This window comes from Somniosus microcephalus, chromosome 4 (assembly GCF_052327205.1).
Source record: "Somniosus microcephalus isolate GS21.2 chromosome 4, FLI_Smic_1.0, whole genome shotgun sequence".
NCBI classification, from domain to species: domain Eukaryota; kingdom Metazoa; phylum Chordata; class Chondrichthyes; order Squaliformes; family Somniosidae; genus Somniosus; species Somniosus microcephalus.
Window position 1 is genome coordinate 45,835,176 of NC_140990.1, and position 72,089 is coordinate 45,907,264.

The window sequence follows — 72,089 nt, forward strand, 5'->3', positions numbered from 1 at the left end:
TCAAGTGACTCTTGTCAGATCTTGACGTGATGTTTGGTCTGAGCTTCCCGCCTGTAACTGCTCCACTTCTATAACCCTGTAAATTGAGATCAGAAAAGGATCAGAGGCAAACTGTTGTTTAATTTTCCCCTTTCCGACCCTAGGGGCAGTGAAGCTGATTTTCAGGCCCCAGCTGCTGCACAGGTTGGTTGAAAGGATCAGCAGTAATGGCAGCTGTAATACCCACAAGCCCCGGCACTCCAGAAAGCGCTCTGTTATGAGTCCCGCGCATGTGCTCATGGCCCCCGTGCTCTCCCTCCTGCTCCACAATCGCCCATCCCGATCGGTCCGCAACGCACATGCTCAGCACACAAACCCCTGCGGTTGGAACATTGGGCACGCATGCGGAGCCTCAACATCTGGTACGCGTGCGCAGCTCAGGTGGGGGTGAGTCGGTGTTTCGCCTCAGCCGCCAGGGAGGTGCGCATGCGCAGGACAACCCAACATTCTTCCTGTCAGCAATCACTCCCTCGTTTCTGTAATAAAAACAGAAAATGCTGGAAATACTCAGCAGGTCAGGCAGCATCAGCGCAGAAAGAAACAGAGTTAACGTTTCAGGTCGATGACCCTTTGTCAGAACTGCTTGTTCTCTAGTGTCAGCCAGTGCCTCAGTTGGTAGCACTCTTGCCTCTAAGTCAGAAAGTTGTGGGTTCAAGTCCCACTCCAGAGACTTGAGCACAAAAATCTAGGCTGACACTCCAGTGCAGTGCTGAGTGAGTGCGGCACTGTCGGAGGTGCTGTTTTTTGGAGGAGACGTTAACCTGAGGCCCGTCTGCTCTCTCAGGTGGACGTCAACGATCCCATGGCACTATTTTGAATAAGAGCAGGGGAGTTATCCCTGGTGTCCTAGCCAATGTGTTTATCTCGTAAACAACATAACAAAATGATAGTTTATCTGCTCATTATCAGATTGCTGTTTGTGTGAGCTTGCTGTGCGCTAATTGGCTGCTGCGTTTCCCACATAACAACAGTGACTACACTTCAAAAGTACTTAATTGTCTATAAAGCACTTTCGGACATCCGGTGGTGGTGAAAGGCGCTATATAAATGCAAGTCTTTCTTCACTGGCCTCACCAGTGACCTCTTCCAACTGTTGGTTGATTGATAGCCGAGAGTCCGCGCATGCGTACGCGGGACGGCGGTTTGTGCCGAGTCCGGCACAGCGACCCCTCCCGGTCATCAAGGGTAATAACAACAGAAAATGCTGGAAAAACTCAGCAGGTCAGGCAACATCCGTGGAGGGGAATTTGAGTTGACGTTTCGGGTTGAACCCTACTTCAAAAAAAGGGTAATAACCGCGCATGCCCAGAGGAGACCAACACCCCTCCCCCACACGGAGCTGCGTCTGCACACTCGGATCCTGTCGGACGGAGTCGGCGCGGGGCATTCTGGGAAAGGCCTTGGTGTCGGTTCCAGTGTCGCGATCGGTGATGCAAAGTGAGTTTTCTCTGCTCCGATTGGGTGGAGAATTGTGCGGGGTGGGGGGAGGGGTGGATCGGGAGAGAATAAAGAGAAATAGAAAAACCTGAGAGTCCGCGAGGCCCCGGACCGAGCGGCGTCAGTTGGAAGGACACGAGATCTCCTCGTGGCACGTGACCTGAGCCCACGGCCTGATTGACGGGAGCTTCTGACCAATAGGGAGCGAGCAGGGCGGGGCTGGAGGAGCGGGCTGGCGGCGGGTCCTCCAACCAATCGGGGAGCCTGAGGGGCGGGGCTAGCGCCGGCTGATTGTCTGATCCACAGGGCAGCGAGTTTCTCCAGTCCCTTGTTCAGGGCCCGGGGCCAGGGGAGGCTGTGGGCCTTTGTTCCCCTTATTGGACACAAGGCTCTTTGTCTCACAGCACACTGGCTCAGGTTTTAATACAGACTTTTTAAATTCATGAATAAAAGCAGATAAAACCCGTGCTTCTGTGGCACAAACTTTCTAATATTTTATAGAATCATAGAATAGTTACAGCACAGAAGGAGGCCACTCAGCCCGTCGAGCCCGTGCCAGCTCTCTGCAAGACCACTTCAGCTAGTCCCACTCCCCCGCCCTTTCCCCGTAACCCTGTAAATTTCTTTACTTCAGGTACTTATCCAATTCCCTTTTGAAAGCCGTGATTGAATCTGCCTCCACCACCCTTTCAGGCAGTGCATTCCAGATCCTAACCACTCGCTGCATAAAAAAGTTTTCCCTCACAACACTAATCTAGTCTCATACACTCGCTTTGCCCCTCTTATTCCCTTTTAAATCTCCTCTGTACTTTCTATATTCAGCTTGGTTCTCTATTGTACTCTGTCATAAGCCTCATTGTCTGTCTTATTTTAACCTCTCTATATCTTTTGTCATCGAGAGAGCTCTAGCTTTGGATGCCCCTCCTTTCCCCCTTGTGGGAATGTGTCTACTCTGTACTCGAACTACATCCTGGTTGAAGGCCTCCCATTGTTCAATTACTATTTTGCCTACCAATTTTTGATTCCAATCCACCTGGGCCAAATCCCTTTTTAACTTGTTTAAGTTAGCCCTCCTCTGGTTAAGTATTTTTATGCTTGATTGTTCCTTGTTCTTTTCTATAACTATTCTAAACCTGATGACATTATGATCACTGTTTCTCAAATGCTCCCCCACTGAAACATGCTCCACTTGCCCCATTGCATTCCCCAGAACTAGATCCAGAACTGCTTCATTCCTCGTTGGGCTGGAAACAGTGTTTAAGAAAGTTCTCTTGGACACATTTCAGGAATTTCTCCCCCTCTGTGCCCTTTACACTGTTACTATCCCAGTCTATATTAGGATAACTGAAGTCCTCTATTATTACTGCACCGTTGTTCCTGTATCTTTCTGTAATTTGCCTGCAAATTTGCTTCTCTATCTCCTTCCCTCTGGTTGGTGGTCTATAGTATACACCCAGTAGCGTAATAACTCCTCTATTGTTCCTTAAATCTAACCAAATAGATTCGGTTTTGACCTCTCACATAGAACCATAGAATGGTTACAGCACAGAAGGAGACCATTTGGCCCATCGAGCCCGTGCCGGCTCTCTGCAAGAGTACTTCAGTTAATCACACTCCCCCACCCTTTCCCCGTAGCCCTGGAAAAAATTTTCCTTCAGGTACTTATCTAATTCCCTTTTGAAAGCCACGGTTGAATCTACCTCCACCACCCTTTCAGGCAGTGCATTCCAGATCCTAACCACTCGCTGAGTAAAAAAGTTATTCCTCATGTTGCCTTGGGTTCTTCTGCCAATCACCTTAAACCTGTGTCCTCTGGTTCTCGACCTTTCCACCAATGGGAACAGTTTCTCTCTAACTACTCTGTCTAGGCTCCTCATGATTTTGAATACCTCGATCAAATCTCCTCTCAACCTTCTCTGCTCTAAGGAGAACAACCCCAGCTTCTCCAGTCTATCCACGTAACTGAAATCCCTCATCCTTGGAACCATTCTTGTAAATCTTTTCTGCACCCTCTCTAAGTCCTTCACATCCTTCCTAAAGTGCGGTGCCCAGATTTGGACACAATACACCAGTTGAGGCCGAACCAGTGTTTTATAAAGGCTCATCATAACTTCCTTGCTTTTGTACTCTATGCCTCTATTTATGAAGCCCAGGATCCTGTTTGCTTTTTAACTGCTTTCCCAACCTACCCTACCACCTTTAACGATTTGTGCATATATAACCCCAGGTCTCTCTGTTCATGCACCCACTTTAGAAATGTACCCTTTAGTTTGTATTGCCTCTCCTCATTCTTTCTACCAAAATGTATCAATTCGCATCTTTCTGCATTAAATTTCATCTGCCACGTGTCTGCCCATTCCACCAGCCTGTCTATGTCCTCTTGAAGTCTATCACTATCCTCCTCACTGTTACCTATACTTCCAAGTTTTGTGTCATCTGCAAGTTTTGAAATTGTGCCCTGTACAGCCAAGTCCAAGTCATTAATATATATCAAGAAAAGCAGTGGTCCTCGCCCCTCTCCAGTGCTATAATAGTTTATTTGATCAATACTGCACCCCTCCTTTTTTCCTTTCCTATCTTTCCTGAATACCTTGTAGCCAGGAATATCGAGTTCCCAATCCTTCCCTTGTTTGAGCCAGCTCTGTGCTATTGCCACGATGTGGCTACTTGTGCCTGCAGTTCACCAATGTTATTTACCACGCTCTGTGCATTTACACATATGCACTCCAACTCCATCTTAGACTGCCTCAAATCTGGCCCCTGTCTGATCCCCCTATGCTGGAATTTCAATAATTCTTTATATATTAATTTTGTTTATTGCTGCTCCGGCCCCAATTTCAATGGGATGACTGTAAATGTGTCCACCAATTGGGGCTTTAAATGGTGGCAAATTAACCCAGAATTCCCCGCGCGGTGGAAAGTGCCCTATCAATGTCGACAGGAGCCCAGTGCGCCGGCGCAGTAACTGGTGTGCTCTGAGCATGCGCAGTGTCGTGGCGCTGGATTGAGCGGAACAGGTGGGTTAGCGGCCGGGAAGCGGGAGTAGATTGTGAGCGCAGCGGATGGATTGGACCCGCGGGTGAGTTTGAAAGCTTTATAAACACCTGGTGTAGGCCTGAGGCCCCGAATAAGAGCCACAGGCCCCGTGTTTTCCCCGGTTACAGGTCCGGTCAGTGACCGCCTGGGTCAGCGAGGTCACCGGCCGCCATCTTGGACTAGGCGGGTCTCACGGCGCATGCGCAACCATCTTGGCCAGGAATAGTGAGTGGGCGGGGCTTCAGGGTCCCAGTGACCAGGAGAGACAATCATTGACTCATTGATTTTAAACATAGAAACATAGAAGATAGGAGCAGGAGTAGGCCATTCGGCCCTTCGAGCCTGCTCCGCCATTCAACGAGATCATGGCTGATCATCCAAACCCTAGCACCCGGTCCCTACACCGACAGCCATCCCACCCAAGCCCTATCCCCGTAACCCCACGTATTTAATCCCCCCTAACACTAAGGGCCAATTTTTATCATGGCCAATCAACCTAACCCGCACATCTTTGGACTGTGGGAGGAAACCGGAGCACCCGGAGGAAACCCACGCAAACACGGGGAGAATGTGCAAACTCCACACAGTCAGTCACCCGAGGCCGGATTTGAACCCAGGTCCCTGGCGCTGTGAGGCAACAGTGCTAACCACTATTTTATTCTCACTCTGCACACAGCGGGTGGAGAACTGAACCCAACCAGAGTAGAGGGAGGGGGAAAACTGGGAGTGGAGGAAAGAAATGTTGGAGATGGTGCGATGGGTTTGGATTTCAGCACAGGGAGGAGGGAGAGTGTGTGGGATGGGGATTTACAGCTTTGGGGGAACAAGAGAGGAAAGAATGTTTCATAGAAACTAGAATTATCTGTTCTGGATTTCTATCCTGGACTTACAGTAATGACTTTTGTAAACTACTTTTACAGATAATCAGATGGGGAGGATTTGCAAATGAGAAACTCAAACCAAACATCATGTCAAGATCTGATAAGAGTCACTCGATTCATAAGGACTTGAATATCATCGGCCTCTGAATGTAGAAGAAATGTTTGCCTTTTCTGTCCATGGGCAAAGATTTCAAACATCAGTGTAACTGCAGAAGCACCGAGACACCCACACTGAGAGTGTTCCAGTGCACTGACTGTGGAAAGAGCTTTAACCAGTTACACAGCCTGAAAAAACATCGCAACATTCACAGCGGGGAGAAACTGTGCAAGTGTTCTGTGTGTGGACGAGGCTTCAACTGATCGTCCAACCTGTTGATCGTCCAACCTGGAGAGACACAAGGACTCCCGTACCATGGAGAAACCGTGGAAATGTGGGGACTGTGGGAAGGGATTCAATTAACCGTCCTAGCTGGAATCTGGGAAGAGGCTGTTTACCAACTCCTTTTATTGGAAGGGATTCACTCAATTGTCTAGCATGTTGACATGCCAGCGAGCTCGCAATAGGGAGAGGCCGTTCTCCTGCTCTGTGGGTGGGAAGGGATTCATTTGTTCATCCCACCTCACTGCACACCAACTTGATCACGCTGATGAGAGACCTTTTAAATGCTCTGACTGTGGGAACAGCTTTAAAACCTCTGAGGAGCTGATTGAACACCAGCGAGTTCACACTGACGGGAGACCGTTCTGTTGCTCTCACTGCGGGAAGAGGTTCCAGCAATCATTCTGTCTGGCTGAACACCAGCTCCTTCACACTTATGAGAGTCCATTCAGTTGCTCTCACTGTGGGGAGAGGTTCAGCCAGTCATTGCAACTCTCTGAACACCAGCGAGTTCACATCAAGGAGAGACCGTTCAACTGCTCCGTGTGTGGGAAGAGATTTGCTCAGTCATCCCACTTCCATGAACACCAACGTGTTCACTCTGATAAGAGACCTTTTAAATGTTCTGAATGTGAGAAGACCTTTAAAAGAAGTAATGATCTGCTGACACACCAAAGCACTCACACTGGGGAGAGGCCGTTCACCTGCTCCGTGACTGGGAAGAGATTCGCTCAGTCATCCCACTTCCATGAACACCAAAGTGTTCACTCTGATAAGAGACCTTTTAAATGTTCTGAATGTGAGAAGACCTTTAAAAGAAGTAATGATCTGCTGACACACCAGCGAGTTCACACTGGGGAGAGGCCGTTCACCTGCTCCATGTGTGAGAAGAGATTCGCTCAGTCATCCCACTTCCATGAACACCAACGTGTTCACTCTGATAAGAGACCTTTTAAATGTTCTGAATGTGAGAAGACCTTTAAAGGAAGTAAGGACCTGCTGACACACCAAAGCACTCACACTGGGGAGAGGCCATTCACCTGCTCCATGTGTGGGAAGAGTTTCCCTCGTTCATCCCACCTGCTGAGACACCAGCGTGTTCACACTGGTGAGCGGCCGTTCACCTGCTCCGTGTGTGGGAAGGCATTCACTGATTCATCCCACCTACTGAGACACCGACGCACTCACACTGGGGAGAAGCCGTTCACCTGCTCTGAGTGTGGGAAGGGATTCACTCAATCATCCAACCTGCTGACACACTGGCGAGTTCACACTGGGGAGAGGCCGTTCACCTGCTCCGTGTGTGGGAAGGGATTCACTCTGTCATCCGGCCTGCTGGCACACCAGCGAGTTCACACTGGGGAGAGGCCGTTCACCTGCTCCGTGTGTGGGAAGGGATTCACTTTTTCATCCAACCTGTTGAGACACCGGCGAGTTCACAAGTGACTGCAGGGATTGGATTCTGCTGTTATTCCTGCTGTGAATCACATCCAGGACTGAACCATGTTCATTCTGACAGTTGGGGTTTGTTTCTGTTGATGTTAATAACCCCAATAACTGGGCTGGAAATTAATATTCTGGATAAATGCCAAATAAATCGGCTTTGTTTCAAACACACAGTGTGTCGAGTATTTGTTTCCTCCAAGATAAGAGGAGACTAATTGATGTCTTGTTACAGACTGCTCCATTTTTGGGCCTTTTCTCCTTTCTAAATCTAGATTAGTTCAGTTCTCATACCTTCGGTTACTCTCATGGACAAGTCCCAGCTCCCCATACATCCCAGAGTGCCTCTCCTAGCATTGGTGTCCAGGGAAGGTATCGGTAACACGCCCAAGGTCACTAAACACAAACCCAGTCTGTTAATCACTTTCAGCTACTGGACTTAGCGTGTGCCCCACAGCATCTCTCTCACCTTCGATGTGTGAATAGAGCATCGCGCCTCAGAACCTGGTTTTAAATTTAAATCCACTCAGCAAATGTATTGAACAAGAGATGAACAAGTAAACAGACCATGGCCCATCCTCCAGCTCTATATTGTAGGTCGATGAGACTCTGTTAAGGTGCCATGTGCTGCTGGACCGCTCTGCATTTTGCCTGTAATGGAAAATAACTGAAGATTTGTCCCAGTGTAACCTTTGCTGTCATGAAATGAGTGTGTCTTTTAATGAGCCTCACGTCCTTGCTCATGTTGGCTGTAATTGTGTAGAAAGGGGATGTGTAAAGAGATGGTCTGTGTATGGAGATGTGAAAGAAGGAAACGGTGTGTGTGTGTGATAGTGACACAGCCTTGTGGTCACAGTCAGAACAATGACAGATATCCTTGTGGTTATGGTTTGGGCAGGGCCAGGTCAATAATGTTGTAAACAAGTTAAATATAAATATCACCAGTGTAGTTGCAGCTTGTTAGAACAGATCTGGGGAGAAGAGAGCTCTGAATCCACTGTATTATCACTGTTCTCCAGATCGGGTAACTATACTCTGTCTGTATTTTTGCAGTACTGTTAATAAAAGTCAGTGAAAGACAATCTTGTGAGCTTGATTATCTGGTGTCTCAAACCACAAGACTCAATTTTTAGAGTCAACAAGATGAACAAGTAAACACATCACGGCCCAATACTCCAGCTCTATATTCACAGGAGAAAGTCTGTTATGACACTCCTTGAGTGGACAGAATAAAGAAAGATCCCAACTTGAAGAACCTCTAGAATCATTTTAAATATCTTTCAAATCCTGACATATCAATTGTCAGTGTACATTCCATTGAAGTCAATGGAAGACGAGAGAGGTGCTGGAGAGTAGGGGTGAAAGAGGAGTTGGGGTGAGGGAGTTTGGAAAGTTGGGATGAAAACAGATTTGGAGTGGGGGGGTTAGATAGTAGGGGTGAGGGGGGTTGGAGAGTAGGGGTGAAAGAGGAGTGGGGTTTAGGGTTTGGAGAGTTGCTCTGAAGGAGGAGTTGGGGTGAAAGAGGAATTGGGGTGAAAGGAGTTGGGGAGTGGGGGTTGGAGAGTAGGGGTGAAAGAGGAGTTTGGGTGCGAGGTTGGGGAGTAGGGGTGAAAGAGGAGTTGGGGTGAAAGAGGAGTTGGGGTGAGGGAGTTTGGAGAGTAGGGGTGAAAGGAGTTGGGGTGATGGGGGTTGGAGAGTAGGGGTGAAAGAGAAATTGGGGTGAGGGGTTGGAGAGTAGGGGTGGAAGAGGAGTTGGGGTAAAAGGAGTTGGGGTGAGGGGGTTGGGGAGTAGGGGTGAAAGAGGAGTTGGGGTGAGGGGTTGGAGAGTAGGGGTGAAAGGAGTTGGGGTGAGGGGTTAGAGAGTAGGGGTGCAAGAGGAGGTGGGGTGAGGGTTTGGAGAGTAGGGGTGAAAGGAGTTGGGGTGATGGGGGTTGGAGAGTAGGGTTGAAAGAAATTGGGGTGAGGGGTTGGAGAGTAGGGGTGAAAGGAGTTGGGGTGAAAGGAGTTGGGGTGAGGGGGTTGGGGGTGAAAGGAGTTGGGGTGAGGGGTTGGAGAGTAGGGGTGAGAGAGGAGGTGGGGTGAGGGTTTGGAGAGTGGGGTGAGAGGAGTTGGGGTGAAAGGAGTTGGGGTGAGGGGGTTGGGGAGTAGAGGTGAAAGTTGGGGTGAGGGGGTTGGAGAGTAGGGGTGAAAGGAGTTGGGGTGAGGGGGGTTGGAGAGTAGGGGTGAAAGGAGTTGGGGTGAGGGTTTGGAGAGGGTGAAAGAGGAGTTGGGGTGAGGGGGGTTGGGGTGAGGGGTTGGAGAGTAGGGGTGAAAGAGGAGTTGGGGTGAGGGGTTGGAGAGTAGGCGTGAAAGAGGAGTTGGGGTGAAAGAGGAGTTAGGGTGAGGGGGAGTTGGAGAGTAGGGGTGAAAGAGGAGTTGGGGTGAGCACTGAGTCCTGCCCCTCCCACATATGCTCGCTGGTCCTACCTTTTCCTGCTGTCTTTCCCCACGGGGTTTGAGCACTCAGCCCGCACCCATCCTTCAGTCCCCTTCACTCACTCTGCAGCGGGGCCTCAGCTCCAATATGTTATGTATTATGTGTTCTCCTCCCACCTGCAGTGGCGCTATCACAGCAGATAAATGGTTGGGTTTGTTCTCTTGGTTGGGTTTTTCTCTTTGTTCTGTTCTCCCCAGAACCTTCCTTTTGAATAAAGTAGCCTCATGTTTGAATCTCTGGGTTCTGAGTCCTAATTGTGTCTAGGTAGAAAGGTACAGACACAACAAAGTGGCGACGAGGATCGGATGAATCTGCGTTGTGGGAACTTTCTTGTTTTCGACTACAAAACACTCGGAACAGAGACGGGTGCAGTGAGTAAACAGAAATTAAAATTTGAAAGCTGAGATGGCTTCTATATTCGGAAACATCGGTGATTTTGATGAAAATGTGGAGCAATGGAGCGCTTATACGGAACGTTTTGACTATTTTGTTTTGGCTTTCTCCTCAATATTTCCATCGAGACCTGGCCACCAGAAGTAGCTTCTTGCCATTTCCTTCATCCGAACCATTCCACTGTGGCCTGTATGAAGTTGTTGCAGTACAGGTTCCCTCTGCAGCTAAACACCCTTTTCAATGGGAAATATCCGCGCAAAAAAGCAAAAAAAGGTGCAGCAGTGAAACGGAACAGCAGAGGGGGCTCGGCGGGGAGAGGTCCCACTTTACCCCACATTAAAAGGAGTAAAACAACAAGGCTGGGAAAAGAGAGCCCAGAAAAAGATCAAAAGCTGCTGAGAGATGGACTGGGATGGGTGGGTGGAGACAGTGATCTTCCTCCCTGACACTAAATCCAGGGACCACTTACACTGAGACACCAAATCCAGGGACCACTTACACTGAGACACCAAATCCAGGGACCACTTACACTGAGGCACCAAATCCAGGGACCATTTACACTGAGGCACCAAATCCAGGGACCACTTACACTGAGACACCAAATCCAGGGACCACTTACACTGAGACACCAAATCCAGGGACCACTTACACTGAGACGCCAAATCCAGGGACCACTTACACTGAGACACCAAATCCAGGGACCAGTTACACTGAGACACCAAATCCAGGGACCACTTACACTGAGACACCAAATCCAGGGACCAGTTACACTGAGACACCAAATCCAGGGACCACTTACACTGAGACATCAAATCCAGGGACCACTTACACAGACACCAAATCCAGGGACCACTTACACTGTGACACCAAATCCAGGGACCACTTACGCTGAGACACCAAATCCAGGGACCACTTACACTGAGACACCAAATCCAGGGACCACTTACACTGAGACATCAAATCCAGGGACCACTTACACTGAGACTGTAAAACGGGAATCAGAGAGCCTCCGTATGTGGAATGGCCATAATGGTGATTCGATCTCTACTGAGGGTTAAAGGCTGCTAATGGATGAAGATGTGACAGTGGAACAGATGGCAACTGGTTATTGTCAGAAACCCTTTTCAGGCAGGCCGATGATTGGATGTAATCTGTGCAAAACCTGGATCCACCTGTTCTTGTTACTGATATCTTGTTCTGTGAGAAATGTTGAGATGTGAAAGAAGGGGTAAAATTGGGCTCCGGCCAGAAAGAAGATTCCTTGAATGAACAATTCATGAGACTGTTTCGTGACTCATCTGCATGAGGTTAAAAAACAAAAAATGAAAAAGGACACGTCCAGTGACACTGGCGTTGTCAATAGTGGTTTCTATCTCTAATCCCTAACTCCTAAGGCCAACATCCTATTGACTACCCCCAACCACTAACCCCAATCCTAACCAATAACCACTAGCCCCAGCCACGAATCCCTAAACCTACACCCCAACCCCAGCCCCTAACCAAGGATTATTGACAAAGATCAATGGAGGAGCTAAAGAGCTGATGAAGGAAGTATTTGAAACAATTATCTTGATTAAAGAAATAGTGCAAGGTATGTTAGTAACGAGATTAAATCAACGAGACCATCAAAATCAGCAATGACAATTACAAAGATCAGAACATTTCAAAGATTGTCATATGCAGTATGTGTGCAGGATTTTTACTAAATTGGATCCAAAAAAGTGATAAATGATACAGAAAATAACTGATTTCAAATGTTATGCAAGATAGTTCTATAAAGGAGTGGTTCAAAGGAATTTCAGATGAGTGTAAGTGAGACATTGCAGTTCAGTCTATGACACCCACAAGCCATGTACACAAATGGGGTGGCTCTGCTGCACAGGCTGGGAGGAAAAAGAGTGGAAGAGCTATAGCGATAGGGGACTCAATTGTAAGGGGAATAGATAGGAGTTTCTGCGGCCGCAATCGAGACTCCAGGATGGTGTGTTGCCTCCCTGGTGCAAGAGTCAAGGACGTCTCGGAGCGGCTGCAGAACATTTTGGAGGGGGAGGGCGAACAGCCAGTTGTCGTGGTGCACATAGGCACCAACGATATAGGTAATAAACGGGATGAGGTCCTAAAAGCAGAATATAGGGAGTTAGGAGGTAAATTAAAAAATAGGACCTCAAAGGTAGTAATCTCAGGATTGCTATCAGTGCCATGTGCTAGTCAGAGTAGAAATAGGAAGATATTTCAAATGAATACATGGCGAGAGGAATGGTGCAAGGGGGAGGGATTCAAATTCCTTGGACATTGGAACCAGTTCTGGGAGAGGTGGGACCAGTACAAACGGGACGGTTTGCACCTGGGCAGAGCCGGGACCGATGTCCTAGGGGGAGTGTTTGCTAGTGCTGTTGGGGACGGTTTAAACTAAAGTGGCAGGGGGTTGGGAACCTGAGCAGGGAGACAGAGGAAAGGGAAACAAGGAAAAAAGCAAAAGACAGGAAGGAGAAAAACAAAATTAGAAGGCAAAGAACTCAACGGTTTAAATCAAACATGGTCACAGTAAATAATAATTCATATAGGTCTGAGAGCGTTAAAAAAACAAGCCTGAAGGCTTTGTGTCTTAATGCAAGGAGCATTCGGAACAAGGTGGATGAATTAGCTGCGCAAATAGAGGTAAACGAATATGATTTGATTGGGATTACAGAAACATGGCTCCAGGGTGGCCAAGGCTGGGAACTCAACATCCAGGGGTATTCAATATTTAGGAAGGATAGGCAAAAAAGAAAGGGAGGTGGGGTAGCATTGCTGGTTAAAGAGGGGATTAACATAATTGAAAGGAAGTATATTAACTCTGATGATGCGGAATCTGTATGGGTAGAACTGAGAAATATCAAGGGGCAGTAAAAGTTAGTGGGAGTGGTATATAGACCTCCAAACAGTAATACGGAGGTTGGGGATGGCATTAAAAGGGAAATTAGAGAAGCATGCAGTAAGGGCACAGCAGTCATCATGGGTGACTTTAATTTACATATAGATTGGGCTAACCAAATTAGTAAAAATACTGTGGAGGAGGAATTCCTAGAATGTTTACGGGATGGTTTTCTGGAACAATATGTCGAGGAACCAACCAGAGATCAGGCCATCTTAGACTGGCTATTATGTAATGAGAGAGGATTAATTAGCAATCTTGATGTACGAGGCCCCTTGGGTCAGAGCGATCAGAATATGATAGAATTCTTCATTAGGATGGAGAGTGAAGTAGTTGACTCGGAGACTAGGGTCCTGAATTTAAATAAAGGAAACTACAATGGTATGAGGCGCGAATTGTGTAGGATTGATTGGGGAATGTCACTCAAAGGGTTGACAGTGGATAGGCAATGGCAAACATTCAAAGACCGTATGGATGAACGACAGAAGTTGTTCATCCCAGTTTGGGATAAGAATAAAACAAAAAGGGTGACTCAACCATGGCTAACAAGGGAAATTAGGGATAGCATAAGATCCAAGGAGAGGGCATATAAATTGGCCAGAAAAAGCAGTAACCCTGAGGATTGGGAGCAGTTTAGGATTCAACAAAGGAGGACGAAGGGATTAATTAAGGGGAAAATAGAATATGAAAGTAAGCTTGCAGGGAACATAAAAACTGACTGTAAGAGCTTTTATAGATATGTGAAGAGAAAAAGATTAGTGAAATCAAGTGTAGGTCCCTTGCAGTCAGAAGCAGGGGAAGTTATAATGGGGAACAAAGAAATGGCAGACCAATTAAATACATATTTTGGTTCTGTCTTCACAAAGGAGGACACAAATAACCTCCCAGAGATGTTGGAGAACATAGGGTCTGATGAGAGGGAGGAACTGAAAGAAATCAGTATTTGTAGGGAAATGATGTTAGGGAAATTGATGGGATTGAAGGCCGCTAAATCCCCAGGGCCTGATAATCTACATCCTAGGGTACTTAAGGAGGTGACCCTAGAAATAGTAGATGCATTGCTGATCATCTTCCAAAATTTGCTGGAATCTGGAACTGTACCCATGGATTGGAGGGTAGCTAATGTTACCCCAATATTCAAAAAGGGTGGTAGAGAGAAAGCAGGGAATTACAGACCGGTAAGCCTGATATCGGTAGTGGGGAAAATGCTACAGTCCATTATAAAAGATGTAATAGCTGAGCACTTGGAAAACATTGACAGGATCGGACAAAGTCAACATGGATTTACAAAAGGTAAATCGTGCTTGACTAATCTACTGGAATTTTTTGAGGATGTAACTGGGAAAATAGATAAGGGAGAACCAGTGGATGTGGTGTATTTGGACTATCAAAAGGCTTTCGATAAGGTCCCGCATAAGAGATTAGCATGTAAAGTTAAGGCACATTGGATTGGGGGCAAGGTATTGACTTGGATAGAGAGCTGGTTGGCGGACAGAAAGCAGAGAGTAGGAATTAACGGGTCTTTTTCCGAGTGGCAGGCAGTGACTAGTGGGGTACCGCAAGGATCGGTCCTTGGACCCCAGCTATTCACAATATACATTAATGATCTCGATAAGGGAACTAAATGTAATGTCTCCAAGTTTGCAGACGACACAAAGCTGGGTGGGCGTGTGTGCTGAGAGGAGGATACCGAGAAACTCCAGGATGATTTAGACAGGTTGGGTGATTGGGCAGAAGCGTGGCAGATGCAATATAACATGGATAAATGCGAGGTTATCCACTTTGGCGTCAAAAACAGAAAGGCAGACTATTATCTGAATGGCAATAGATTGGGAGAAGGGGAAGTGCAACGAGACCTGGGTGTCCTTGTGCACCAGTCGCGAAGGTAAGCATGCAGGTGCAGCAGGCGGTGAAGAAGGCAAATGGTATGTTGGCCTTCAAAGCAAAAGGGTTTGAGTACAGGAGCAAGGATGTCCTGCTGCAGTTGTACAGGGCCTTGGTGAGACCACACCTTGAGTACTGTGTGCAGTTTTGGTCACCTTATCTGAGGAAGGATGTTCTTGCCATGGAAGGAGTTCAGCGAAGATTCACAAGGCTGATCCCTGGGATGGCAGGAATGACGTATGAGGAGAGATTGGGTCGATTGGGCTTATACTCGCTGGAGTTTAGAAGAATGAGAGGGGATCTCATCGAAACTTATAAAATTCTGACAGGTCTGGACAAACTAGATGCAGGTAGAATGTTCCCGATGGTCAGAGAGTCCAGAACCAGGGGTCATAGTCTAAGGATAAGGGGTAAGCCATTTAGGACAGAGATGAGGAAGAATTTCTTCACCCAGAGAGTGGTGAACCTATGGAATTCTCTACCACAGAAGGCGGTTGAGGCCAATTCATTAAATATATTCAAGAAGGAGTTAGATATATTTCTTAGAGCTAAAGGGATCAAGGGATATGGGGAGAAGGCAGGGACAGGGTACTGAGTTTGGATGATCAGCCATGATCACTCGAATGGCGGAGCAGGCTCGAGGGGCCGAATGGTCTACTCCTGCTCCTATCTTCTATGTTTCTATGGGATTTGATGTGGTAGAAGGCGAACTAGATGAGAACTGACATAATCCAGAGTAAGAAAAGGCCGGGAACAGTCGGTAACAGAATATCAATTAGTCTCCTCTTATCATGGAGAAATCAAATATTAGACAAAGGTTGAAACAAAGATGATTTATTAAATATTTATTAAAAAATAAAAATATTTATTTTAAATATTTAGAAAGAATATTAATCTCCAGCCAATTATAGGAGTTATTAAGATAATCAGAAATGAACCATAACTGCTGGAATGAACATGGTTCAGTCCTTAATAACAACAGAAAATGCTGGAAAAACTCAGCAGGTCAGGCAACATCCGTGGAGAGAAATTTGAGTTGACGTTTCGCCTGACCTGCTGAGTTTTTCCAGCATTTTCTGTTGTTATTTCGGATTTCCAACATCTGCAGTATTTTGCTATCGTACTAATGGTTCAGTCCTTAATCCGATCACAGTAAATCATGTTCCATTCACTAATCTGGTCTTTCAATGGCGGGGTTTTACCCAGCATTCCCCGTGGTGGGGACAGTGCCGCACCCAATTCACAGGAGCCCAGTGCGCAGGCGCGGTAGCGGGCTGTGTTTGGAGCATGTGCAGTGCGTGTACTGGAGACAGGCTAGAGAAGGACCGATGTCGGGAGCGAGATTGTGCAGCGAGTACGAAACAGCGAGGCGTGGGGCAGTAATGGAGCTGACGGGTGGAGGGGAAAGGCTTCATCAATAGCTGGGGTAGGTCGCAAACGCCGAATAATAACCGACAGCTCCCGCGTTTGGAGCTACCGGGCTTTTTCCTGAAAACAGGCCAGGGTAACGGCCGCCATCTTTGTACGGGAAAGCGGGAGGGTTTGTGCGCCGCCATCACGATCCAGCAAGTAGCACTGCGCATGCGCAACCATCTTCGTAAAGGACAAAGAGTGGGCAGGGTTTCAGGGTCCCAGTGACCAGGAGAGACAATAAAGGGTCCCAGACCTGAAACGTTAACTCTCTTTCTCTCTCTCCACGGATGCTGCTTGGCCTGCTGAGTATTTCCAGCATTTTTTGTTGTTATTTGAGAAAATATCATTGACTCATTGATTTTATTCTCACTTTGCACACAGGGGGTTTCTCACCGTCTCCCCTGAAGGCACTGGTGAGTGCCGGGGTTACGGTTTACATCCGACAGAATTGTAACAGAAGGGCCCCAGATTTAAGCCCCATGTACTCAGAGACTTGAAAACAAAAATCCAGGCTGGCACTCCAATGCAGTGCTGAGGGAGTGCTGCACTGTCAGAGGTGCCATCTTTTGGATAAGACGTAAACCCGAGACCCCGTCTGCCCTCTCAGGTGAATGTAAAAGTTCCCATGTCACTATTTTGAAGACGAGCAGGGGCGTTGCCTCGGTGTCCTGGCCAATATATATCCCCCAATCAACATCACTAAAATAGATTATCTGGTCATTATCACATTGTTGTTTGTGGGAGCTTGCTGCGTGCAAATTGGCTGCCACATTTCCTACATTAGAACAGGAGATGCAACACCTGTCCTTTCACCTCCTCCCTTCTCACTGTCCAGGGTTCCAAACATTCCTTCCAGGTGAAACAGCGATTTACTTGTACTCCTTTGAATTTAGTATACTGTATTCGCTGCTCATGATGCGGTCTCCTCTACATTGGAGAGACCAAATGCAGATTGGGTGATCGCTTTGTGGAACACCTCCGTTCAGTCGTCAGCGTGACCCTGAGTTTCCAGTCTCTTGTCATTTTAATTCTCCAGACCACTCCCACTCTGACCGCTCTGTCCTCTGCCTCCTACACTGTTCTAATGAAGCTCAATGGAAGCTTGAGGAACAGCATGTCATCTTTCGATGAGGCACTTTACACCCTTCCGGACTCATCATTAAGTTCAACAATTTCAGATCATAACCACTGCTCCCATTGTTTAGTACGGCAGCCATTAGTGATTCTGCTATTCCATTTCCACCTCCTTTAGACCAATCTTTTGTTTCTTTACTTGCCCCATTACCATCTCCTTTTGCCTTGCAGCATCATCCTTTGTCATTTCATCACTCCTGCCATCCACCCTATCACAGGCCTTCCCCTTTGTTCTTTCCTCCCCTCCCTCCTTTCTCTGCCTCTGCATTTGCTTAAAACCTGTTACATCTCTAAATGTTTCCCGTTCTGATGAAATGTAATTGAACTGAAACGTTAACTCTGTTTCTCTCTACACGGCTGTTGCCTGAGTATTTCCAGCATTTTCTGTTTCATTTCAGATTTCCAGCAGCTGCAGTATTTTACTTTTGTACTAGTGTAGAACTGAACCCAGTCAGAGTCAGCACCTTCAGGGGAGGAGAGGGAGGGGAACCAGTGAGTGTAGAACTGAATCCAGCCAGAGTCAGCACCTTCAGGGGAGGAGAGGGAGGGGAACCAGTGAGTGTAGAACTGAACCCAGCCAGAGTCAGTACCTTCAGTGGAGGAGAGGGAGGGGAACCAGTGAGTGTAGAACTGAACCCAGCCAGAGTCAGCACCTTCAGGGGAGGAGAGGGAGGGGAACCAGTGAGTGTAGAACTGAACCCAGCCAGAGTCAGCACCTTCAGGGGTGGAGAGGGAGAGGAACCAGTGAGTGTAGAACTGAACCCAGTCAGAGTCAACACTTTCTGGGGAGGGAGAGGAGTGGAGAGGAAATAGTAGGAATTTGTGCAATGTGCCTTGTTTTCGCCCTGGATCCTAAAACTACTGAATTCAGTCTTCCCCTCCTGACGTCTACAGGCTCTAAAACTGAAGCTTGGTGTCCCTCAGTCCCGACTCCTTGATTTACCTCCCCTCCTCTTTCCCCCTTGGTTGTGTTCCACACTCTGGGCCTTGGGCCTTCCCCGGGGATTCTCAGTATGAACAGGTGGGATGTGTTTGGAGACAGGGTGTCCCGGCTCTCCACCTTTAAAGGGACAAGGAGACGCCCAACTGGGCTGAATGGCCCTGCTTTATGACATCACTGCAGTGCCTAGCAACCAGCCTCCCTGAGCCCTGCTCATTATGGGCTGGGTTTAGCTCAGTGCTGTTATAGGAAGGGAAACAGGAGCAGGATTCGCCCCGTGTGGAGCCCAGGATTAATGGGGAGAGGTACAGGATCAATTTATACCTTATTGAGTGAGAAATGTCATTGTCTGGACACTCCCTGTCCCTCGGTATCTGTGTCCGGTAAAGAAGCTGATGGGTTAGTGTTACCTTCTTTAGGTGAATCTTTGTGCTCATCGAGGTGATGGGTGTCAGAGCCGGGGAGTGAGACATTCTGTCAGACAGAGCACTTTTGTTAACTTCTGGGATTCCCGAGGCAGGGACAGCACAGTTTACCTCTAGAATAAAGCTCCCTCATCATGGCCCTGGGAGTGTTTGATGGGACAGTGTAGAGGGGGCTTTACTCTGTATCTAACCCGGGCTGTACCTGCCCTGGGAGTGTTTGATGGGACAGTGTAGAGGGAGCTTTACTCTGTATCTAACCCGTGCTGTACCTGCCCTGGGAGTGTTTGATGGGACAGTGTAGAGGGAGCTGTACTCTGTATCTAACCCGGGCTGTACCTGCCCTGGGAGTGTTTGATGGGACAGTGCAGAGGGAGCTTTACTCTGTATCTAACCCGTGCTGTACCTGCCCTGGGAGTGTTTGATGGGACAGTGTAGAGGGAGCTTTACTCTGTATCTAACCCGTGCTGTACCTGCCCTGGGAGTGTTTGATGGGACAGTGTAGAGGGAGCGTTACTCTGTATCTAACCCGTGCTGTACCTGCCCTGGGAGTGTTTGATGGGACAGTGTAGAGGGATCTTTACTCTGTATCTAACCCGTGCTGTACCTGCCCTGGGAGTGTTTGATGTGACAGTGTAGAGGGAGCTTTACTCTGTATCTAACCCATGCTGTACCTGCCCTGGGAGTGTTTGATGTGACAGTGTAGAGGGAGCTTTACTCTGTATCTAACCCGTGCTGTACCAGCCCTGGGAGTGTTTGATGGGACAGTGTAGAGGGAGCTTTACTCTGTATCTAACCCGTGCTGTACCTGCCCTGGGAGTGTTTGATGGGACAGTGTAGAAGGGGCGTTACTCTGTATCTAACCCGTGCTGTACCTGCCCTGGGAGTGTTTGATGGGACAGTGTAGAGGGAGCTTTACTCTGTATCTAACCCTTGCTGTACCTGCCCTGGGAGTGTGTGATGGGACAGTGTAGAGGGAGCTTTACTCTGTATCTAACCCGTGCTGTACCTGCCCTGGGAGTGTTTGATGGGACAGTGTAGAGGGAGCTTTACTCTGTATCTAACCCGTGCTGTACCTGCCGTGGGGGTGTTTGATGGGACAGTGTAGAGGGAGCTTTACTCTGTATCTAATCCGTGCTGTACCTGTCCTGGGGGTGTTTGATGGGCAGTGTAGAGGGAGCTTTACTCTGTATCTAACCCGTGCTGTACCTGCCCTGGGAGTGTTTGATGGGACAGTGTAGAGGGAGCTTTACTCTGTATCTAACCCGTGCTGTACCTGCCCTGGGAGTGTTTGTTGGGACAGTGTAGAGGGAGCTTTACTCTGTATCTAACCCGTGCTGTACCTGCCCTGGGGGTGTTTGATGGGACAGTGTAGAGGGAGCTTTACTCTGTATCTAACCCTTGCTGTACCTGCCCTGGGAGTGTGTGATGGGACAGTGTAGAGGGAGCTTTACTCTGTATGTAATCCGTGCTGTACCTGCCCTGGGGGTGTTTGATGGGACAGTGTAGAGGAAGCTTTACTCTGTATCTAATCCGTGCTGTACCTGTCCTGGGGGTGTTTGATGGGCAGTGTAGAGGGAGCTTTACTCTGTATCTAACCCCTGCTGTACCTGCCCTGGGGGTGTTTGATGGGACAGTGTAGAGGGAGCTTTACTCTGTATCTAACCCGTGCTGTACCTGTCCTGGGGGTGTTTGATGGGACAGTGTAGAGGGAGCTTTACTCTGTATCTAACCCGTGCTGTACCTGTCCTGGGGGTGTTTGATGGGACAGTGTAGAGGGAGCTTTACTCTGTATCTAACCCCTGCTGTACCTGTCCTGGGGGTGTTTGATGGGACAGTGTAGAGGGAGCTTTACTCTGTGTCTAACCCGTGGAGAGAGAGACAGACTTGACCCAAGCTGACATCACCGAATTGCTAACTCGGGTCTGGTAACATGGTGGTCATGTTACTGGACGAGTAAAAAGGTCGCAAATGTATTACCGCTATTTAAGAAAGGAGGGAGAGAAAAAACAGGGCACTACAGGCCAGTTAGCCTGACATCAGTCGTTGGGAAAATGCTGGAATCCATTGTTACGGAAGTGGTGTCAGGACACTTAGAAAATCATCACATGATTAGTCAGTCAACACGGTTTTATGAAAGGGAAATCGTGTTTGCCGAATTTATTCGAGTTTTTTGAGGATAAAGGGGATGTGGCATATTTGGATTTCCAAAAGGCATTCGATAAGGTGCCACATAAAAGGTTATTACACAAGATTAGGGCTCACGGGGTTGGGGGTAATATAGTAGCATGAATAGAGGATTGTTTAACGGACAGAAAACAGAGAGTCGGGATAAACAGATCTTTTTCAGGTTGGCAGGCTGTAACTAGTGGGGTGCCGCAAGGATCAGTGTTGGGGCCTCAGCTATTTACAATCTATATTAATGACCTAGATGAAGGGACCGAGTGTAATGTATCCAAGTTTGCTGATGATACAAAGCTAGGTGGGACAGTAAGCTGTGAGGAGAACACAGAGTCTGCAAAGGGATATAGATAGACTAGTGAGTGGGCAGTAAGGTGGCAGATGGAGGATAATGTAGGGAAATGTGAGGTTATTCACTTTGGTAGGAAGAATAGGAAAACAGAATATTTTTTAAATGGTGAGAAACTTTCAAATGTTGGTGTTCAGTGAGATTTGGGTGTCCTCGTGCAAGAAACACAGAAAGCCAGCATGCAGGTACAGCAAGCAATGAGGAAGGCAAATGGCATGTTGGCCTTTATTGCAAGGGGGTTGGAGTATAAGAGTAAGGAAGTCTTGCTCCAATTGTACAGGGCCTTGGTGAGACCACACCTGGAGTACTGTGCGCAGTTTTGGTCTCCTTATCTAAGGAAGGATATACTTGCCTTGGAGGCGGTGCAACAAAGGTTCACTAGATTGATTCCTGGGATGAGAGGGCTGTCCTATGATGAGAGATTGTGTAGAATGGGCCGATACTCTCTGGAGTTTAGAAGAATGAGAGGTGATTTCATTGAAACATACAAGATTCTGAGGGGGATTGACAGGGTAGATGCTGAGAGGCTGTTTCCCCTGGCTGGAGAGTCTAGAACTAGGGGGCATAGTCTCAGGGTAAGGGGTCGGCCATTTAAGACCGAGATGAGGAGGAATTTCTTCACTCAGAGGGTTGTGAATCTTTGGAATTCTCTGCCCCAGAGGGCTGTGAATGCTGAATCTTTGAGTATATTCAAGGCTGAGAGAGATAGATTTCTGTACTCCTGGGGAATCAAGGGATATTGCGATCGGGTGAGAAAGTGGAGTTGAGGTTGAAGATCAGCCATGATCTTATTGAATGGTGGAGCAGACTCAAGGGGCTGTATGGCCTACTCGTCTTATTTCTTATGTTCTTAAATAACCGATGAAACTTGTGACACTGAGGCTGAAATTCCACTTCAGTGCGCCGGGGGTGCAGGTAGTGCTGGGCACAGAGGGAGCAGCAAACCACGTTCAGAGAGGGCACGCTGGGTTTGCCCTTGACTTGGGTTTTCCGATGAGCATGTGCTGGGGCCCAAAATCATTGGCAAAAGCATGGATTCCAACTCTGGGACTGTACATGGGGATTCTAACTCTGGGACTGTACATGGGGATTCTAACTCTGGGACTGTACATGGGGATTCTAACTCTGGGACTGTACATGGGGATTCTAACCCTGGGACTGTACATGGGGATTCTAACCCTGGGACTGTACACGGGGATTCTAACCCTGGGACTGCACACGGGGATTCTAACCCTGGGACTGTACATGGGGATTCTAACCCTGTGACTGTACATGGGGATTCTAACCCTGGAACTGTACATGGGGATTCTAACCCTGGGACTGTACATGGGGATTCTAACCCTGGGACTGTACATGGGGATTCTAACCCTGGGACTGTACATGGGGATTCTAACCCTGGGACTGTACATGGGGATTCTAACCCTGGGACTGTACACGGGGATTCTAACCCTGGGACTGTACATGGGGATTCTAACCCTGTGACTGTACATGGGGATTCTAACCCTGGGACTGTACATGGGGATTCTAACCCTGGGACTGTACATGGGGATTCCAACCCTGTGACTGTACACGGGGATTCTAACCCTGGGTCTGTATATGGGGATTCTAAACCTGCAACTGTACATGGGGATTCTAACCCTGGGACTGTACATGGGGATTCTAACCCTGGGACTGTACATGGGGATTCGAACCCTGGGACTGTACATGGGGATTCGACCCCTGGGACTGTACATGGGGATTCTAACCCTGGGACTGTACATGGGGATTCTAACCCTCGGACTGTCCATGGGGATTCTAATCCTGGGACTGTCCATGGGGATTCTAACCCTGGGACTGTCCATGGGGATTCTAACCCTGGGACTGTACACGGGGATTCTAACCCTGGGACTGTATTTGGGGATTCTAACCCTGGGACTGTACATGGGGATTCTGACCCTGGGAATGTACATGGGGATTCTAACCCTGGGACTGTAAATGGGGATTCTAACCCTGGGACTGTACATGGGGATTCTAACCCTGGAACTGTACATGGGGATTCCAACCCTGGGACTGTACATGGGGATTCTAACCCTGGGACTGTACATGGGGATTCTAACCCTGGGACTGTACATGGGGATTCCAACCCTGTGACTGTACACGGGGATTCTAACGCTGGGTCTGTATATGGGGATTCTAACCCTGCGACTGTACATGGGGATTCTAACCCTGGGACTATACATAGGGATTCTAACCCTGGGACTGTACATGGGGATTCCAACCCTGGGACTGTACATGGGGATTCGACCCCTGGGACTGTAAATGGGGATTCTAACCCTGGGACTGTACATGGGGATTCTAACCCTGGGACTGTACATGGGGATGCTAACCCTGGGACTGTACATGGGGATTCTAACCCTGGGACTGTACATGGGGATACTAACCCTGGGATTGTACATGGGGATTCCAACCCTGGGACTGTACATGGGGGATTCCAACCCTGTGACTGTACACGGGGATTCTAACCCTGGGTCAGTATATGGGGATTCTAACTCTGCGACTGTACATGGGGATTCTAACCCTGGGACTGTACATGGGGATTCTAACCCTGGGACTGTACATGGGGATTCTAACCCTGGGACTGTACATGGGGATTCGACCCCTGGGACTGTACATGGGGATTCTAACCCTGGGACTGTACATGGGGATTCTAACCCTGGGAATGTACATGGGGATTCTAACCCTGGGACTGTACATGGGGATTCTAACCCTGGGACTGTACATGGGGATTCTAACCCTGGGACTGTACAGGGGGAATCCAGCCCTGGGACTGCACAGGGGGAATCCAGCCCTGGGACTGTACACGGGGATTCTAACCCTGGGACTGTACATGGGGATTCTAACCGTGGGACTGTACATGGAGATTCCAACCCTGGGTCTGTACATGGGGATTCTAACCCTGAGACTGTACATGGGGATTCTAACCCTGGGACTGTACATGGGGATTCTAACCCTGGGACTGTACATGGGGATTCTAACCCTGGGACTGTACATGGGGATTCTGACCCTGGTAATGTACATGGGGATTCTAACCCTGGGACTGTACATGGGGATTCTAACCCTGGGACTGTACAGGGGGAATCCAGCCCTGGGACTGTACAGGGGGAATCCAGCCCTGGGACTGTACATGGGGATTCTAACCCTGGGACTGTACATGGGGATTCTAACCGTGGGACTGTACATGGAGATTGCAACCCTGGGTCTGTACATGGGGATTCTAACCCTGAGACTGTACATGGGGATTCTAACCCTGGGACTGTACATGGGGATTCTATCCCTGGGACTGTACATGTGGATTCTAACCCTGGGACTGTACATGGGGATTCTAACCCTGGGACTGTACATGGGGATTCTAACCCTGTGACTGTAAATGGGGCTTCTAACCCTGGGACTGTACATGGGGATTCTAACCCTGGGACTGTACATGGAGATTCCAACCCTGGGTCTGTACATGGGGATTCTAACCCTGAGACTGTACATGGGGATTCTAACCCTGGGACTGTAAATGTGGATTCTAACCCTGGGACTGTACATGGGGATTCTAACCCTGGGACTGTACATGGTGATTCTAACCCTGGGACTGTACATGGGGATTCTAACTCTGGGACTGTAAATGGGGCATCTAACCATGGGACTGTACATGGGGATTCTAACCCTGGGACTGTACATGTGGATTCTAACCCTGGGACTGTACATGGGGATTCTGACCCTGGGACTGTACATGGGGATTCTGACCCTGGGACTGTACAGGGTGATTCTGACCCTGGGACTGTACATGGGGATTCTAACCCTGGGACTGTACATGGGGCTTCTAACCCTGGGCCTGTACCTGGGGATTCTAACCCTGGGACTGTACATGGGGATTCTAACCCTGGGACTGTACATGGGGATTCTAACCCTGGGACTGTACATGGGGATTCTAACCCTGGGACTGTACATGGGGATTCCAACACTGTGACTGTACATGGGGATTCTAACCCTGGGACTGTACATGGGGATTCTAACCCTGGGACTGTACATGGGGATTCCTACCCTGGGACTGTACATGGGTATTCCAACCCTGGGACTGTACATGGGGATTCTAACCCGGGGATTCTAACCCTGGGACTGTACATGGGGATTCTAACCCTGGGACTGTACATGGGGATTCTAACCCTGGGACTGTACATGGGGATTCTAACCCTGGGACTGTACACGGGGATTCTAACCCTGGGACTGTACACGGGGATTCTAACCCTGTGACTGTACATGGGGATTCTAACCCTGGGACTGTACATGGGGATTCTAACCCTGGGACTGTCCATGGGGATTCTAACCCTGGGACTGTACACGGGGATTCTAACCCTGGGACTGTATTTGGGGATTCTAACCCTGGGACTGTACATGGGGATTCTAACCCTGGGATTGTACATGGGGATTCTGACCCTGGGAATGTACATGGGGATTCTAACCCTGGGACTGTACATGGGGATTCTAACCCTGGGACTGTACATGGGGATTCTAACCCTGGGACTGTACATGGGGATTCTAACCCTGGGACTGTACATGGGGATTCTAACCCTGGGACTGTACATGGGGATTCCAACCCTGGGACTGTACATGGGGATTCTAACCCTGGGACTGTACATGGGGATTCTAACCCTGGGACTGTACATGGGGATTCTAACCCTGGGACTGCACATGGGGATTCCAACCCTGTGACTGTACACGGGGATTCTAACGCTGGGTCTGTATATGGGGATTCTAACCCTGCGACTGTACATGGGGATTCTAACCCTGGGACTATACATAGGGATTCTAACCCTGGGACTGTACATGGGGATTCCAACCCTGGGACTGGACATGGGGATTCGACCCCTGGGACTGTAAATGGGGATTCTAACCCTGGGACTGTACATGGGGATTCTAACCCTGGGACTGTACATGGGGATGCTAACCCTGGGACTGTACATGGGGATTCTAACCCTGGGACTGTACATGGGGATACTAACCCTGGGATTGTACATGGGGATTCCAACCCTGGGACTGTACATGGGGGATTCCAACCCTGTGACTGTACACGGGGATTCTAACCCTGGGTCAGTATATGGGGATTCTAACCCTGCGACTGTACATGGGGATTCTAACCCTGGGACTGTACATGGGGATTCTAACCCTGGGACTGTACATGGGGATTCTAACCCTGGGACTGTACATGGGGATTCGACCCCTGGGACTGTACATGGGGATTCTAACCCTGGGACTGTACATGGGGATTCTAACCCTGGGAATGTACATGGGGATTCTAACCCTGGGACTGTACATGGGGATTCTAACCCTGGGACTGTACATGGGGATTCTAACCCTGGGACTGTACAGGGGGAATCCAGCCCTGGGACTGTACAGGGGGAATCCAGCCCTGGGACTGTACAGGGGGAATCCAGCCCTGGGACTGTACACGGGGATTCTAACCCTGGGACTGTACATGGGGATTCTAACCGTGGGACTGTACATGGAGATTCCAACCCTGGGTCTGTACATGGGGATTCTAACCCTGAGACTGTACATGGGGATTCTAACCCTGGGACTGTACATGGGGATTCTAACCCTGGGACTGCACATGGGGATTCCAACCCTGTGACTGTACACGGGGATTCTAACGCTGGGTCTGTATATGGGGATTCTAACCCTGCGACTGTACATGGGGATTCTAACCCTGGGACTATACATAGGGATTCTAACCCTGGGACTGTACATGGGGATTCCAACCCTGGGACTGGACATGGGGATTCGACCCCTGGGACTGTAAATGGGGATTCTAACCCTGGGACTGTACATGGGGATTCTAACCCTGGGACTGTACATGGGGATGCTAACCCTGGGACTGTACATGGGGATTCTAACCCTGGGACTGTACATGGGGATACTAACCCTGGGATTGTACATGGGGATTCCAACCCTGGGACTGTACATGGGGGATTCCAACCCTGTGACTGTACACGGGGATTCTAACCCTGGGTCAGTATATGGGGATTCTAACCCTGCGACTGTACATGGGGATTCTAACCCTGGGACTGTACATGGGGATTCTAACCCTGGGACTGTACATGGGGATTCTAACCCTGGGACTGTACATGGGGATTCGACCCCTGGGACTGTACATGGGGATTCTAACCCTGGGACTGTACATGGGGATTCTAACCCTGGGAATGTACATGGGGATTCTAACCCTGGGACTGTACATGGGGATTCTAACCCTGGGACTGTACATGGGGATTCTAACCCTGGGACTGTACAGGGGGAATCCAGCCCTGGGACTGTACAGGGGGAATCCAGCCCTGGGACTGTACAGGGGGAATCCAGCCCTGGGACTGTACACGGGGATTCTAACCCTGGGACTGTACATGGGGATTCTAACCGTGGGACTGTACATGGAGATTCCAACCCTGGGTCTGTACATGGGGATTCTAACCCTGAGACTGTACATGGGGATTCTAACCCTGGGACTGTACATGGGGATTCTAACCCTGGGACTGTACATGGGGATTCTGACCCTGGTAATGTACATGGGGATTCTAACCCTGGGACTGTACATGGGGATTCTAACCCTGGGACTGTACAGGGGGAATCCAGCCCTGGGACTGTACAGGGGGAATCCAGCCCTGGGACTGTACATGGGGATTCTAACCGTGGGACTGTACATGGGGATTCTAACCGTGGGACTGTACATGGAGATTGCAACCCTGGGTCTGTACATGGGGATTCTAACCCTGAGACTGTACATGGGGATTCTAACCCTGGGACTGTACATGGGGATTCTAACCCTGGGACTGTACATGTGGATTCTAACCCTGGGACTGTACATGGGGATTCTAACCCTGGGACTGTACATGGGAATTCTAACCCTGGGACTGTACATGGGGATTCTAACCCTGGGACTGTACATGGGGATTCTAACCCTGGGACTGTAAATGGGGCTTCTAACCCTGGGACTGTACATGGGGATTCTAACCCTGGGACTGTACATGGAGATTCCAACCCTGGGTCTGTACATGGGGATTCTAACCCTGAGACTGTACATGGGGATTCTAACCCTGGGACTGTAAATGTGGATTCTAACCCTGGGACTGTACATGGGGATTCTAACCCTGGGACTGTACATGGTGATTCTAACCCTGGGACTGTACATGGGGATTCTAACTCTGGGACTGTAAATGGGGCATCTAACCATGGGACTGTACATGGGGATTCTAACCCTGGGACTGTACATGGGGATTCTAACCCTGGGACTGTACATGTGGATTCTAACCCTGGGACTGTACATGGGGATTCTGACCCTGGGACTGTACATGGGGATTCTGACCCTGGGACTGTACATGGGGATTCTGACCCTGGGACTGTACATGGGGATTCTGACCCTGGGACTGTACATGGTGATTCTGACCCTGGGACTGTACATGGGGATTCTAACCCTGGGACTGTACATGGGGCTTCTAACCCTGGGCCTGTACCTGGGGATTCTAACCCTGGGACTGTACATGGGGATTCTAACCCTGGGACTGTACATGGGGATTCTAACCCTGGGACTGTACATGGGGATTCTAACCCTGAGACTGTATATGGGGATTCTAACCCTGGGACTGTACATGGGGATTCTAACCCTGGGACTGTACATGGGGCTTCTAACCCTGGGCCTGTACCTGGGGATTCTAACCCTGGGACTGTACATGGGGATTCTAACCCTGGGACTGTACATGGGGATTCTAACCCTGGGACTGTACATGGGGATTCTAACCCTGGGACTGTCCATGGGGATTCCAACCCTGTGACTGTACATGGGGATTCTAACCCTGGGACTGTACATGGGGATTCTAACCCTGGGACTGTACATGGGGATTCCTACCCTGGGACTGTACATGGGTATTCCAACCCTGGGACTGTACATGGGGATTCTAACCCTGAGACTGTACATGGGGATTCTAACCCTGGGACTGTAAATGTGGATTCTAACCCTGGGACTGTACATGGGGATTCTAACCCTGGGACTGTACATGGTGATTCTAACCCTGGGACTGTACATGGGGATTCTAACTCTGGGACTGTACATGGGGATTCTGACCCTGGGACTGTACATGGGGATTCTGACCCTGGGACTGTATATGGGGATTCTGACCCTGGGACTGTACATGGTGATTCTGACCCTGGGACTGTACATGGGGATTCTAACCCTGGGACTGTACATGGGGCTTCTAACCCTGGGCCTGTACCTGGGGATTCTAACCCTGGGACTGTACATGGGGATTCTAACCCTGGGACTGTACATGGGGATTCTAACCCTGGGACTGTACATGGGGATTCTAACCCTGAGACTGTATATGGGGATTCTAACCCTGGGACTGTACATGGGGATTCTAACCCTGGGACTGTACATGGGGCTTCTAACCCTGGGCCTGTACCTGGGGATTCTAACCCTGGGACTGTACATGGGGATTCTAACCCTGGGACTGTACATGGGGATTCTAACCCTGGGACTGTACATGGGGATTCTAACCCTGGGACTGTCCATGGGGATTCCAACCCTGTGACTGTACATGGGGATTCTAACCCTGGGACTGTACATGGGGATTCTAACCCTGGGACTGTACATGGGTATTCCAACCCTGGGACTGTACATGGGGATTCTAACCCTGAGACTGTACATGGGGATTCTAACCCTGGGACTGTAAATGTGGATTCTAACCCTGGGACTGTACATGGGGATTCTAACCCTGGGACTGTACATGGTGATTCTAACCCTGGGACTGTACATGGGGATTCTAACTCTGGGACTGTACATGGGGATTCTGACCCTGGGACTGTACATGGGGATTCTGACCCTGGGACTGTATATGGGGATTCTGACCCTGGGACTGTACATGGTGATTCTGACCCTGGGACTGTACATGGGGATTCTAACCCTGGGACTGTACATGGGGCTTCTAACCCTGGGCCTGTACCTGGGGATTCTAACCCTGGGACTGTACATGGGGATTCTAACCCTGGGACTGTACATGGGGATTCTAACCCTGGGACTGTACATGGGGATTCTAACCCTGAGACTGTATATGGGGATTCTAACCCTGGGACTGTACATGGGGATTCTAACCCTGGGACTGTACATGGGGCTTCTAACCCTGGGCCTGTACCTGGGGATTCTAACCCTGGGACTGTACATGGGGATTCTAACCCTGGGACTGTACATGGGGATTCTAACCCTGGGACTGTACATGGGGATTCTAACCCTGGGACTGTCCATGGGGATTCCAACCCTGTGACTGTACATGGGGATTCTAACCCTGGGACTGTACATGGGGATTCTAACCCTGGGACTGTACATGGGGATTCCTACCCTGGGACTGTACATGGGTATTCCAACCCTGGGACTGTACATGGGGATTCTAACCCGGGGATTCTAACCCTGGGACTGTACATGGGGATTCTAACCCTGGGACTGTACATGGGGATTCTAACCCTGGGACTGTACATGGGGATTACAACCCTGGGACTGTACATGGGGATTCTAACCCTGGGGCTGTACATGGGGATTCTGACCCTGGGACTGCACATGGGGATTCCAACCATGAGACTGCACATGGGGATTCTAACCCTGGGACTGTCCATGGGGATTCTAACTCTGGAACTGTTCATGTCGACCCTGGATTTAGTGTCGCAGTGCAAGTTGTGCCTGGATTTGTTATCCCATCATAAATCGACCCTGGATTTGGTGTCATAGTTCAAATGTTCCCAGGAATTAGTGTGTCAGTGCAAATGGTTCCTCAATTTGGTGTCATCATATAAGTGGTCTCTGGATTTGGTGTCACAGTGTAAATGTTCCCTCGATTTGATGTCACACTGTAAGTGGTCCCTGGATTTGGTGTCACATTGTGAGTGGTCCCTAGATTTGATATCGGCAACAACTTACTTTTATTTAGTACATTTAACATAGTAAAATGTCCCAAGGCACTCAACAAGAGCAATATAAAAAAAGCAGGTTTGAGAGGGGGCAGCACGGTGGCACAGTGGTTAGCACTGTTGCCTCACAGCGCCAGAGACCTGGGTTCGAATCCGGCCTCGGGCGACTGTCTGTGTGGAGTTTGCACATTCTCCCCGTGTTTGCGTGGGTTTTCTCCGGGTGCTCCGGTTTCCTCCCACAGTCCAACATGTGCGGGTTAGGTTGATTGGCCATGATAAATTGACCCTTAGTGTTAGGGGGATTAAATACGTGGGGTTACAAGGATAGGGTGGGATATGTGTTGGTGTAGGGGTTACGGGGATCGGGTGGGATATGTGTCGGTGCAGGCTCGATGGGCCGAAATGGCCTCTATCTGCACTGTGGGGTTTCTGTGATTCTGTGATCCTGTGACACCGAGCCACAGATGGAGATAGCAGGAAAGATGACCTAAAGCTTTATCAAAGAGGTAGGTTTTAAGAAGCATCTTAAAAGAGGAGAGAAAGGGGAAGAGGCGGAGTTTTAGGGAGGAAAACATGGCTCAGCACTGCTCTCTGTCTCCTCTCCCTTAGCCAATTATACCCAAATTACCATCAGCCCTTTAATTCCCTGTGCTTCTATTTTCCGAGTAAGTCTCTTGTGTCGTACTTTATCAAGTGACTTTTGAAAGTCCAAATATACAACATCTACTGCACTACCTTCATCAACCCTCTGTTACTTCATCAAAGAACTCAATCAGGTTAGTCAGACACAATTTACTTTTAACAAATCCATACTGGCTGCCCCTTATTAACCCATGCTTCTTCAAGTGAGAATTAATTTTGTCCTTGACAATGGTCTCTAGTCGTTCACCCACCACTGACATTAGACTGATTGGCCTGTAGTTACCAGGTTTATCCCTCTCCCCTTTTTTAAACAGGGTGTAACATTTGCAATCCTCCAGTGCTCTGGCACCACTCCCATATATCTGAGGGAGATTGAAAGATTGTGGTCAGAGCTTCTGCTATCTCCACCCTAGCTTCCCTCAGCAATCTAGGATGCATCGCATCTGGACTGGGTGACTTGTTAACTTTGAGTGATGACAACCTATTTAGCACCTCCTTTCTATCCATTTTTATCCAATTTCTCTACTCCCCCCTCCTCTACTGCGACATTAACTTCGTCCTCTTCTTTTGTGAAGACAGATGCTAAGTACTCATTCAGTACCTCAGCCACGTCCTCTGCCTCCGTATGATGAGCTCCTATTTGGTCCCTAATCGGCCCCACCATTCCTTTAACTGTCCTTTTACTTTTCATATGTTTATAGAAGATTTTTGGGTTCCCTTTTATGTTACCCACTAATCTTTTCTCATATTGTCTCTTTGCCCTTATATCCTGTTTCACTTTCCCCCGCACTCTCTGTATTCTGCCTGGTTTTTGACTGTATTCTGTACCTGACATTTGTCATAAACCTCCTTTTTCTGTTTTATTTTAACCTCTATATCCTTTGTCATCGGGAGCTCTTGCTTTGGATGCCCCATCTTTCCACCTTATGGGAATATGTTTGGTTTGTACCCGAACTATCTCAGCCTTGAAGGCCTGCCATTGGTCATTCACTGTTTTCCTGGACAATCTTTGTTTCCAGTCCACCTGTGCTCGATCCCTTCTCAAATCACTGAAATTGGCTCTCTTCCAGCTGGGTATTTTCACCGTTGATTTTTCTTTGCCCCTTTCTTTAACTACTTTAAACCCAATGATATTGTGATCACTGTTAACCAGATCCCTCCTGCCCCAGAACCGATGAGAGACCCTTTAAATGTTCTGACGGTGCAAAGAGGTTTCAGAGTTCATCCAACCTGCTGAGTCACCAACGAGTTCACACAGATCTTCAAAGAAAGGAAGATGTTTTAGAAAGGCTGGCGGCACTAAAAGTTCGCAGCCATCTCAGAGTAGTGTCCCTTTAATTACAATCTCACAGAACAAGGAGAATCACTGTCCCTTTGAGAATATAGAATGCAAAAATAAGGTAACAACTCGCTCCGCATGGCCAAGGACCCTGCCAACCTAAAATGGAGGACCCTGTTAGCCTAAAATGGTGGTGCAATGTCGACATCGCTGAGTCACTTGCATATTGTAAGAGATGATCATGTTAACTCGGGAAAAGCTAAACTGATCTGTGGCTGCTAATATGGCTGGCACCCACGATGTCACACCTTGCTGGTGGAAACAGTGTAGGGCGGAGTGCAGAGGATATACAGACAATAGGCGATCAGAAAACACATTACCATTATTGAAAACGCATTACCATACTGATTAGGTGATCGTGAAACCATTACCCGCATATTTCCTAAACTATAAACCATTCAATGAAATGTGACTTCTTTATTTCAAACTGCCAGGCCAGGAAATCAATTTAAATGTGTACGTGCCCAGCTCGGGATTGGTGCAGACTGTAAGATGTGTTAATGTCTTTTCAAAAGTAAAGTATAATAATGTGACCCACAGTATGAAAGATTGCTTGCTCTGGTGGAACCTGTCGAGACTCTGCTGGAGTCAGAACGGTGCTGTATCAGAGTAAGTCTCCCGGGACAACAGAATAAAACAACTGTTGAACTAAACCAGTATTCGACTCAGTGTTTGTACTGAACCAGATTGAGGACCAAAAAAATCCGTTTCAACATTTGGTGTCAGAAGTGGGATCTCAACGGACGATCACCGAGAATTCGCGAAATTAAGAGCCGAACTAGTTTTGGACGTGAGAGGAGGAAATGGGCCCCCGGAGTGAGTATGTTTAAATTTACCACTTCGGTTTTCCTCTGATCCGTAAGTCCGATAAAAGTTTTGCCACTCGCTAATTCTTGTGTGGTGTCCCGACGAGATCTGGGTCAATCTGGCGAATACTGTGTAAATTTAGGAAATAAGTATCCAAGTCGGGTAAAGCGCCGGCCTCGTATTTCACTTGGCCCGCTCAGGCTCCGATTGGACTAAAAAGTAGATAAGTGATTTTAAAGAAAGAGAAAAGGAATACTTGAAAGAAAGTAAAAAGAGAGAGTCGGGGACTCTAGAGCTATAGCAACTTGTACTCGGGGAGTGCAAGATAAGGGTCGTACGATTAGAATAATTAGGCTAAGAATACCTGTACCAGGCGGTGACAGAGGCTAAAATTACGATTTGAATAATTAGGCTAAGAATACCTGTACCAGGTGGTGACAGAGGCTAAGAATACCTGTACCAGGCGGTGACAGAGGCTAAAATTACTATTTGACTATAGACGACTCACTGTGTTTTTGTTAAGTCTAAGTGTTGTACTGTGTTTTTGTTAAGTCTAAGTATTGTAAGTATTGTAGTGTTGCGTTGCATTTTGTGTGCCGGTATCCGTGAAATATATAAGACACGTGCAAAAAGTAACTCGAATCCTGAAAAAGAACCCTTAGTGTAAGAGAACCATGGGTAATTACCTAGATACCACAAGTGATGAGGGCAGTGCCTTACAAACCTTATGTGACAAATACCCGGACAAAGCCCAACAATTGAGACAACTCTCAGGGGGTTTAAATAAAAAGTTAGGCAGCGAACAATGGCCACTAGGGGGTCCCAAAAGCTTAGAAACGGTTAAACAAGCTCAAGAAGTGATTTGGAAAAAGAATATGGGAAGTAAGACTAAGAAACTAATTGGACTCTGGCGACAGTATTGCCAAGAAATTAAAGACAGTTCCCTATTAGCCAGCTGGCAAGAGAACGCTGTTAAGTTAGGAATAAAGCTAACTGAAGGAGGGAATCCTAAACCCATTGAAATACTTAAGAAAGAATGTACACATGAGAAAAGGTCAAAATCTGAAATGGCGCCAGATAAAAAGGATAAAAATGAACTACGTAGTTCAATGGTTGGCCTTAGGTTGACGGAGGGAGACGGAACGGATGAGGACTTAAACAATTGGACAATTAGAACTCCTACCGCGGCACCTCCTCAGCCACCCCAATATAATAACATTTATCCCGACCTACCTCTTACAAATCAGACTGGCTTGATCCCTATTACGTCCGTTACCAGTCCACCGACACCCTCCCTTACTGTCCCAAGTCACTCCCCAATCACGCCGATTTCTGATGTTTATATAGACCCTGTTGCTTGTCGAACCCGATCGAAAGATCCAACAAATCCCAAGAAAGACGTGAAACCGGGGAATACCCCTAGTCTGAATTGGCAGAAGAAGAAACGTAGACCCAGACAATTAGTACAACATAAACCAGCAAAAGCAGATGACACTGACTCATGTAGTGACCTTACTGATTCTGAAGACAACCTTTCACCCTTAAACAGTTCCGACTCAGAACCCGAAATTAGCCTTACTAAACCAAAACGAACGCCCAGAAATCTGCCGGTAAGAACAATGCCAAACCCGAATGCAGCGGCTGCCGCAGCCAACCCCACCATAGATGTATTTTTCCCTTGGAAACCTAATGAGATAATGGCTATCCTAACCGGTATGCCAGACAGGAAAAAGGCGCCGGCTAGGTTTGTGGACTTTCTTCGAACCACGATACAGGTGTACAATGCAGACTCCCGAGATCTATGGGCTTTGATTCAACAAGTTTTAACCCCTTCCGAACACACTAGATTTTTGGAACGCCTGACTCACCCTAATCATGCCGCTTTAGAGGCCGTCCACGCCCTCACAGCTGATAGGGAGCGACGCATGTTTGCAGCACTCAATGCTACACTCCAAAAACCTATCAATATATCTAATGTCCTAGATACTAAGCCAAAGAAAGATGAGGGACCTGAGGAATTTTTGGAAAGATTCTGTGAGGTTTATCAGGGACAGTCAGGGGACACCAATTACCAAGCAGGAGCCAATTCACCCCAATTCTGCGCCATTCTGATGAACTGTCTCCCGGCTGCTGTGGCGACAGCCGTTAAAACCAATAATATGAACTGGGCAGAAAATACTCCAACTCAAATGGCTAGAGCCGTAAAGTATCATTGGCAAGAGAGTAAAGGTTCAGAGAACCAACCCCAGAAGACAGTAAAAACAGAATATGTCGTGAAGGAAGTCCCAATTCAACCACACACGATAGACAAAACAGGGTATCAGATGGAACCTCAATACTGTAACCCTGGAGGGGTAGACTCTCAGAATTATGGATATTACCCTCATCCAAACGGCTTCAATGCTACTGCATACGGCCAACCCTACGCCACTCCACAACAGAATTACGGAGGTGGAGGAAGGGGTAGAGGACAAGGACGGGGATACCAAGGTCAAAGACAAGGGCAGTGTTATAACTGTGGAAAGGATGGACATTGGGTCAGAGACTGCCCATCCTTAGCCTCTGGAGACCCACCTAGGAGAGGCAGGGGAGGATGGAGAAGAAACGGAGGAGGACCTAGAGGCAGGGGAGGATATACCAATTTCTCCCAGAATAATCCATTCCCACAGAATTGACTAGCTAATCTAGTGACCAGCAGTTCACAGTCGGCCCAAGAACCCTTATTAATGTTGCAAATCCAGGATCAATGGTACCCCTTTTTAGTAGACACTGGAGCCGCCATGTCCTCTGTCCAATCGGACCTTAAACTTCCCCGATCCAACAAGACCCAGGAATTATCAGGCTTCCAAGGTCAAAGGACCAAGTATGCTATGTCAGAACCAGTTCAGGTGACCTACAAAAATCAATCTGCAACCCACCAATTTGTAATCACTACCGGCTTGGACTGCAATTTAATGGCCAGAGACTTACTATGTGCATTCCAACTCAAACTTGATTGTGGTGATGAAGGAATAGCAATCGGACATTGGGCAAATAAAAGGCAATGTTATGTTTCGACTACACCTCAATGGTGGTCACTCGACCTCAATGCATCCTCCTATCATGTGACACTGGCATATGATCGAAGTGGAAAGGATAGGACCCTTGAGGAGTATTTTAAAAATCAGGAAGGTACGGAATGGACAATCTACCTCAAGGCTGTAGTAACTGGACCTGAGGGAAAAGCAGAGTTTGTGCAGGTCCCCTTACACTTGTGGAAGCAGCCTTCGACAGTGGCCCCTCATATCACGCGGGAAGTTAACCAGTCTTTCCACGCCAAAGATTTGGGGCCCATGGTAAAACGAGCGATCGATCAGGCAAACCCTGAATGCCACCAGCCGCAACAGTTACCCGGAGGTCTGATGGTCCAATTTTACCAAAACCCTGAGCCTAGCCTGACAGTGGTGCACCGTCATGTAGGGAAAGATATACTGGAGTATGTGAATCCCCAGGTATGGGCCGAAGACCCAACGCATGTAGGTCTAACCGGCATACAACCCATTGAGATCCCAGTGAAGGAAAATGTGACCTTGCCAACGGTACGACAATACCCTTTGAAGCAGCAAGCTATTCCGAGTATAGATAGACTCATTAAGGGATTGTTGGAGCAGGGAATTTTGGTAACATGCCAATCCAGTTGTAATACACCCATCCTAGCTGTTCCGAAAACTGGTAAGCCTGACCAGTATCGCCTAGTGCAGGATTTACGAACAATAAATGCAATTGTTCAGCCACTTCATGCACTGGTACCTAATCCAGCACACATCTTGGCCTCGATACCTGCTGATGCTAAAGTTTTTGCGGTAGTCGACCTCCAGCATGCCTTTTTCTCCCTACCACTGGCCGCTACTAGCCAATACCTTTTTGCCTTCACGTACAATGGCCAGCAGTATACGTGGACTCGATTACCCCAGGGCTTTGTGAATTCACCCACCCTGTTTTCGCGGTGCCTTCAACAGCAATTACAGACACTGACATTAAATCGTGGCTCTAATCTGATCCAGTATGTGGATGACCTTCTCATTGCCAGCCCTGATGAGCTAAGTAACAGAGAGGACACTATTCAGTTGTTGAACTATCTCTCAGAATTGGGATATGTGGTATCTCCAGCTAAAGTACTAGTGGCTAAGAAGACAGTTAAATTTCTTGGAGTTATGTTATCAGCAGAGAACCGCAGTCTGGAAACCAGTAGAATACAGCCACTATGCGAGACACCAGCCCCTAAAACGGCCAAACAAGTCAGACAGTGGCTGGGAATGGTTAATTATTGTCGACAGTGGATACCTAATATTGCAGTATTAACCAAACATCTGACTCCCTACACGGCTAAAGAGGGAGAGTTTGAGCTGGAACTAGAGGCACAGCAGGCATTTGAGGAATTAAAACAGGATCTGGTCCAAGCACCAGCCCTGGGACGACCCCTGTACGATAGACCATTCCAGTTATACTGCACAGTAATGAACGATTGCTCAACAGCAGTCCTGACCCAGAAGCATGGAGATAAGCATCGACCGGTAGCTTATTATTCATCAAAAATGGATCCGGTAGCTTTAGGACATCCCTATTGCACCCAGATCCTTACAGCCGTCTACAACAGTCTACAGTCAGCCGCTAACATGACACTTCAGCAGGATATTACTGTGTATAGCTGTCACTCAGTCACTGCGTTACTGGGGCAATTGCAGACCCAACACCTGACTACCGCCAGGCAAAATAAGTATGAAATATGCTTACTGAACAATCCTAGGCTTACATTTAAACACTGTAGCACTATCAACCCTGCCAGTTTCATTGCAAACCCGCCTTCCGAGAGTGATGAACCAAGCCATGATTGCTTACACCTCATTAAGGATGATACCTCAGTCCGACCTGATTTGTTTGACACTCCTATTACGGATCCCGGTATTACCATGTATACGGATGGCAGTTCTTCAATTGATGACATGGGAAAACGAATTTCTGGTTATGCAATTGTAAATCAGGAAGGTGTCACCTTAGAATCAGCAGCCTTTGAATCCCCTTTTTCTGCCCAGCAAGCCGAACTGTTTGCACTCATACGAGCTTGTACTTTGGGAGAAGGATTACGAATCAATGTATATACAGACTCTAGATATGCCTTTGGAGTAGTTCACGACTTTGGACAATTGTGGAAAAATAGAGGATTTCTAACCTCCTCGGGCAGTCCGATCTCACACCGTCAGTTAGTTTCAGACCTCCTGCAAGCCCTTTTACTCCCCAAACAGATAGCTGTGATTAAATGCTCTGCCCATACCACTGGCCAAAACCCGGTAGATATAGGAAACCGCCGCGCTGATGAGGCGGCCAAAATTGCTTCTAGGAGTCACCAAATGATTGTGCCCCGAATTATGAGGCAGACTAAAAATTCCAACAAGAATCAGTCTACCTCGGAAAAACTAATGCCAACCATCCAAGAGGTGATTAAGTTGCAGGAGGACGCTCCTGATAGTGATAAGCATTTATGGAGAGAATCGGGATGTGTATATAACCCTTTGTCAAAACTCTGGACTACTCCCGCGGAACAGACTTGCATGTCTGATGAGTTAGCTCTTTGGGTTATTGAATGTGTACACTTTGCAACTCATTGTGGTGCCAGGGCAGTGAGTGATGTGCTTCTAAGTACTTGGTGGCATCCAAGGCTTCAAGCAATAGCACAGAACATTAGCGATCGATGCCTGACTTGTCAACAACACAACCCTGGAAAGGGAGTGTCTTGCGAATGGGGAAAAACCCCTTTACCGGAGGGTCCCTTTGAGACCCTGCAAATGGACTACATTGAGTTGGAAAGATGTCAGTGTTACAAATACGTACTTGTCATTGTAGATGTATTTAGTAAATGGATCGAGGCATATCCAACCACAGACAATAAAGCCTCTACTGTTGTTAAGGTATTGCTGAGAGATCATACCTCGGTATGGTATTCCAACTCGGTTAAGTTCTGACAACGGTCCTCACTTCACTGCCGAAGTGAACAAGGAACTTTGTAGCCAGTTGAACATTCATCAGCAATTGCATTGTGCTTATCGACCACAGGCTGCAGGACTTGTCGAAAGAACCAATCAGACTCTGAAGAACAAACTTGCTAAACTGGTAGCCGAAACCGGCTTAACCTGGTTGAAATTGCTTCCTGTGGCTCTCTCTCAGATCCGCACCACACCCGCGGGTAAAGCATGACTTACCCCTGCTGAGATTATCTATGGTAAACCACTCAAGACTCCCTGGAACCAAAATGCTGCTACAACGGTGCATTTTCACCATATGACTGAAGAAATGACGACCTATGTCTTGGCTCTTACTAAGGTTTTACGTGGGCTGCATTCACAAGTCCGTGCTGCATATGGTGAACTTCCTGACTTATCTGGTTCTCTAAAAATTGAACCAGGTTCGTATGTGATGGTTAAGAACTGGACTCGTAAAAGTCTAGATCCAAGGTGGGAAGGTCCATATCAGGTCTTACTAACAACCCCGACTGCAGCTAAGGTCGAGGGAAGAAGCGCATGGGTGCACTTCCACCATTGTAAATTGATTGGAGAAACCAATCAAAAGGGGGGGAGATAATCAGTAGATTTCAGTACAGTATAGAGTAGATTTTACGAACAATCATTAGTTTTATTTTAATTGATAAGAGACTACAGAACTCATGCTCGGCCTTGATAAAGGTGACTGCAGTTTTACGAGGTCTGGTGTTGTGTTTGGATTGTTTTGGCCTGCCAAAATCCTACTTTTATTATACTTATTATACGATTTTTAATTTTTAATTTTTAAAATTTTAGCTTTAAGTTTTTAACTTTGGATCTTGTGTAAGCAGTTTGTTTTCCAGATTAATAACTAATAAGTCGCATTGATTGATCACGGAGGATCAAGATGAGGACCTTATTACTGCTTCTGAGCGTTATCCTGCTCGCGGGCGGGGCGTTCAATCAACTGAAGAAATGCAAGAAAATCACACCTGGAAAAACCGTCCACCTGTGCCGAAGAGATATTCTCCAGTACAAAGACAAGAATCTTAAAGCTTTCGGATCCTGGAACGTGACTAAATGGGACTTCTGTAATGGACTATTAAAACAGGAACATCGGGAAGTACATTTGGACAATAGAAACAGATGGGGTTTGCCATGCTGGCACCAAAAATGTACTTGTAGGACCAACAAAGAAAAGGGAAAGGAATCATGGATGATGTAAAATGGAGGATGTTACAGAGAGGCATTAGTTAAAGAACCATGGTTGCAGGAAAGGGATCCACCGAGATGCTTAGGGTTTAGAAAGAAAAGGGAAGTTAGGAGAAAGAGGGAATTACATATCAACACCTTTTTGTACATGTCCTATGAATACGCCAAAAGCTGTAACTTAACAAACTGTTGGGTCTGTAGCCATATACCAATCCACTCCAGAGGGGGAATCCCTCTTAGACCCATACCATTGAATATAATTCAAATGGCTGAGTGGGTAGTTAGTAGAAACAATACGAGCAGTAGTACTAATGGTAAGGACACCCAGAGCAGAAACCGGGAGGAACAAAGAGTACAGTTCAGGAGTGCCGGATATCCCTTAAACATGTTTGAAGGATGGTACAAACCCATGCATAATACAAGCAAAAAGCCACCGTACCTTATCCTCACAAACACAACTGGGGTAGGAAGACCCGTTGGGGCGATATGTTGGATAAGGAATGTAAGCAAGGGAGCAGAGGGGAATCTGGAAGCCGGAAACAGTCATTGTAAACATAATTGGACAATCCTCAAACAAGGTTCACCCTTAGAGGTTTGGTGGTTTAACACAACTGGTTTAACAAACCTCACTAGTGGGGGGAAATGGAACGAAAGCACAAGGAGTAACGGCGAGTCTGGCTTTTCCACATTTACAACGAATATGAACCTAACTGCTTATAACGGGACCTATTTTATTTGCGGACATAAGGCATACCCATGGCTTCCACGAAATTGGACTGGGTCCTGCTATTTGGGATATGTAGTACCATACATTCACCACTTGAATAAGATTGGGGAACACCACGAATTTAAGAAATACAGGACTAAAAGAGAGCTAGGAGCTTTTCAAAGATTTTTTGGCGTAATAAACCCTCCCTATGGAATAATGAATTTGATGGATGAAACAAGGAATTTGGCAAGGCTACTAGAGATAGTTGCCAATGACACTGAGGAAGCTCTAGCAAACATGAGTGCCGAAATGGTAGCCATTAGAACAGTTACCCTCCAGAATCGAATGGCCTTAGATTACCTCCTTGCTGCAAAAGGAGGAACCTGTGCCTTGATAGGAAGTGAGTGCTGTACTTATATCCCTGATAGTTCGGAAAACATAACCAACATTGTCAAACATATCCGGGATGCAGTAAGCCAGTATAAGAAACCTAAGCCGGGGGATGGCTGGTTTGATTGGATCAGTGGAGGATGGCTAGGATCAATGGGACAGACTCTGCTACATGGGCTGGTGGTGGTACTTGCCGTTATTATGTGCATTTTTCTAGTTTTCACGCTGATTAAGTGTGGCTGCAATAGATTAGGAGCAACTGTAATTCCAAGTCAATTGGTACAAAGGAAATCAGCATCAGAGGAAATTGAACTACCAAGTATAGAGGGTGAAGCGAGTGAGATGTTAAAGGAGCAAGTCGAGAAGGAATTAATGGAGGAGGAGTATAATAGACTCAATAAAGTAGAGATGAACCAGTAGGATGAAGCCCAGAATCACAGGGTACCTTAGATGGTTATCATGGAATGATAAAAGGGGGGAATGAGAATATAGAATGCAAAAATAAGGTAACAACTCGCTCCGCATGGCCAAGGACCCTGCCAACCTAAAATGGAGGACCCTGTTAGCCTAAAATGGTGGTGCAATGTCGACATCGCTGAGTCACTTGCATATTGTAAGAGATGATCATGTTAACTCGGGAAAAGCTAAACTGATCTGTGGCTGCTAATATGGCTGGCACCCACGATGTCACACCTTGCTGGTGGAAACAGTGTAGGGCGGAGTGCAGAGGATATACAGACAATAGGCGATCAGAAAACACATTACCATTATTGAAAACGCATTACCATACTGATTAGGTGATCGTGAAACCATTACCCGCATATTTCCTAAACTATAAACCATTCAATGAAATGTGACTTCTTTATTTCAAACTGCCAGGCCAGGAAATCAATTTAAATGTGTACGTGCCCAGCTCGGGATTGGTGCAGACTGTAAGATGTGTTAATGTCTTTTCAAAAGTAAAGTATAATAATGTGACCCACAGTATGAAAGATTGCTTGCTCTGGTGGAACCTGTCGAGACTCTGCTGGAGTCAGAACGGTGCTGTATCAGAGTAAGTCTCCCGGGACAACAGAATAAAACAACTGTTGAACTAAACCAGTATTCGACTCAGTGTTTGTACTGAACCAGATTGAGGACCAAAAAAATCCGTTTCAACACCTTTAACTGCCACAAATCCTTGTGTGGAGGACAGGGGGAGATACAGTCTGTCCCAGTAACTGTCGCAGAACAGAATTAGTGACCCTGTCCCATAGGGGCTTGTCCCTCCCCCACTCCCTGCTTTTCCTCAAGTGTCTCATCCTTAAAATTCTCATCCTTGTTTTCAAATCCCTCCGTGGCCTCGCCCCTCCCTATCTCTGTAATCTCTTCCAGCCCCACAACCCCCCGAGATATCTGCGCTCCTCTAATTCCGGCCTCTTGAGCATCCCCGATTTTAATCGCTCCACCATTGGCGGCCGTGCCTTCAGTTGCCTGGGCCCTAACCTCTGGAATTCCTTCCCTAAACCTCTCCATCTCTCAGCCTCTCTCTTCTTCTTTAAGATGCTCCTTAAAACCTACCTCTTTGACCAAGCTTTTGGTCAAGTGCCTGAATATCTCCTTATGTGGCTCGGTGTCAAATTTTGTTTTATAACGCTCCTGTGAAGAGCCTTGGGAGGTTTTACTACATTAAAGGCGCTTTATAAATACAAGTGGTTGTTGTTGTTTCCTGAAACTAATAATAAATTCCCCAGAGGGAAAAAAACTTGTACTTTTACTCCCAAATATTAAAACGTTTGTTCCACAGAAGCACGAGGATTATCTGCTTTTATTGACGAATTTAAAAAGTCTCTATTAAAACCTGAGCTAGTGTGTTGTGAGACAAAGAGCCTTGTGTCCAATAAGGGGAATAAAGGCCCACAGCCTCCCCTGGCCCCGGGCCCTGAACAAGGGACTGGAGAAACTCGCTGCCCTGCGGATCAGACAATCAGCTGGCGCTAGTCCCGTCCCTCGGGCTCCCCGATTGGTTGGAGGACCCGCCGCCGGCTTGCTCCTCCAGCCCCGCTCCGCTTGCTCCCTATTGGTCGGAAGCTCCCGTCAATCAGGCCGTGGGCCCGGGTCACGTGTCCCTCACCGACTTTCCAAAGAAAGCCTCGCGCGGTCGCCGGGCGGAGCTGCAGGTCGGCGGGAGCGGGGTCGGGAGATTAATAAACTGCGGGTAGGCTGCGCCGCAGGGTTTATAAAGTTGGAGAACGGCCTCAGGCCCGAATGAAATCCAGCGGCCCGATCTATGTTCCACCGGACGGCAGCTGTGAGGCTTTTTCTCGGTGACAGGCCCGGGTTACGCACCACCATCTTGGTGGAGGAAAGACACACCTGTTCCCCCTGCAGCACGGCGCATGCGCGGCCATCGTGGTACAAAAACAGGGAGTGGGCGGGGCTTCAGGTTCCCAGTGAGCAGGAAAGACAATCATTAACTCATTGATTTTATTCTCACTCTGCACACAGCGGGTGTAGAACTGAACCCAACCAGAGTAGAGGGAGGGGGAAAACTGGGAGTGGAGGAAAGAAATGTTGGAGATGGTGCGATGGGTATGGATTTCACCACAGGGAGGAGGGAAACTAGAATTGTCTGTTCTGAATTTCTATCCTGTACTTACAGTGATGACTTTTGTAAACTCCTTTTACAGGGTATTAGAAGGGGAGGATTTGCAGACGGGAAACTCAAACCAAACATCACATCAAGATCTGACAGAGTCACTGGATTCACCAGGACCTGAATATCATCGGCCTTTGAATGTCGAAGGAGAAATGTTTGTCTGTTCTGTCTGTGGGAAAAGATTTCAAACATCAGTGTGACTGGAAAAGCACCGAGACACACACACCCGAGTGAGCGTGTTCCAATGCACTGACTGGAAAGAGCTTTAACCAGTTACACAGCCTGAAAAATCATCACCCCATTCACAGCGGGGAGAAACCGTACACGTGTTCTGTGTGTGGGCGAGACTTCAACTGATCGTCCAACCTGGAGAGACACAAGGACACCCGCACCACGGAGAAACTGTAGAAATGTGGGGACTGTGGGAAGGGATTCAATTACCCCTGTGAGCTGGAAACTCATCGACGCCTTCACACCAGGGAGAGGCCATTCACCTGCTTCGTGTGTGGGAAGGGATTCATTGATTCATCCAACCTGCTGACACACCAACGAGTTCACACTGATAAGAAACCTTATAAATGTTCTGACCGTGAGAAGAGCTTTAAAAGCACAAAGGATCTGCTGACGCACCAACACACTCACAATGGGGAGAGGCCATTCACTTGCTCTATGTGGGGAGGGATTCACTCGTTCATCCAACCTGCTGACACACCAGCAAGTTCACACTGGGGAGGCTATTCACCTGCCCCGTGTGTGGGAAGGGATTCACTCGTTCATCCAACCTGCTGACACACCAGCGAGTTCATACTGGGGAGAGGCCGTTCCCCTGCTCCGTGTGTGGAACGCGATTCACTCGTTCATCCAACCTGCTGGCACACCAACATGTGCACATGTGGCTGGGGGGGTTGGATTCTGTTGTTATTGCTGCTGTTAATCACATCCAGGACTGAACCTTGTTCATTCTGACAGTTGAGGTTTGTTTCAGCTGATGTTAGTAACCCCTATAACTGGGCTGGAGTTTCATCTGTATCAGTGTCAAATAAATGAGCTTTGTTTCACACACACGCAGTGTGTCAAGTCCTTGATGTCTCGACAATAAGACGAGCTGATTGAGGACTTGTTACAAACTGAGTGGAATCCATCTGAGAACTGAGATTCCACAACTTGTTAAAAAATGGATCTAAAAGATGTCCAAGTCTGACAGGACAGAAAATTCTATTATATCGCAGGGTCCACTTCAACCCCCCAGGGCAGTGAGTCCCTGTAACATTGGATTTTAACCTATGGGAAATATTCTGATAATCTGTTATTGTCGCGGGGTAAAGCAGCCTTGTTACTTTAACCTCAATTTAATCAAACTCAATGGGCAATCCGATCTCTAAAGGGAAACGTCTCCTTAAAGCTGACGGTGTTGGCAGTTCTGCAGCTCATTTCTCAGTGTGAGCGTGTCAGTATGAAAAGCTTTAACAACAGCTGATGTTTCACAAAGGGAGACCTCACCAGACCAAAGGCCATTTGTGGAGTTTAATGGGCTGTTTGTGTCACTGGGCTACAGGAGGCCATTTTTAACTGAAGGAAAACTGGTCACAGCAAACAGAGAGTTTAACAGACTGTCCCTGGTCCACTCGAACCCCCACCTTCTCTCTCTCTCACTATTTATGGGCACTGCTGCAGTAATTGCTCCTCTGACCTTTCCTCTCTTGTCCCTCCTACACCCCTAATACACAGCCCGACACAATCTCCCTCCCCCGACATCCTCACTGTGCTGGAATCCACACCAGTCTCCCCATCTGCTCCTTGTTCTCTCCCTGGATCCTAAAACTACTGAACTCACTCTTCCCCTCCTGAAGTCTACAGGCTCTAAAACTGAAGCTCGGTGTCCCTCAGTCCCGACTCCTTGATTTACCTCCCCTTCTCTCCTCCTCTTTCCCCCTTGGTTGTGTTCCACACTCTGGGCCTTGGGCCTTCCCCGGGGATTCTCAGTATGAACAGGTGGGATGTGTTTGGAGACAGGGTGTCCCGGCTCTCCACCTTTAAAGGGCCAAGGAGACGACCAGCTGGGCTGAATGGCCCTGCTTTATGACATCACCGCAGTGCCTAGCAACCCTCCTCCCTGAGCCCTGCTCATTATGGGCTGGGTTTAGCTCAGTGCTGTTACAGGAAGGGAAACAGGAGCAGGATTCGCCCCGTGTGGAGCCCAGGATTAATGGGGAGAGGTACAGGATCAATTTATACCTTATTGAGTGAGAAATGTCATTGTCCCGGACACTCCCTGTCCCTCGGTATCTGTGTCGGGGAGCGGCTGATGGGTTTACTCTGTATCTAACCCGTGCTGTACCCGACTGGAGAGTGTTTGATGCTGACACTAGGGGCTCAGCTCCACGAGCACAACATTTAACCCAAAGATGATCTGATAAACCCATCAGCTTCTCCCCTGGACACAGGTCCTGAGGGACAGGGAGTGTCTCTGATATTTTGGTGGGTGTCGTTGATCAAGTTTAAACACCTCGCTCACATCTCTCACCCTCTTTGTTCTAATGAGAAGTGCCCCAGTTTCTCTCGTCTCTCCTCCTGGGAAAGAGAAGTTCGCCTCAGTTAGAAACTCAAACAGGCGCTTCACTGCAGACAGGCCATCATGAGGAAACATTTCTTTACCCAGCGAGTTATTATGACCTGAAATGCACTGCCTGAAAGGGTGGAGGAAGCAGATTCAAGAGTAACTTTCAAAAGGGAATTGGATAAATATTTGAAGGGAAAACATTTACCGGGATATGGGGAAAGAGCAGGGGAGTGGGATTAATTGGATAGCTCTCCCAAAGAGCTGGTACAAGCATGATGGGCCGAATGGCCGCCTTTTGTGCTGTATCATTCTATGATTCTCTGATAACGAAAGCCTCTCATCCGTGGTATAACCTCAGTGAATTTATTCTGCAGCCTCTCTGTGGCCCAAAACTTATTCTAACTGCAGCCGAACCGATGGTTTTGTTTTCTACGCCCCATTTATAAAAAACCTCGGGTAACATTTTTAAACCACTTTATAAACTTGTTCTCCAACTTTTACAGATTTGTGTATCTGATCTCCCTGTAGATTTTAGAGATATTAACATAACATGGCTGAAATTTTCTTCTTCTTAGGCAGTCCCTCGGAACCGAGGATGACTTGCTTCCACATTAAAAATGAACTCGCAGGTGGCTGATTAGTCCAGTGCGGGACCTACAGTCTCTGTCACAGGTGGGGCAGACGGTGGTTGAAGGGGCGGGTGGGTGGGGTGCTTGGGTTGACTTGCGCTTGGCTTCCGCTTGCTCCCGGCGAAGAGACTCGAGGTGTTCGGCGCCTTCCCGGATGCTTCTCCTCCAGTTTGTGCGGTCTTGGGCCAGGGATTCCCAGGTGTTGGTGGGGATGTTGCACTTTTTCAAGGAGGCTTTGAGGGTGTCCTTGAAGCGTTTCCTCTGCCCACCTGGGGCTCTCTTGCCGTGCCGGAGCTCCGAGTAGAGCGCTTGTTTTGGGAGTCTCGTATCGGGCATGCGGACAATGTGACCCGTCCATCGGAGCTGATTGAGCGTGGTCAGAGCTTCGATGCTGGGGATGTTGGCCTGAACAAGAACACTGACGTTGGTGCACCTATCCTGCCAATGGATTTGCAGGATCTTGCGGAGGCAGCGTTGGTGGTACCTCTCCAGTGCTTTGAGGTGCCTGCTGTACATGGTCCATGTCTCTGAGGCATACAGCAGGGCAGGTATCACTGCTGCCCTGTAGACCATGAGCTTAGTGCCGGGTTTGAGGTCCTGGTCTTCAAACACTGTTTTCCTCAGGTGACCGAAGGCTGCACTGGCACACTGAAGGCGGTGTTGGACTTTGTCATCGGCGTCTGCCCTTGTTGACAGTAGGCTCCCAAGGTATGGAAAGTGGTCCACGTTGTCCAAGGCCTTGTCGTGGATTTTGATAATCGGGGGGCAGTACTGTGTGGCGGGGATGGTTGGTAGAGGACCTTCGTCTTACGGATGTTTAGTGTAAGGCCCATGCTCTCGTATGCTTCGGTGAAGGTGTTAACGATGGTTTGGAGTTCGACCTCCGAGTGAGCGCAGACGCAAGCATTGTCTGCATACTGTAATTCGATGACAGAGGATGGGACGACCTTGGATCGGGACTGGAGGCAACGGAGGTTGAACAGTTTCCCGTTTGTTCTGTAAATTAGCTCCACTCCAGTGGGGAGCTTACTGAGGGTGAGATGGAGAATTGCAGCAAGGAAGATTGAGAAGAGCGTTGGTGCGATGACACAGCCTTGCTTGACCCCGGTTCGTACGTGAATTGGGTCTGTGGTGGAACCGTTGGTCAGGATCACGGCTTGCATGTCGTCATGAAGCAGGCGGAGGATAGTGACAAACTTTTGAGGGCAGCCGAATTTGAGGATGACACGCCATAATCCCTCACGGTTGAGTGTCGAAGGCCTTTGTGAGATCAAAGAAGGCCATGTACAGCGGTTGGTGCTGTTCCCTGCATTTCTCTTGTAATTGATGTGCGGTGAAGATCATGTCCATTGTGCCCCTTAGTGGGCGGAATCCGCATTGCGACTCTGGGAGGAGCTCTTCGGCCACTGGGAGAAGGCGATTGAGGAGGATTCTTGCGATGACTTTCCCTGTGGCTGATAGCAGGGAAACTCCTCTGTAATTACCGCAATCGGACTTGTCACCTTTCTTGAAGATGGTCACAATTACGGCGTCTCTGAGCTCCCCTGGCATGCTCTCCTCCTTCCAGGTACATACATTGATAAATACATTGACATCAAATGTCTGATATAATGTGTATTGTGGGAAAGAGAAGTTTAGTCTGAGTTAGAAACTCAAACAGACGCTTCACTGCAGACAGGTCGCCATGGCAACACTGATAAGACGATAGCAAAATACTGCAGATGCTGAAAATCCGAAATAACAACAGAAAATGCTGGAAAAACTCAGCAGGCCAGGCAACATCCGTGGAGAGAAAATAGAGTCAACGTTTCGGGTGAACCCTTTGTCAAGACTCTCTTTTCTCTCCACAGATGTTGCTTGGCCTGCTGAGTTTTTCCAGCATTTTCTGTTGTTAACACTGATAAGACATTCCATTCAGTGAATCTACTGGTTGGAATCTGTAATCAGATCAGGAGAAAGAACAGGTTTTGTCTGTTATTAACCACAATATAAGATTATAGAATCATAGAATGGTTACAGCACAGAAGGAGGCCATTCGGCCCATCGAGCCCGTGCCGGCTCTCTGCAAGATCACTTCAGCGAGTCCCACTCCCCGCCCTTTCCCCGTAACCCTGCAAATTTCTTTCCTTCAGGTACTTATCCAATTCCCTTTTGAAAGCCGTGCTTGAATCTGCCTCCACCACCCTTTCAGGCAGTGCATTCCAGATCCTAACCACTCGCTGCGTAAAAAAGTTTTTCCTCATGTCGCCTTTGGTTCTTCCGCCAATCACCTTAAATCTGTGTCCTCTGATTCTCGACCCTTCCGCCAATGGGAACAGTTTCTCTATCTACTCTGTTCAGAACCCTCATGATTTTGAACACCTCTATCAGATCTCTCAACCTTCTCTGCTCTAGGGAGAACAAACCCAGCTTCTCCAGTCTATCCACGTAACTGAAGTCCCTCATCCCTGGAACCATTATTGTAAATCTTTTCTGCACCATCTCTAAGACCTTCACATCCTTCCTAATGTGCGGGGCCCAGAATTGGACACAATACTCCAGTTGAGGCCGAGCCAATGTTTTACGAAGGTTCGTCATAACTTCCTTGCTTTTGGACTCTGTGCCTTCCTTGGTTTTGTTGCCTCTTGTTGCTGGCTCCAGGCACTGGAGCGGTTCCTGTGTGTTCAGCTCTCAGCTGCAGTCAGTACCTGGGCCGGGCTCAGCACTTTACCCGGCACATCTATGTCCACGTTGTCATACTTGACACAGAGGGGCAGCGCAAGCTTCTCGTCCACCTCGGTCAGGGCGAGAGGTCCCGACCACTCATACAAGTCTACGGGCATGTTGCGGCCGCACTGCGGACAGCCCGAGCTAAGGCTGCATGAGCTGGAGCTGCGTGAGCTACACTGGAGAAGGTTGAGATTCCAGAAATAGTGGGGAACCAAGGGGCTAATGAGAGTGAGGAACTTAAAGTAATTCTTATCAGTTGAGAAAAAGTACTTGAGAAACTAACGGGACTAAAAGCCGACAAATCCCCTGGACCTGACGGCCTACATCCTAGGGTTCTAAAAGAGGTGGCTGCAGAGATAGTGGATGCATTGGTCGTGATCTTCCAAAATTCACTAGATTCTGGAAAGGTCCTCGTGGAATGGAAGGTAGCAAATGTAACCCCGCTATTCAAGAAAGGAGGGAGAGAGAAAACAGGGATCTACAGGCCAGTTAGCCTGACATCAGTCCTCGGGAAAATGCTGGAATCCATTATTAAGGAAGTGGAACAGGGCACTTAGAAAATGATGATATGATTAGGCAGAGTCAACATGGTTTTATGAAAGGGAAATCATGTTTGCATAAAGCTCAAAAGTGGGTTCCAAATCATTAATGCTCCAGATTCTAAGATTGGGAAGTGAACATAAGAACATAAGAAATAGGAGCAGGAGTAGGCCAATCGGCCCCTCGAGCCTGCTCCGCCATTCAATAAGATCATGGCTGATCTGATCCTAACCGCCAATCCACTATCACAGAACCATCTCCTGAATCTAACAGAATTAGACACACGAAATAGGAGCAGGATCAGGCTACACGGCCCCTGGGCCCGCTCCGCTACCCACAGGGCCATGACCGATCCGAACCTAGACTCATGTCCAAATTCCTGCCCGCTCCCCGTAACCCTTAATTCCCTTTACTTCTAGGAAACTGTCTATTTCTGTTTTAAATTTATGTAATGATGTAGCTTCGACAGCTTTTTGGGGCAGCATATTCCATGGACCTACTACCCTCTGAGTGAAGTAGTTCCTCCTCATCTCAGTTTTGAAAGAGCAGCCCCTTATTCTAAGACTATGCCCCCTAGTTCTAGTTTCACCCATCATCGGGAACATCCTCCCCGCATCCACCCAATCCAATCCCTTCATAATCTTACATGTTTCAATAAGATCGCCTCTCATTCTTCTGAACTCCAATGAGTAGAGTCCCAATCTACTCAACCTCTCCTCATATGTCCATCCCCTCATCCCCGGGATTAACCAAGTGAACCTTCTTTGTACTGACTCGAGAGCAAGTATGTCCTTTCTTAAGTATGGACACCAAAACTGTACGCAGTATTCCAGGTGCGGTCTCACCAATACCTTGTACAGCTGAAGCAATACCTCCCTATTTTTATATTCTATCCCCCTAGCAATGAAAGCCAACATTCCATTGGCCTTCTTAATCACTTGCTGCACCTGCATACTAACCTTTTGAGTTTCGTGCACCAGGACCCCCAGATCCCTTTGTACTTCAGTACTTTCCAGTTTCTTGCCATTAAGATAATAACTTGCTCTACGATTTTTCCTGCCAAAGTGCATAACCTCACACTTTCCAGTATTGTATTCCATCTGCCAAATCTCTGCCCACTTACTTAGCCTGTCGATGTCCCCTTGCAGGTTTTTTATGTCCTCCTCACTCACTACTTTCCCTCCCATCTTAGTATCATCTGCAAACTTTGATATGTTACACTCGGTCCCCTCCTCCAAATCGTTAATATAGATTGTAAAGAGTTGGGGACACAGCACTGACCCCTGCGGAACACCACTAGTTACTGATTGCCAGTCTGAGAATGAACCATTTATCCCAACTCTCTGCCTTCTGTTAGATAGCCAATCCTCTATCCATGCCAGAATATTACCCCCAATCCCGTGATTTTTTATCTTAAGCAATAATCTTTTGTGTGGCACCTTGTCAAATGCCTTTTGGAAGTCTAAATACACTACGTCCACTGGTTCCCCTTTATCCACCCTATATGTTACTTCCTCAAAGAACTCCAGCAAATTTGTCAAACATGACTTCCCCTTCATAAAACCATGCTGACTTTGTCCTATTAAATTATGATTATCCAAATGTCCTGTTACTGTCTCCTTAATAATGGACTCCAAAATTTTACCTACCACAGATGTTAGGCTAACCGGTCTATAGTTTCCAGCCTTCTGTCTACTGCTGTGAAATGGTAGGTTTTAGACCACTTCTGCAGCTTTCACCTATTCACAGCAATTGAGAACCCGACATACTTACCTGACGTGATAGCCGCTCTCCGGGACCCTCGTTAAAAACCTGGGAAAATGGTAAGTACATGGGGAAAATGGTGCTTAACTACCTTTTAACAAGCTTAAATTATCTAAATTGGCTGACCTGCCGCTTGGTGTCGGGTCTGTTCAGGGATGACAGACCCGACACTTAGGAAACTCACAAGGAGGCGGTTCAGAGCAGGATACCGACCCGCTGTCAGTTTTTGTGGTTTTGACAGCGGACTTGCCTCCAAACCCGCACTCTGAGTGTCGGCAAAATTCAGCCCTTAGAGAACTGCGTCCAGTTCTGGTCGCCATATTATAAAAAGGATATAGAGGCACCGGAAAGGGAGGAGAGAAGCTTTAGAAGGATGATACCAGAAATGCGAGGGTATACATATCAGGAAAGGATGAATAGGCTGGGTCTCTTCTCTTGAAAAAAGGCTGAGGGTTGACCTAATAGAGGTCCTTAAAATTATGAAAATTTTTTGATAGAGTGGATACAGAGAGAATGTTTCCACTTGTGGGGAAGAGCATAACTAGAGGCCATCAATATAAGATAGTCACCAGGAAATCCAATAGGGAATTCAAAATAAACTTCTTTACCCAGAGAGTGGTGAGAATGTGGAACTCACTACCACAGGGAGTGGTTGAAGTGAATAGTATTGATGCATTTAAGGGGAGGCTGGACAAGCCTATGTGGGAGAAGGGAATAGAGGGTTATGGTGATAGATTTAGATGAAGAAAGACAGGAGGCTCGAGTGGACCAGAAAAACCAGCATAGACTGGTTGGGCCGAATGGCCTGTTTCTGTGCCATAAATCCTGTGTAATTATAACAATCTCAGTTTGGCAATTTTCAATTCACTATTCCCTGTAAAGTCTCTATTAAAACCTGAGCCAGTGTGTTGTGAGACAAAGAGCCTTGTGTCCAATAAGGGGAATAAAGGCCCACAGCCTCCCCTGGCCCCGGGCCCTGAACAAGGGACTGGAGAAACTCGCTGCCCTGCGGATCAGACAATCAGCCGGCGCTAGTCCCGCCCCTCGGGCTCTCCGATTGGTTGGAGGACCCGCCGCCGGCTCGCTCCTCCAGCCCCGCCCCGCCCCACTCGCTCCCTATTGGTCAGAAGCTCCCGTCAATCAGGCCGCGGGCCCGGGTCACATGTCCCCGAGGAGATCACATGGACCGTCCAACTGACGCCGCTCGGTCCGGGGCCTCGCGGACTCTCAGGTTTTTCTATTTATCTTTATCCTCTCCCGATCCACCCCTCCCCCCCCCCCCACCCCGCGCGATTCTCCACCCAATCGGAGCGGAGAAAACTCACTTTGCGTCACTGATCACGACTCTGTAACCGACACCAAGGCCTTTCCCGGAATGCCCCGCGCCGACTCCGTCCGGCAGGATTGGAGTGCGCAGGCGCAGCTCCGCGTGGTGGTTGGTCCCCTCTGGGCATGCGCGGTTGTTGCCCTTGGTGACCGGACCGGGAGGGGTCGCTGTGCCGCACTCGGCCCAAACCGTCCCGTGTGCGCATGCGCGGACTCTCGCTGTCCCCAATAGGAGCAGGAGTGGCCATTCGGCCCCTCGAGCGTGCTCCACCATTCACTGAGATCATGGCTGATCATCACCTCAACTCCATTCACCCGCCCTATCCCCACATCCCTTGATGCCCAAAGATGTGCGGGTTAGGATGATTGGCTGTGATAAATTGACCCTTAGTGTTAGGGGGATTAAATACGTGGGGTTACGGGGATAGGGTGGGATATGTGTTGGTGTAGGGGTTACGGGGATTGGGTGGGATATGTGTCGGTGCAGGCTCGATGGGCCGAAATGGCCTCTATCTGCACTGTGGGGTTTCTGTGATTTCTGTGATAGTCAGAAATCTATCGACTTCTGTTGTGAATATACCCAATGACTGAGACTCCACAGCCCTCTGGGGTAGAGAATTCCAAAGATTCACCACCCTCTGTGTGAAGACATTTCTTCTCATCTCAGTCCTGAATGGCCGACCCTTTATCCTGAGGCTGTGGCCCCTGGTTCTAGGCTCCCCAGCCAAGGGAAACATTCTCCCAGCATCCACCCGATCAAGCCCTGTAATAATTCTGTATGCTTCAATGAGATCCCCTCTCATTCTTCTGAATTCAAGAGAGTACAGGCCTAGTTTACTCAATCTCTTCTCATACGACAGTCCCGCCATCCCAGGAATCAATCTCGTGAACCTTCGTTGCACTCCCTCTATGCCAAGTATATCCTTCCTTAGGTAAGGAGACCAAAATTGTACACAGTACGCCAGGTGTGGTCTCACCAAGGCCCGATATAATTGGAGTAAGACTTCTTTAGTCCTGTACTCAAATCCTCTTGTAATGTCAATCAACCGTCAGCTAGAAGAGGTCGCTGGTGAGACCAGTGAAGAAAGAAACACTTGCATTTATATAGCGCCTTTCACCACTACCGGACATCCCAAAGTGTTTTACAGCCAATTAAGTACTTTTGAAGTGTAGTCACTGTTGTAATGTAGGAAACGCAGCAGTCAATTAGCGCACAGCAAGCTCCCACAAACAGCAATGTGATAATGACCAGATAATCTATCTTTTTATGTTGATTGAGAGATAAACATTGGCTAGGAGACTGGGGATAACTGCCCTGCTCTTTCCCACATTACAACAGTGACTACTTCATTGTAGTACTTCATTGGCTGTAAAGCACTTCAATGCAAGTCTTTCTTTCTTGAAATAGTGCCATGGGATCTTTTACATCCACCTGAGAGAGCAGACAGGGCCTCAGTTTAACGTCTCATCCGAAAGACGGCACCTCGGACAGTGCAGCACTCCCTCAGTACTGCACTGGAGTGTCAGCCTAGATTTTTGTGCTCAAGTCTCTGGAGTGGGACTTGAGCCCGCAACCTTATGCCTCAGAGGCGAGAGTGCTACCGACTGAGTCACAGCTGACACTAAAGAACAAGCAGTTCTGACGAAAGGTCATCGACCTGAAACGTTAACTCTGTTTCTCTCTCCACAGATGCTGCCTGACCTGCTGAGTATTTCCAGCATTTTCTGTTTTTATTAAAGAAACGAGGGAGTGATTGCTGACAGGAAGAATGTTGGGTCATCCTGCGCATGCGCACCTCCCTGGCAGCTGAGGCGAAACACCGACTCGCCCCCACCTGAGCCGCGCACGCGTACCAGATGTTGCGGCTTCGCATGTGCACCCGATGTTCCAACCGCGGGGTTTTGTGTGCTGAGCATGCGCGTTACAGACTGATCGGGACGGGCGATTGTGGAGCAGGAGGGAGAGCGCGGGGACCATGAGCACATGCGCGGGACTCAGAGTCAACAGAGCGCTTTCTGGAGCGCCGGGGCTTGTGGGCATTACAGCCGCCATTACTGCTGATCCTTTCAACCAACCTGTGCAGCAGCTGGAGCCTGAAAAATCAGCTTCACTGCCCCTAGGGTCAGAAAGGGGAAAATTAAACAACAGTTTGTCTCTGATCCTTTTCTGATCTCAATTTACAGGGTTATAGAAGTGGAGCAGTTACAGGCGGGAAGCTCAGACCAAACATCACGTCAAGCTCTGACAGAGTCGCTGGATTCATCAGGACCTGAATATCATCGGCCTTTGCACATGGAAGGAGAAAGCAGCGATTGCAGCGATGACAAACCGCACACGTGTTCGGTGTGTGGACGCGGATTCAGCCGATCACCTGACCTGGCGAGACATGTGCACCGTCACACCGGGGAGAAACCGGGTAAAGGTGGGGACGGTGGGAAGGGAGTCAGTTCCCCGTCTGCAATAGAAGTTCAACGACGCAGTCACACCAGGGACTGTCCATTCACCTGCTCCGTGTGTGGAAAGGGATTTGTTCGTTCATCCCACCTGCAAACACACCAGCGAGCTCACACTGATGAGAGACCATTTCAGTGCTCTGACTGTGGGAAGAGCTTTAAAAGCCCCGAGGATCTGAAGGGACACCAGCTTGTTCACACTGATGAGAGACCATTTCAGTGTTCTGACTGTGGGAAGAGCTTTAAAAGCCCCCGGGATCTGAAGGAACACCAGCTTGTTCACACTGATGAGAGACCATTTCAGTGTCCTAACTGTGGGAAGAGCTTTAAAAGCACCAGGGAACTGAAGCAACACCAGCGAGCTCACACTGATGAGAGACCATTTCAGTGTTCTGACTGTGGGAAGAGCTTTAAAAGCCCCCAGTATCTGAAGGAACACCAGCGAGCTCACACTGATGAGAGACCATTTCAGTGTTCTGACTGTGGGAAAAGCTTTAAAAGCGCCAGGGATCTGAAGGGACACCAGCGAGTTCACACTGATGAGAGACCATTTCAGTGTCCTAACTGTGGGAAGAGCTTTAAAAGCCCCCGGGATCTGAAGGAACACCAGCGAGCTCACACTGATGAGAGACCATTTCAGTGTTCTGACTGTGGGAAGAGCTTTAAAAGTGCCAGGGAACTGAAGCAATACCAGCGAGCTCACACTGATGAGAGACCATTTCAATGTCCTGACTGTGGGAAGAGCTTTAAAAGCGCCGGGGATCTGAAGCGACACCAGCTTGTTCACACTGATTAGAGACCATTTCAATGTTCTTACTTTGGGAAGAGCTTTAAAAGCCTCGGGCATCTGAAGCATCACCAGTGAGCTCACACTGATGAGAGACCCTTTTAATGTTCTGACTGTGGAAAGAGCTTTAAAAGCTCCGGGGAGCTGAAGAAACACCAGCGAGTTCACACTGGGGAGAGGGCGTTCATCTGCTCCGTATGTGGGAAGGGATTCACTGAATCATCCCACCTGCTGGCACATCAGCTTGTTCACACTGGAGAGAACCCCTTTAAATGTTCTGACTGTGGAAAGAGCTTTAAAAGCTCCGGGGAGCTGAAGAGACACCAAAACCTACACACTGGTGAGAGGCCGTTCACCTGCTCCGTGTGTGGGAAGGGATTCACAGAGTCATCCACCCTCCTGTCACACCAGCTTGTTCACACTGACGAGAGACCCTTCAAATGTTCTGACTGTGGGAAGAGCTTTAAAAGCTCGAAGAGCCTTAAGGGACACCAGCGTCTTCACACTGATCATCGAATCTAACAGTACAGAAGGAGGTGATTCGGCCCATCGTGTCTGTGCCGGCTCTTTGAAAGAGCTGTCCAATTTAGTCCCAATCCCCAGCTTTATCCCCAGAACTCTGCAAACTTGTCCTCTTCAAGTACACGTCCAATTACCATTTGAAAGTTCCTGTGGAACCTGATTCCAGCATCCTTTCAGATGGTGCGTTCCAGATCTTAACAACCCTCTGTGTGAAAACAATTCTCCTCATTTCCCCCTAGTTCTTTTAGCAACGATTTAAAATCTGTGACCTTTGGTTACCGACCCACTTGCCAGAGTGAACAGCTTCTCCCTACTTGCTCGATCAAAACCGCTCATCATTTACGCACCGCCATCTTGGTGGAGCGAAGACAGACCAGTTCCACCTGCAGCACGGCGCATGCGCGGCCATCTTGGTACAGGAACAAAGAGTGGGTGGGGCTTCAGGGTCCCAGTGACCAGGGGAGACATTCATTGACTCATTGATTTTATTCTCACTCTGCACACAGTGGGTGGAGAACTGACCCCAACCAAAGTAGAGGGAGGGAGAAAACTGGGAGTGGAGGAAAGAAATGTTGGAGATGGTGCGATGGGTTTGGATTTCAGCACAGGGAGGAGGGAGAGTGTGTGGGACGGGGATTTACAGCTTTGGGGGAACAAGAGAGGAAAGAATGTTCCATAGAAACTAGAATTGTCTGTTCTGAATTTACATCCTGTACTTACAGTGATGACTTTTGTAAACTCCTTTTACAGGGTTTTAGAAGGGATTCACTCAGTCATCCCATCTTCTGACTCACCAACTTGTTCGCACTGTTAAGAGACCATTTAGATGTTCTGACTGTGAGAAGAGCTTTAAAAACACAAGCGACCTGCTGACCCACCAACGCACTCACACTGGGGAGAGACCATTCACCTGCTCCGTGTGTAGGAAGGGATTCACTCAGTCATGCACTCTGCTGAGACACCAGCGAGTTCACACTGAGGAGCGATCTTTCACCTGCTCTTATTGTGGGAAGGTTTTCACTTGGAAGCATAACCTGCTTAATCGCCAGCAGGTTCACACTGGGGAGAGACCATTCACCTGCTCCGTGTGTGGGAAGGGATTCACTCAGTCATGCACTCTGCTGAGACACCAGCAAGTTCACCAGTGATTGCAGGGGTTGGATTCTGCTGTTATTGCTGCTGTTAATCACATCCAGGACTGAATCATGTTCACTCTGGCAATTGGGCTTTGTTTCTGCTGATGTTAATAACTAGAATAACTGGGCTTGAGATTAATATTCGGGACAAATATTAAATAAATCAGCTTTGTTTCAAGCACACAATGTGTCTAATATTTGATTTCTCCATGATAAGAGGAGATTAATTGATGTTCTGTTACTGACTGTTCCATTTTTGGGCCTTTTCTTACTCTGGATTATTTCAGTTCTCATCTAGTTCACCTTCTACCACATCAAACCCCAAACTTATTCCATTTGTGTACACGGCTTGTGGGTGTCATAGACTGAACTGTAGTGTCTCACTTTACACTCATCTAAAATTCCTTTGAACCACCCCTTTACAGAACTACCTTGCATAAGATTTGAAATCTGTTATTTTCTGTATCATTTAACATCTCTTGGATCCGATTTAAAAAAAAACTCCACACATACTGCATGTGACAGCCTTAGAAATGTTCTGATCTTTGTAATTGTCATTGCTGATTTTGATGGTCTCGTTGATTTAATCTCTTGTTACTAACATAGCTTGCACTATTTCTTTATTCGAGATAATTGTTTCAAATACTTCCTTTATCAGGTCTTTAGCTCCTCCTTTGATCCCTGTCAATAATCCTTGGTCAAGAGCTGGGGTTAAGGTGTAGGATTGGGGTTAGTGGTTGGGGCTAGTGGTTATTGGTTAGGATTGGGGTTAGTGGTTGGGGCTAGTGGTTATTGGTTAGGATTGGGGTTAGAGGTTGGGGCTAGTGGTTATTGGTTAGGATTGGGGTTAGTGGTTGGGGCTCGTGGTTATTGGTTAGGATTGGGGTTAGTGGTTTGGGCTTGTGGTTATTCGTTAGGGTTGGGTTTGTGGTTGGAGCTAGTAGTTATTGGTTAGGATTGGGGTTAGTAGTTGGGGCTGGTGGTTATTGGTTAGGATTGGGGTTAGTGGTTGGGGCTAGTGGTTATTGGTTATGATTGGGGCTAGTGGTTAGGGCTAGTGGTTATTGGTTAGGATTGGGGCTAGTGGTTATTGGTTAGGATTGGGGTAAGTAGTTGGGGCTAGTGGTTATTGGTTAGAATTGGGGTAAGTGGTTGGTGCCAGTGGTTATTAGTTAGGATTGGGGTTAGTGGTTAGGGCTAGTGGTTATTGGTTAGGATTGGGGTGAGTGGTTATTGGTTCGGATTGGGGTTAGTAGTTGGGGCTAGTGGTTATTGGTTAGGATTGGGGTTACTGGTAGTGGCCAGTGGTTATTGATTAGGATTGGGGTTAGTGGTTATTGGTTAGGATTGGGGTTAGTGGTTGGGGCTAGTGGTTATTGGTTAGGAATGGGGTTAGTGGTTGGGGCTAGTGGTTATTGGTTAGGATTGGGGTTAGTGGTTGGGGCCAGTGGTTATTGGTTAGGATTGGGGTTAGTGGTTGGGGCTCGTAGTTATTGGTTAGGATTGGGGTTAGTGGTCGGGGTTAGTGGTTATTGGTTAGGATTGGGGTTAGTGGTTGGCGCTAGTGGATATTGGTTAGGATTGAGGTTAGTGGTTGGGCCAGTGGTTATTGGTTAGGATTGGGGTTAGTGGTTGGTGTTAGTGGTTATTGGTTAGGATTGGGTTAGTGGTTGGGGCTAGTGGTTATTGGTTAGGATTGGGGTCAGTGGTTGGGGCTAGTAGTTATTGGTTAGGATTGGGGTTAGTGGTTGGGGTTAGTGTTTATTGGTTAGGATTGGGGTCAGTGGTTGGGGTTAGCGGTTATTGGTTAGGATTAGGGTTAGTGGTTGGGGCAAGTGCTTATTGGTTAGGATTGGGGTTAGTGGTTGGGGCTAGTGATTATTGCTTAGGATTGGGGTTAGTGGTTGGGGCCAGTGGTTATTGGTTAGGATTGGGGTTAGTGGTTATTGGTTAGAATTGGGGTTAGTGGTTGTGGCTAGTGGTTATAGGTTAGGATTGGGGTTAGGGCCAGTGGTTATTGGTTAGGATTGGGGTTAGTGGTTGGGGTTAGTGGTTATTGGTTCGGATTGGGGTTAGTGGTTGGGGCTCGTCGTTATTGGTTAGGATTGGGGTTATTGGTTGGGGCTCGTGGTTATTGGTTAGGATTGGGGTTAGTGGTTGGGGCTTGTGGTTACTGGTTAGGATTGGAGTTAGTGGTTGGGGCTAGTGGTTATTGGTTAGAATTGGAGTTAGTGTTTGGGGGCAGTGGTTATTGGTTAGGATTGGGGTTCGTGGTTATTGGTTAGGATTGGAGTTAGTGGTTGGGGCCACTGGTTATTGGTTAGGATTGGGGTTAGTGCTTGGGGCTAGTGGTTATTGGTTAAGATTGGGGTTAGTGGTTGGGCCTCGTGGTTATTGGTTAGGATTGGGGTTAGTGGTTATTGGTAAGGATTGGGGTTAGTGGTTATTGGTTAGTATTGGAGTTAGTGGTTGGGGCCACTGGTTATTGGTTAGGATTGGGGTTAGTGCTTGGGGCTAGTGGTTATTGGTTAAGATTGGGGTTAGTGGTTGGGGCCAGTGGTTATTCATTAGGATTGGGGTTAGTGGTTGGGGCTCGTGGTTATTGCTTAGGATTGCGGCTAGTGGTTGGGGCTGGTGGTTATTGGTTAGGATTGGACTGGTTGGGGCTCGTGCTTATTGGTTAGGATTGGGGTAGGTGGTTGGGGCCAGTGGTTATTGGTTAGGATTGGGGTTAGTAGTTGGGGCTGGTGGTTATTGGTTAGGATTCGGGTTAGTGGTTGGGGCCAGTGGTTATTGATTAGGATTCGGGTTAGTGGTTGGGGCCAGTGGTTATTGGTTAGGATTGGGGTTAGTGGTTGGGGCTGGTAGTTATTGATTAGGATTGAGGTTAGTGGTTGTGGCTCGTGGTTATTGGTTAGGATTGGGGTTAGTGGTTGGGGCTAGTGGTTATTGGTTAGGATTGGAGTTAGTGGTTGGGGCTAGTGGTTATTGGTTATGATTGGGGTTAACGGTTAGGGCTGGTTGTTATTGGTTAGGATTGGGGCTAGTGGTTATTGGTTATGTTTGGGGTTAGTAGTTGGGGCTAGTGGTTATTGGTTAGGATTGGAGTAAGTGGTTGGGGCCAGTGGTTATTGGTTAGGATTGGGGTTAGTTGTTAGGGCCAGTGGTTATTGGTTAGGATTGGGGTCAGTCGTTGGGGCTCGTGGTTATTGGTTAGGATTGGGGTTAGTGGTTGGGGCTAGTGGTTATTGGTTAGGATTGGGGTTAGTGGTTGGGGCTCGTGGTTATTGGTTAGGATTGGGGTCAGTCGTTAGGGCCAGTGGTTATTGGTTAGGATTGGGGTCAGTCGTTGGGGCTCGTGGTTATTGGTTAGGATTGGGGTCAGTCGTTGGGGCTCGTGGTTATTGCTTAGGATTGGGGTTAGTGGGTAGAGCTTGTGGTTATTGGTTAGGATTGCGGTTAGTGGTTGGGGGTAGTGGTTATTGGTTAGGATTGGGGTTAGTGGTTGGGGTTAGTGCTTATTGGTTAGGATTGGGGTTAGTGGTTGGGGCTAGTGGTTATTGGTTATGATTGGGGTTAACGGTTAGGGCTAGTTGTTATTGGTTAGGATTGGGGCTAGTGGTTATTGGTTAGGTTTGGGGTTAGTAGTTGGGGCTAGTGGTTATTGGTTATGATTGGGGTTAACGGTTAGGGCTAGTTGTTATTGGTTAGGATTGGGGCTAGTGGTTATTGGTTAGGATTGGAGTAAGTTGTTGGGGCCAGTGGTTATTGGTTAGGATTGGGGTCAGTCGTTGGGGCTCGTGGTTATTGGTTAGGATTGGGGTTAGTGGGTAGAGCTTGTGGTTATTGGTTAGGATTGGGGTTAGTGGTTATTGGTTAGGATTGGGGTTAGTGGTTGGGGTTAGTGGTTGTTGGTTAGGATTGGGGTTAGTGGTTGGGGCTCGTGGTTATTGGTTAGGATTGGGGTTTGTGGTTGGAGTTAGTGGTTATTGATTAGGATTTGGGTTAGTGGTTGGGGCTCGTGGTTATTGGTTAGGATTGGGGTTAGTGGTTGGGGTAGTGGTTACTGGTTAGGATTGGGGTTAGTGGTTGTAGGTTAGGATTGGGGTTATTGGTTGGGGCTGGTGGTTATTGGTTAGGATTGGGGTAAGTGGTTATTGGTTAGGATTGGGGTTAGTGGTTGGGGCTCGTGCTTATTGGTTAGGATTGGGGTTATTGGTTGGGGCTAGTGGTTATTGGTTAGGATTGGGGTTAGTCGTTATTGGTTAGGATTGGGGTTAGTGGTTGGGGCTCGTGGTTATTGGTTAGGATTGGGGTTCGTGGTTGGGGCAGTGGATATTGGTTAGAATTGGGGTTAGATGTTGGGGCTCGTGGTTATTGTTTAGGATTGGGGCTGGTGGTTGGGGACAGTGGTTATTGGTTAGGATTGGGTTTAGTGGTTGGGGCTAGTGGTTATTGGATAGGATTGGGGGGAGTGGTTGGGGCTCGTGTTAATTGATTAGGATTGGGTTAGTGGTTGGGGCTCGTGGTTATTGGTTAGGATTGGGGTTAGTGGTTGGGGCTCCTGGTTATTGGTTAGGATTGGGTTAGTGGTTGGGGTAGTGGTTATTGGTTAGGATTGGGGTTAGTGGTTGGGGTAGTGGTTATTGATTAGGATTGGGTTAGTGGTTGGGGCTCGTGGTCATTGGTTAGGATTGGGTTAGTGGTTGGGGTAGTGGTTATTGGTTCGGATTGGGGCGAGTGGTTGGGGCTCGTGGTTATTGATTAGGATTGGGTTAGTGGTTGGGGCTCGTGGTTATTGGTTAGGATTGGGTTAGTGGTTGGGGTAGTGGTTATTGGTTTGGATTGGGGTTAGTGGTTGGGGCTAGTGGTTATTGGTTAGGATTGGGGTTAGTGGTTATTGTTTAGGATTGGTGTGAGTGGTTGGGGCTAGTGGTTATAGGTTAGGATTGGGGTTAGTGGTTATTGGTTAGGATTGGGGTTAGGGCCAGTGGTTATTGGTTAGGATTGGGGTTAGTGGTTGGGGTTAGTGGTTATTGGTTAGGATTGGGGTTAGTGGTTGGGGCTCGTGGTTATTGGTTAGGATTGGGGTTATTGGTTGGGGCTCGTGTTTATTGGTTAGGATTGGGGTTAGTGGTTATTGGTTAGGATTGGGGTTACTGGTTGGGGCTAGTGCTTATTGGTTAGGATTGGAGTTAGTGGTTGGGGCTAGTGGTTATTGGTTAGAATTGGAGTTAGTGTTTGGGGCCAGTGGTTATTGGTTAAGATTGGGGTTAGTGGTTGGGGCTAGTGGTTATTGGTTAGGATTGGGGTTAGTGGTTGGGGCCAGTGGTTATTGGTTAGGATTGGGGTTAGTGGTTGGGGCTCGTGGTTATTGGTTCGGATTGGGGTTAGTGGCTGGGGCCAGTGGTTATTCATTAGGATTGGGGTTAGTGGTTGGGGCTCGTGGTTATTGCTTAGGATTGCAGCTAGTGGCTGGGGCTGGTGGTTATTGGTTAGGATTGGACTGGTTGGGGCTCGTGGTTATTGGTTAGGATTGGGGTAGGTGGTTGGGGCCAGTGGTTATTGGTTAGGATTGGGGTTAGTAGTTGGGGCTGGTGGTTATTGGTTACGATTCGGGTTAGTGGTTGGGGCCAGTGGTTATTGATTAGGATTCGGGTTAGTGGTTGGGGCCAGTGGTTATTGGTTACGATTGGGGTTAGTGGTTGGGGCTCGTGGTTATTGGTTAGGAATGGGGTTAGTGGTTGGGGCTAGTGGTTATTGGTTAGGATTGGAGTTAGTGGTTGGGGCTAGTGGTTATTGGTTATGATTGGGGTTAGTGGTTATTGGTTAGGATTGGGGTTAGTAGTTGGGGCAAGTGGTTATTGGTTAGGATTGGGGTAAGTGGTTGGGGCCAGTGGTTATTGGTTAGGATTGGGGTTAGTTGTTAGGGCCAGTGGTTATTGGTTAGGATTGGGGTCAGTCGTTGGGGCTCGTGGTTATTGGTTAAGATTGGGGGCAGTCGTTGGGGCTCGTGGTTATTGGTTAGGATTGGGGTTAGTGGTTGGGGCTCCTGGTTATTGGTTAGGATTGGGTTAGTGGTTGGGGTCGTGGTTATTGGTTAGGATTGGGGTTAGTGGTTGGGGTAGTGGTTATTGATTAGGATTGGGTTAGTGGTTGGGGCTCGTGGTTATTGGTTAGGATTGGGGTAGTGGTTATTGGTTAGGATTGGGGCGAGTGGTTGGGTCTCGTGGTTATTGATTAGGATTGGGTTCGTGGTTGGGGCTCGTGGTTATTGGTTAGGATTGGGTTAGTGGTTGGGGTAGTGGTTATTGGTTTGGATTGGGGTTCGTGGTTGGGGCTAGTGGTTATTGGTTAGGATTGGGGTTAGTGGTTGCGGTTAGTGGTTATTGTTTAGGATTGGTGTGTGTGGTTGGGGCTAGTGGTTATAGGTTAGGATTGGGGTTAGTGGTTATTGGTTAGGATTGGGGTTAGGGCCAGTGGTTATTGGTTAGGATTGGGGTTCGTGGTTATTGGTTAGGATTGGGGTTAGTGGTTGGGGCTCGTGGTTATTGGTTAGGATTGGGGTTATTGGTTGGGGCTCGTGGTTTGTTAGGATTGGGGTTAGTGGTTATTGGTTAGGATTGGGGTTACTGGTTGGGGCTAGTGCTTATTGGTTAGGATTGGAGTTAGTGGTTGGGGCGAGTGGTTATTGGTTAGAATTGGAGTTAGTGTTTGGGGCCAGTGGTTATTGGTTAGGATTGGGGTTAGTGGTTATTGGTTATTATCGGGGTTAGTGGTTGGGGCTCGTGGTTATTGGTTAGGATTGGGGTTAGTGGTTGGGGCTAGTGGTTATTGGTTAGTGGTTGGAGCTAGTGGTTATTCGTTATGATTGGAGTTAGTGGTTGGGGCCACTGGTTATTGGTTAGGATTGGGGTTAGTGGTTGGGGCTAGTGGTTATTGGTTAAGATTGGGGTTAGTGGTTGGGGCTACTGGTTATTGGTTTGGATTGGGGTTAGTGGTTGGGGCCAGTGGTTATTGGTTAGGATTGGGGTTAGTGGTTGGGGCTCGTGGTTATTGGTTCGGATTGGGGTTAGTGGTTGGGGCCAGTGGTTATTCATTAGGATTGGGGTTAGTGGTTGGGGCTCGTGGTTATTGCTTAGGATTGCAGCTAGTGGCTGCAGCTGGTGGTGATGGGTTAGGATTGGACTGGTTGGGGCTCGTGGTTATTGGTTAGGATTGGGGTAGGTGGTTGGGGCCAGTGGTTATTGATTAGGATTCGGGTTAGTGGTTGGGGCCAGTGGTTATTGGTTAGGATTGGGGTTAGTGGTTGGGGCTAGTAGTTATTGGTTACGATTGAGGTTAGTGGTTGGGGCTCGTGGTTATTGGTTAGGAATGGGGTTAGTGGTTGGGGCTAGTGGTTATTGGTTATGGTTGGGGTTAACGGTTAGGGCTAGTGGTTATTGGTTAGGATTGGGGCTAGTGGTTATTGGTTAGGATTGGGGTTAGTAGTTGGGGCAAGTGGTTATTGGTTAGGATTGGGGTAAGTGGTTGGGGCCAGTGGTTATTGGTTAGGATTGGGGTTAGTTGTTAGGGCCAGTGGTTATTGGTTAGGATTGGGGTCAATCGTTGGGGCTCGTGGTTATTGGTTAGGATTGGGGGCAGTCGTTGGGGCTCGTGGTTATTGGTTAGGATTGGGGTTAGTGGTTGGGGCCAGTGGTTATTGCTTAGGATTGGGTTTAGTGGTTAGAGCTTGTGGTTATTGGTTAGGACTAGGGTTAGTGGTTATTGGTTAGGATTGGGGTTAGTGGTTGGGGGTAGTGGTTATTGGTTAGGATTGGGGTTAGTGGTTATTGGTTAGGATTCGGGTTCGTGGTTGGGGCTAGTGGTTGTTGGTTAGGATTGGGGTTAGTGGTTGGGGCTAGTGGTTATTGGTTAGGATTGGGGTTCGTGGTTGGGGGTTCTGGATATTGGTTAGGATTTGGGTTAGTAGTTGGGGCTCGTGGTTATTGGTTAGGATTGGGGTTCGTGGTTGGAGTTAGTGGTTATTGATTAGGACTTGGGTTCGTGGTTGGGGCTCGTGGTTATTGGTTAGGATTGGGGTTAGTGGTTGGGGCCAGTGGTTATTGCTTAGGATTGGGGTTAGTTGGTAGAGCTTGTGGTTATTGGTTAGGATTGGGGTTAATGGTTATTGGTTAGGATTGGGGTTAGTGGTTGGGGGTGGTGGTTATTGGTTAGGATTGGGTTAGTGGTTGGGGTAGTGGTTATTGGTTAGGATTGGGACGAGTGGTTGGGGCTCGTGGTTATTGATAAGGATTGGGTTAGTGGTTGGGGCTCGTGGTTATTGGTTAGGATTGGGTTAGTGGTTGGGGTAGTGGTTATTGGTTAGGATTGGGTCGAGTGGTTGGGGCTCGTGGTTATTGATAAGGATTGGGTTAGTGGTTGGGGCTCGTGGTTATTGGTTAGGATTGGGGTTAGTGGTTGGGGCTGGTGGTTATTGGTTAGGACTGGGGTTAGTGGTTGCGGTTTGTGGTTATTGTTTAGGATTGGGGTGAGTGGTTGGGGCTAGTGGTTATAGGTTAGGATTGGGGTTAGTGGTTATTGGTTAGGATTGGGGTTAGGGCCAGTGGTTATTGGTTAGGATTGGGGTTAGTGGTTATTGGTTAGGATTGGGGTTATTGGTTGGGGCTCGTGGTTATTGGTTTGGATTGGGGTTAGTGGTTATTGGTTAGGATTGGGGTTAGTGGTTGAGGCTAGTGGTTACTGGTTAGGATTGGAGTTAGTGGTTGGGGCTAGTGGTTATTGGTTAGAATTGGAGTTAGTGTTTGGGGCCAGTGGTTATTGGTTAGGATTGGGGTTCGTGGTTATTGGTTATTATTGGGGTTAGTGGTTGGGGCTCGTGGTTATTGGTTAGGATTGGGGTTAGTGGTTGGGGCTAGTGGTTATTGGTTAGGCTTGGGGTTAGTGGTTATTGGTAAGGATTGGGGTTAGTGGTTGGGGCTAGTGGTTATTGGTTAGGATTGGAGTTAGTGGTTGGGGCTAGTGGTTATTGGTTAGGATTGGGGTTAGTGGTTGGGGCTAGTGGTTATTGGTTAAGATTGGGGTTAGTGGTTGGGGCCAGTGGTTATTCGTTAGGATTGGGGTTCGTGGTTGGGGCTGGTGGTTATTGCTTAGGATTGGACTGGTTGGGGCTCGTGCTTATTGGTTAGGATTGGGGTAGGTGGTTGGGGCCAGTGGTTATTGGTTAGGATTGGGGTTAGTAGTTGGGGCTGGTGGTTATTGGTTAGGATTCGGGTTAGTGGTTGTGGCTCGTGGTTATTGGTTAAGATTGGGGTCAGTGGTTCGGGCTAGTGGTTATTGGTTAGGATTGGAGTTAGTGGTTGGGGCTAGTGGTTATTGGTTATGATTGGGGTTAACGGTTAGGGCTAGTGGTTATTGGTTAGGATTGGGGCTAGTGGTTGGGGGTAGTGGTTATTGGTTAGGATTGTGGTTAGTGGTTGGCGTTAGTGCTTATTGGTTAGGATTGGGGGTAGTGGTTGGGGCTCGTGGTTATTGGTTAGGATTGGGGTTCGTGGTTGGGGGTTGTGGTTATTGGTTAGGATTTGGGTTAGTGGTTGGGGCTCGTGGTTATTGGTTCGGATTGGGGTTTGTGGTTGGAGTTAGTGGTTATTGATTAGGATTTGGGTTAGTGGTTGGGGCTCATGGTTATTGGTTAGGATTGGGGTTAGTGGTTGGGGTAGTGGTTACTGGTTAGGATTGGGGTTAGTGGTTGGGGCTAGTGGTTATTGGTTAGGATTGGGGTTAGTGGTTGGGGTTAGTGGTTATTGGTTAGGATTGGGGTTAGTGGTTGGGGCTCGTGGTTATTGGTTAGGATTGGGGTTATTGGTTGGGGCTAGTGGTTATTGGTTAGGATTGGGGTTAGTCGTTATTGGTTAGGATTGGGGTTAGTGGTTGGGGCTCGTGGTTATTGGTTAGGATTGGGGTTAGTGGTTGGGGCAGTGGTTATTGGTTAGGATTGGGTTTAGATGTTGGGGCTCGTGGTTATTGTTTAGGATTGGGGTTCGTGGTTGTGGACAGTGGTTATTGGTTAGGATTGGGTTTAGTGGTTGGGGCTAGTGGTTATTGGATAGGATTGGGGCGAGTGGTTGGGTCTCGTGTTAATTGATTAGGATTGGGTTAGTGGTTGGGGCTCGTGGTTATTGGTTAGGATTGGGGTTAGTGGTTGGGGCTCCTGGTTATTGGTTAGGATTGGGTTAGTGGTTGGGGTAGTGGTTATTGGTTAGGATTGGGGTTAGTGGTTGGGGTAGTGGTTATTGATTAGGATTGGGTTAGTGGTTGGGGCTCGTGGTTATTGGTTAGGATTGGGTTAGTAGTTGGGGCTCGTGTTTATTGGTTAGGATTGGGTTAGTGGTTGGGGTAGTGGTTATTGGTTAGGATTGGGTTAGTGGTTGGGGCTAGTGGTTATTGGTTAGGATTGGGGTTAGTGGTTGCGGTTAGTGGTTATTGTTTAGGATTGGTGTGAGTGGTTGGGGCTAGTGGTTATAGGTTAGGATTGGGGTTAGTGGTTATTGGTTAGGATTGGGGTTAGGGCCAGTGGTTATTGGTTAGGATTGGGGTTAGTGGTTGGGGTTAGTGGTTATTGGTTAGGATTGGGGTTAGTGGTTAGGGCTCGTGGTTATTGGTTAGGATTGGGGTTATTGGTTGGGGCTCGTGGTTATTGGTTAGGATTGGGGTTAGTGGTTATTGGTTAGGATTGGGGTTACTGGTTGGGGCTAGTGGTTATTGGTTCGAATTGGAGTTAGTGTTTGGGGCCAGTGGTTATTGGTTAGGATTGGGGTTCGTGGTTGGGGTTAGTGGTTATTGGTTATTATCGGGGTTAGTGGTTGGGGCTCGTGGTTATTGGTTAGGATTGGGGTTAGTGGTTGGGGCTAGTGGTTATTGGTTAGGATTGGGGTTAGTGGTTGGGGCTAGTGGTTATTCGTTATGATTGGAGTTAGTGGTTGGGGCTAGTGGTTATTGGTTAGGATTGGGGTTAGTGGTTGGGGCCAGTGGTTATTGGTTAGGATTGGGGTTAGTGGTTGGGGCTCATGGTTATTGGTTCGGATTGGGGTTAGTGGTTGGGGCCAGTGGTTATTCATTAGAATTGGGGTTGGTGGTTGGGGCTCGTGGTTATTGCTTAGGATTTCAGCTAGTGGCTGGGGCTGGTGGTTATTGGTTAGGATTGGACTGGTTGGGGCTCGTGGTTATTGGTTAGGATTGGGGTAGGTGGTTGGGGCCAGTGGTTATTGGTTAGGATTGGTGTTAGTAGTTGGGGCTGGTGGTTATTGGTTAGGATTCGGGTTAGTGGTTGGCGCCAGTGGTTATTGATTAGGATTCGGGTTAGTGGTTGGGGCCAGTGGTTATTGGTTAGGATTGGGGTTGGTGGTTGGGGCTAGTAGTTATTGGTTATGATTGAGGTTAGTGGTTGGGGCTCGTGGTTATTGGTTAGGAATGGGGTTAGTGGTTGGGGCTAGTGGTTATTGGTTAGGATTGGAGTTAGTGGTTGGGGCTAGTGGTTATTGGTTATGATTGGGGTTAACGGTTAGGGCTAGTGGTTATTGGGTAGGATTGGGGCTAGTGGTTATTGGTTAGGATTGGGGTTAGTAGTTGGGGCAAGTGGTTATTGATTAGGATTGGGGTAAGTGGTTGGGGCCAGTGGTTATTGGTTAGGATTGGGGTTAGTTGTTTGGGCCAGTGGTTATTGGTTAGGATTGGGGTCAGTCGTTGGGGCTCGTGGTTATTGATTAGGATTGGGGGCAGTCGTTGGGGCTCGTGGTTATTGGTTAGGATTGGGGTTAGTGGTTGGGGCCAGTGGTTATTACTTAGGATTGGGGTTAGTGGTTAGAGCTTGTGGTTATTGGTTAGGACTAGGGTTAGTGGTTATTGGTTAGGATTGGGTTTAGTGGTTGGGGGTAGTGGTTATTGGTTAGGATTGGGGTTAGTGGTTATTGGTTAGGATTCGGGTTAGTGGTTGGGGCTAGTGGTTGTTGGTTAGGATTGGGGTTAGTGGTTGGGGCTAGTGGTTATTGGTTAGGATTGCGGTTCGTGGTTGGGGGTTCTGGATATTGGTTAGGATTTGGGTTAGTAGTTGGGGCTCGTGGTTATTGGTTAGGATTGGGGTTCGTTGTTGGAGTTGGTGGTTATTGATTAGGATTTGGGTTAGTGGTTGGGGCTCGTGGTTATTGGTTAGGATTGGCGTTAGTGGGTAGAGCTTGTGGTTATTGGTTAGGATTGGGGTTAGTGGTTATTGGTTAGGATTGGGGTTAGTGGTTGGGCCAGTGTTTATTGGTTAGGATTGGGGTTAGTGGTTGGGGTTAGTGGTTGTTGGTTAGGATTGGGGTTAGTGGTTGGGGTTAGTGGTTATTGGTTAGGATTGGGGTTAGTGGTTGGGGCTCGTGGTTATTGGTTAGGATTGGGGTTTGTGGTTGGAGTTAGTGGTTATTGATTAGGATTTGGGTTAGTGGTTGGGGCTCGTGGTTATTGGTTAGGATTGGGGTTAGTGGTTGGGGTAGTGGTTACTGGTTAGGATTGGGGTTAGTGGTTATAGGTTATGATTGGGGTTATTGGTTGGGGCTAGTGGTTATTGGTTAGGATTGGGGTTAGTGG

General features: G+C 48.1%; 1 pseudogene across 1 annotated transcript; it reads left to right on the forward strand.

The window, feature by feature from the left end:
* Positions 1-4,455: 4,455 nt before the first annotated feature.
* Positions 4,456-59,662, forward strand: LOC147118799 (uncharacterized; annotated as a pseudogene). Its single transcript, XR_015077952.1, has 5 exons — positions 4,456-4,555; positions 5,433-7,206; position 7,556; positions 57,383-57,491; positions 59,156-59,662. The product of XR_015077952.1 is annotated as an uncharacterized LOC147118799 (transcript).
* The last annotated feature ends 12,427 nt before the right edge of the window (positions 59,663-72,089 follow it).